The sequence below is a fragment of the Lissotriton helveticus genome, chromosome 3_2 (genome assembly GCF_964261635.1).
Source record: "Lissotriton helveticus chromosome 3_2, aLisHel1.1, whole genome shotgun sequence".
Taxonomy (NCBI): domain Eukaryota; kingdom Metazoa; phylum Chordata; class Amphibia; order Caudata; family Salamandridae; genus Lissotriton; species Lissotriton helveticus.
Genome location: NC_136062.1, coordinates 259,997,833 through 260,069,921, shown reverse-complemented (window position 1 = coordinate 260,069,921; position 72,089 = coordinate 259,997,833).

Genomic DNA, 72,089 nt, shown 5'->3' with positions numbered 1-72,089 from the left:
GGCCCCAGTTCAGTGATGCAAGCAGTTCAATACAGGCCACACCTCCCAAGAAGGCCAAATCTTGCTGTCTGGCCCAGGCAGCCAACCCCACGGTCTCTCAGACGTCTCAGGGGGCCCAAAGGGGCCAGGCCAGTCAAGGCCTAGTCCGATGGTGGCAGAGCGGTGATTCACTGCCAGGATCTCTCTCGGTGTGGCGCTGCGTGGCCCCCTCGCGCAGCAAGTCTGTGATGGGGGCCCACTCACCACCATGCTTCCGTGCCCTGCCGCAGGGCTCCAGCGCCGATCCGGCCTCCGGATGTGGACGTGCTCTCCAGGCCCGAGGCCCGCGACTCAGGTGCTCAATGGCGTTTAGCACGCCTCTGCCTCAGGGGACCGCTCATCGCAGGAAGCCCAGGAGCCACGTCCCACGGTGTTGCAGGATGCACCGGGGGGTCCCTGAAAGTCCGCCTTCCCCGTCACCCCCGGGTGTACTGACGCGCCACACTGCACTTGGCTCTGGCACGCACCCCTCCACTGCGAGCAGGCCGCAAGCCGGGACCTCGCATGGGCGCGCGATGCAGGCGCGAGAGTCCACCCGTCCCTCAGGGGGCCCGTGCCCCGCAACTCGGGAACGGTTCTCCGGTCCTCTGTCGGAGTTTTCCGCGGTGTCAGGATGTGCCAGATGCGGTTCGCTTCAGGTGATGAAGGATCGCAGTTTGGTGCAGCTTGGGGCGGAGCACATACAGATTTTTATGGGGACAGACTCGGCTCCGGCGGAGCTCCCCTCTTAGGCGGCCATCTTTGCTGGCGCCTGGCCACGCCCCCTACATATCTTTTCTAACGCCGCCATGACAGCTCTGGGTCCCTCAATACTGATCGGGTATCTAACGTCCGGCTGCGTGCCCTGCAACCGCTGCCAACCTTTCAGAGCCCTTTGGACCAAGAATGTGCCCGTGGGATCCCGGTGCCCAATTATTTTTGCAAAAAATGCCACCGCGGTCATGTGGCGCTTTGCGCAAGCCACCGACCGCCCTCCGTCCCTTAGTTCCCCTAAAAATGATAAGATGGAAGCTGGGTTATGACAAATTCTTTCCCAATCCTGTCCTAAGGATGCACAGTATGTGGTAAATGCCCCCTCATAGGCACGCCTAGTCCTGGGCGCTAAGCTAGCTGGCACGGGGTCTGGTAAGTTGGGACACCAAGCTGCTACAGATAGTCCGGAAAAGGTGTGGAACAGTCCACCGCCTCCAGATGATGAGACCTGAAAACCTGCATCTTGAAACGAGACAATGCATCAGCCACGTGGTTAAGAATGCACGGTACATGCCTAGCTCTAAACAACATATTTAGCTTCATACCTTGCAGCACAATTTCCTTAAGTAGGCAAAGCAACATTTTACATTATGCGGACTGTAGGTTGATGCATTCCACCACTGCCATGTTGTCTGACCACAAAATAACTGACTGAACACAGAACTGTTGCGGCCAGATTGTCACATCCCCCAAAATGGGAAATAGCTCCAGAAATAAAATGTAACTTGTGAGACCACTGTCAACCCACCAATGGGGCCAATGCCCTGCTGCCCAAAGGGGACCCAGGATGGCTCCAAACCCCTCACTCCCTGCTGCGTATGTCATCAGCCCAAGTTCTGGACTGGACCTGGCTGGGCTGGGCCACACTACCGTGCTATTGAAGTCATGCAGAAAAGCCCAACCAAATCTGCATATCCTGCTTAACCTCGCTAGACAACCTAGTGTGGTGATGCTTGCTCTTTAGTCCTGACATTGCTTGGGCAATGGACCGGGAAAAGGGGCGGGCCATGGGGACAGTTCTTAAAGCAAAGTTGAGCATATCCACCGTTTTTTGTAACAGGTGTAAAGTGACTTTTTCTTTCTGTAAACAGTCCGCTAATGCCAGTGAGAAAGCTTTTACCTTGCTCAAAGGTAAGCGAGAGGCACCCTCAACAGAATCTAGTTAAATACCCAAGAATTCAATTTTTGTTGCTGGCCCGGCTGTCTTACCCTGCGCCAGGGGGACCCCTAGTTCCCCCATCAGTGTGCAAAACGTTTCCAATGCCTTTCTACACTCTTGTGACTGTGGTGCACCCAACAACAAGAAATCATCTAGATAGTGCAGTACACAATGGTGCCCTGAGACTTGCATAAAAACTCATTACAAAAAGGATCTGAATTTCTCAAAATATGAGCAAGAGACTGGGCACCCCATTGGCATGCACTTGTCTATGTAGAACTTCCCCTCCAATTGAAAACCCAGTAGATGGAAGTCCTGTGGATTCACAGGCAGTAACCGAAATGCAGATTCAATGTCTGATTTTGCTAATAAGGTGCCTGGGCCAAGCGATCGCAGCATTGCAATCGCCTGGTCCAATGATGCATATCTCACGGAGCACAGGACTCCGTCAAGGGCCTCATTCAAAGATTGGCCCCTAGGAGCAGATAGGTTATGGATGAGGCGGAAATACCCTGCATCTTTTTTGGGAACTACCCCCAGAGGTAAGCAGACAAAATAATCCACAGGCATTGAGTCAAACGAACCTGCCACTGTCCCCAAACGCAGTTCTTTCAGTACCTTTTCTCTTGCCACAGATATGTTGTCTCTCACTTACTGCTGATTGCGGCAGTAAGACACCCCCGAGTAACCAGGGGCTGGGATCCGGAAACCGCCCGTAAAACTTTCCAACAAAACCTGAGCAGTGCTTGGGCATGAGTATTTATTTAACCAGGGTATCAGTGCCATAATGTCAATAGGTGTTGCAAAGTCATCCTGTGCCCTGGGCACCCCCAACTTTTTGCTGACTGGAACTGGTGGTAACTGACTTTGACTGACCCTGGGCTCTATTTGACCAGGCCCAGGGCCAGTGCCAAGCTAAAATGAACACATTAGAGTACAATTAAGACACCCAACATACACTAGGGTACACTATGTTATGGTGGGGTACCCCTGTAATTGGCATGACCTACCCCATAAGCCGCTAGTATGTAATAGGGTAGGGGATTGAAACTACCTAGAAGTCTCCAATATCCTGGGGCATGGCAGTTTAGAGGCCAGCAGATTTTCTGCACCATCATGTGTGCAGTGCTGAAGCTTGAGGTCAGTTTAAAAGCAGCACTGGTTGCCAGGACAGCTTTAAAACCTTAAATTGTGCCCAATCTCGACTTTGGGGGTAGAGGCTCTTAAAAATGAAAAGCCTACCGCGTTTTTGCATATTAGGGACCCACAGGGTCACCCCTAAGTATCCCAGGGGTGGGGGGTCAGTTATCTATAAGGTACACCCCTATAAAATGAGTTTTTATATGCCCGGGTAAAGTAAAATTTTACATTTCACTCCCCACATTGCAATAAAGAGCTGCTCAAATTCGACTTTGATGCTAGAAGAAGTGAGTATGGAGGAACTGCAATATTTCTGCAGATCCAGAACCCCTGAAGCCTCCCCTAGTTGCACAGGGGGTGGGGGACCTGTAGAAATTAGGGAAATACTTATAACATATGGTTTTATAAGCCCTGGTGCTAGAATAGTGGCCCAAGTCATTTTCCCTATTGCAAACCCCATGTCCCATAGGTTCACATGGTAAGAAGTTATTGATTAATAAATATTGATAGGAGAGGACTAGCCGGACCATTCAAAGACTTCCCAGAATGGTGGTAGTAAATCCGACAATATGATATTGTTGAATTTCTCCTAAAGTGTACATACAAGAAGTTATAAGACTTTCTTGTTTGTAAGTCCAAATTCAGCCTTTCAGTGGTCTGACCTGATTGGTCAGAGTTAAGTGGATTAGCCAGGCTGCTTTGAAGAGGTGATAAAGAACCCCTCTGCTGGGAGGGCAGTTTGCTGGTCTATAGGAATGCCAGGCCAGGAGGTGGAGTCGTAAACCATCCTCTTCATAGGCAGAGGGGAGGCCTGGGTTTCAGTTTCCTTGCTGGAAAATCAGCCATTATGGATTTACAGGAATGATGCACTCTGGGACAAACTAATGCCACACTCTACAGGATGTGGTCATAACTATGAGGTGTTGCCCTACTCTCATTGGTCAGAAGTGACCTGGTGCTTGACGCAGAGAATTTTGAATAAGTATCTGAGAGGGGCAGAGCCCTCCAGATCTGCTGCTTGAAACTGAATGAAGCAAGAAGTGCCCTGCTGAAAAGATTTTGCTGTGCAAGGAACTCTAAGGCTTGACCTCTGAAGACTGCAGCAAGTGAAACTGCAGCTCTGTTGATTACCTTGCTGCAAAAGGACTCAGTGGACTCCCTGGAAGTTACAAGTTAACAGAGCTCACCTGGACAGCCCCTCAAATAATTCAAAGCCTGGAGTACCAGTGGATTTGTAAGGGTTTTGTTCAAGTGGATTGTGGAATTGAAGTTTCACGCTTTCAAGGACCCTCTTGGAGATTCCAGAACCTTGGATTTTCTGTTGGATACTTTGGGACCCGCAAGCAGAACTCCAGGAAGGTGTTTTAACTGGACCCCGCTTGCTGAAGAAGGCGGCCCACCACATTGGTGAGAAAATTCTTCAGAACAATTTATAAAGGTGTGTCCCTAACAGAGAAGACAAAATGACTAAAACGGGCACTGTTGGTTTCTAAGCACTAGAAACTGACTAATCTTTAAAAATTCATATCTCTTGTTCTCTGCAGTGGATTCTTTTCGTTTTGGTGTCATTTAAAAGAAAAAATATTACCTATTTTTATAAATTGGTGTTGGGTTTTTATTTTGTGTTGTGTCTGAATGTTTTACTGAAATGGTGTTTTTAAATGCTTTACACACCTGTCTTTGAAGTTAAGCCACTCTGCTCGCAGCCACGTTACCAAGGGTTGAGCATAGGAATACTTTTCTAAGACCTATGCTGAGTCCTATCATGTGTTAGTGGCCTTATTGCCATTGGCAGACCTACATTTGCCCCTACCAATAACCCACTTTCCAATAATAGGTGAGTGTGCCTTTCCAAACAATTGAACCTCAATCTAGTTTCTTGGCTCCCTTGTCTTTTGATTTTTTAAAACACTTAGACTCTGGGCGTGAGGAGAGTCCACAGAATGAGCAGGCATGCTTGAACTTACAGGAACCATTGGGTCTGGTGCATGTCTTTCTATTGAAATCCCTGGTGGATTCCAGGCTGGTGGCAGCTGCTTGGCGCCACTGGGAAAGGCAGCACGTCTAAGGGCAATTACTACCGCACAATCGAATTATTTTAAATTTGTGGCACTCTAATTTTTAGGCTGCTTATCTTATTTTGTTATTATTTCCTGTTTGCTTTTAAAGTTCTGCTTCATCAATACTGCGGCGCTCTGCAGAACTAAAGGCAGGCGCCTCGCTGTTAAGATTTGTACCGTACTGTATTAACTTGCCGAACATTCTTGTGATCCTACCTGCTGCTTAGGGCCCACTCTGCCCCGGTCCATCGCGGCTCCCCTGCCGTTAGTGTGGAGGGCGGCTCCCCTACCGCAGCTCCCTGTGCCGGTCTGGTGGAGAGAGCGGGCGCCATATTGGGAGGAGCCTGAAGAGCACTGGAACCAGAGTCAGCGGTCCAGTTGCCCGAGGCTCACTCCCATAAAACGCCATGTGTCAATGGGAGCGCAGCGGGCGCGACGAAGGCGCGCTGGAGTTGCGCCTGAGTTAAGCCCATCTGCGCCCATCCGCGCGCGTCCGGGACCAGGGGCCACGGATTCTGGCCAAATACACATTTACTACTCTTCTGAGTTAATCGCATTCAAACCTAATGCTAACTCGCGCCCCCCACTATCCCCACACACACTCAAGCGCATTTCTCAGCTGGAGATAGTGAACACCAATATCTCAGCTGATGATCCAATACCTATAAATATATTGAACCCAACTATACCGGCCCTACACAAGAATTCAGATGTATTTACTTTAATACTCAGTCGATGGTTAAACACGAGATCGATATCTTTCTCCTATTAACGTCTGAGAAACCAGACATGCTCTTATTGACCGAGACATGGCTCACTCCAGACTCTTTACCAGACATACTCGTATCGTTACCATCTGATTACTACATTCTCTCAACCAACCGCCTACCTGGGAAAACCGGGGGCGGAGTTGCAGCTATTATTCTCAAATCCCACCAATTTAGAGAACTACCGTCTCTACTCCTTCCAGATATGGAGAACATCGTCATTAAGCTGGATACTGACAGTGGAGCATTAGTACTGGTTCTGTTGTACCGCCCACCCCAGTCGATGGCCACTTTTCCTTAAACTCTAACAGAACAACTTGCCTCTCATGTTACCAATTATTCTAAGATTCTTCTGATCGGGGACTTAAATTACTGGTTCGATAATGCAAAGTTGGACCCCCAGGCAGCTGAACTTACAGATGTATTAACCGATCTAAACCTGAACCAGCATATACACACCCCAACCCATCAGAAGGGCCACAGCTTAGATCAGATTTGGTCACTTAATCTGCCCTTACAGCTAAAGTCCATTTGCCCTTGCAGTTGGTCAGACCATTTCACGATCTATTTCTCATTTTCCATCAAGGGGGCCGCTTAACCTATTTTACAAGCAGGCAGAGAAATCCGGAAATGGAAAACCATGGACCTACCCTCATTTTTAAACTCACTGGACTCTTCCCTCCCCGTGCATAGTCAAGACATAGAGACAGCCGAAACCATGCTCACTCAGTGGCTGCGCCAAGCCGCAGACTGTCATGCCCCCCTGATTAGTTTTAGTAGATCTCGAGGGAACGATGCTCATAAATGGTTCACCTCAGACCTAAAGAAACTAAAACTTGAAATCAAACACAAAACTGAATACTTCTCTGCAAAAATCCTGAATTCAGTGAATAGATCTAAAGAAATATTCAGCATTGTGAACGACTTGTGCAATGACGACAGGACAGTTCCCCCCACAGTTCCCACACAGAAATTCTGTGATTCATTGAACCACTTTTTCAGTGAAAATTGCAAAAATAAAACAAAATATAACTAGCTCTCCTACCCCTACCCCTTTAGATGATATTTTTTACAATCCTTTGACACTATACACTTTTCCTATTATTGATCAAAAAATGTTTGTTGAACTCCTCACACGAGTCAAATCGGGGTCGCCCGACGACATTTGTCCGCCTTACATTTTTAAAGAAATAGGACGCACCATTCCCCAGAGCATCCTTCCCTTACTTAATGAATCTCTTACTCAGGGTAAGGTCCCTAGTAGTTTTAAACATGCACTACTGATCCCGTTGATTAAAAAAACGGGCATTGATCCACTGGACCTAACAAACTATAGGCCTATTTCCCTTCTACCCTACCTATCGAAAATTTTGGAGGCCCATGTCACCAACTGTCTCTCCAATTTTATTGAATCTACTGAATACCTAGAATTCAATCAAGCAGGGTTTCGTCCCTGCCACTCGACAGAGACAGTTATACTTGCAGTCCAGAATACTTTAAGAACCAATGCTGATAACAACTTGCATTAGGCTCTGGTGCTCCTTGATTTGTCGGCGGCGTTCGACACGGTTGACTATTCCATCTTGGTCGACCGTGTCGAACAGGCCGGCCTCAGGGGCCCTGCCTTGAGCTGGCTGCAGTCCTTCATATCTGAACGCACTCAATCTGTGAGGTTAGGTATGTTCACAGCCCCCAAAATCAGTATCTCTTGTGGAGTTCCTCAGGGCTCTTCCCTGTCCCCTTTATTATTTAATCTGTATCTGCGCCCTTTGTTGTATTCTTTGAAAAATCACAATGTCACGATATACAACTACGCAGATGATTTACAACTTATTTTTTCCCTGTGCTCTCCTGATGCAGTTGTAGAATTCCAAGCCACTATGACCCACATCCAAAGCTGGATGACTTTGAACCATCTTAAGCTCAACTCGGGCAAGACAGAACTTGTCTTGCCCGGGAAAAGCAAAATCAGCTGGGGTCCTCATTTTTGGCCCTTAGACTTGGGAAATCCCCACGGTAAATCTCACTCCGTCAAGAGTCTGGGGGTAACCATCAGCGAGGATCTCTCATTGAAAAGCCAGATAGGAACGGTAGTTTCTTCTGGATTCTTCCAGTTGAGAAAGATAAGGAAAATCGGCCATTTTTTAACCCACTCGGCTCTGATTCAGGCAGTCATCGCCTTGGTTTTATCCCGCCTTGATTTTTCTAACAGTCTTTATCTGGGTCTTCCAGTTGGTCAGCTTAAAAGACTGCAGTATCTGCAGAATCAGGCAGCCAGGCTTATCTACAAGCAACCTAAGTGGCAGTCGATCAGGCCAGGCTTAGAAGAACAACACTGGCTGCCTGTGGCGCAGAGAGCCTCATTCAAGGCCGGATGTATTATTTTTAAAGCTTTGCAAAATAAGGGCCCGAAATTTATAAGGCAGCTGATATGCAAATATATCCCTTCACGCAGCCTTCGCTCAGCCCATAAAGATTTACTTTTGGTACCCCAGTATAAGAAAAAACGTCAGGGTGGCAGCAGCTTTCACTACCTTGCAGCCTCCCTCTGGAACTCCTTGCCACAATCCCTGCGACAAACTGAAAACCTTCTTTCTTTTAGGTATGCTTTCAAGACCTGGCTTTTTAAACAGGCATACTCTAAATAGATGACTGCCGAAAATGCCTTGCTGTGTTATGTCTTCAAACCCACTGTCCAATAGCGCCATTAAGCCCACGGGCGTACATGCGCTGAATAAATAAACAATTAACATAACATAACATTAACATGCGCCCTGTTTGCTGTCCGCCCCGCCTCCCCCCCACTTTGGGGTGTAGCTGGCTGAAAGGACTGCACCTTTGGCGCGTCCTTGCCTTGGAAATTCATGTTTCTTAACCACAAAATCATATCAACCTGGTCCCATGTGATAGCTGAATCAGATGCCTTTACCCTTCTAAAAGCTTTGTCATACTCCTTCTAACACATCTCACTATACTCATCATGCACGCATGCAATTCTGTTCTGGTAGCACACCAATTCTGTGCTTTGCCCTGGAAATTTCTCTATCAATACCATATGGAAGTACCTAAATGCCTTTATCCTATTAATCAGTGTTTCTTCAACACTTTCCTAGTTGGGCGATTGGCCCATTCCTCTGCTTTCCTGGCCTCCTCCTTCTCATCTTTGTCTACCAGCAAGGAAAACATATTTATATATTCACCCTTCCAAATCTGTTCTTTTACATCCTGCTCAATGTGCCTAGCCAAATGCTCTCTGTTGGAGCGCACATCCCCCTAACCTAAAATTGTCGGCAATTGCACTGTACCTGCCGATGTGCCTGCTTGCATCTTGGCGTCTCCAGGTCTCGCAGCTGCAGCCTTCCCTGGGGGTTCCGAGGCAATTGTGGTGCTCCCTGCCTTTTGGAGAACCTCAACTGGTGGCGGCACCACCTGTGCTGCTTTCTCGTCTCACGCTACTAAGCTCCTCGCCTCCTCTAAGGCATTACCCTCTGCTGACAGGACCCCACCACCTGTAGATGGAATCACCGCTCCTGCTTTTGCCAGCCATGGTAGCAATGCTGCTAGGTTCGCCATTATGTCCTGCTGATCTGGCACTACATTGGGAGCTTTTTACAACTAAAGGCTGCGCTGGGATCTCATTAGCATTTGGTGGAGTCGCTCCCCCCTGTAGGGATCACATGTACTGGGAGCCCATGCCCCGGTATGGCTGGTACTGCTGGCACTGGTGCCTCAGGACCCGGGATGGCAGGTATGATGGGCACTTGTGTGGCTGCTGGTACTGGAGCCAGTGGCACTGGAATGGCTCTGTGGCTCGTGGCACAAGTGGTACTAATACTGGCCCCGCTGGGGTCTCTGGGACAGCGCCGCCCTTTCCTCGCTTTTGCCTTGATTTCCGCGGTACTGGTGGAAAAGCTGCCCAGGGCGCCACATTAGTGTGCCTGGGCCTGTCCTCTGTGTCTTTCTGCCCCTCTACCCTTCTGCTTAGATCTGCCACTATTTGATTCAAATCACTCATGGAGCGCATCATGTTCGCCATCCACTCTTCCATCCTGAATGTAACCTGCCCTCTCTTTGCTTTAGGCTCCTCGCTTTTACCAAAGTTATCAATTGCTCCCTGCAAACAAAAAAGCCTCAATGCTCCCCCACACTTTGACAAGTACCGGGCACGAGTGGCCGGTCGCTCTTCCTGTCAAAATGCACTCTAATGTCCATTGTGGATGCAAGGGTGCATTTTGTGCTAAGAAAATAGCGCTAGTGCCAGGAGTAAGTTGTGTGAAAATTCATCCCCAAGAGCACATTTAGCGTGTGTGAGCGGCTGCTTGTGCTTGCTATTCATGTTTTGATGCATTTAGTGGTCTTTCTTAGTGCAAAATGCATTCTTGTGTCCGTTTTGGATGCACAGGGCTTTTTAGGGCTAAGTAGTGCCGCTAAATGATGACACTGACCCACTGCACTGCTACCCCAACTGTATTGATCAACAAACCTTCAGTGCTCTCCAACCACTAGGCGATACCAAAGGGGATGATGGATGGAGCGTTTGAGCAAATCAAACACTCACCCCCAGTCAACTGATCTGGGTTTAATCCATCCTCATTCTTTAGCTCACTCCACCACCCCAGTTCAGACATGGCCATATGCAAATCAGTCTGACCCTGTGCCTCATGGGAACAGTCCTGCCCGAACTGCCAAGCCATGTCTTCCCTGGACCGGAAACAAGCATCCTGGGACCGGTTTCGGGTTCATAACCCTCCTCAGCCAGGCTATCTTGAATCCAGTGGCAGAGTGAGCAAGGGACCCACGTCTGGGCATACCCTGCCAACTTATGGTGAACAAAGCGGTACCAAAGGGGATGATGGACAGAGCATTTGAGCAAATCAAACACTCACCCCCAGTCAACTGATCTGGGTTTAATCCATCATCATTCTTTAGCTCACTCCACCACCCCAGTTCAGACATGGCCATATGCAAATCCAGCCCGAACTGCCAAGCCAGGTCTTCCCTGTACCGGAAACAAGCATCCTGGGACAGGTTTCTGAGTAACATCCTTCATCAGCCAGGCTATCTTGAATCCAGTGGCAAAGTAAGCAAGGGACCCACGTCTGGGCATATCCTGCCAACCTAGGGCGAACAAAGCAAACACAAGGAGATGATGGACGAAGCACTGAAACCTTTCAGACACTCACCCCCAGTCGCAGATCTGGGTTGAATCCATCATCATTCTTTAGCTCACTTTGCCACCTCAGTTCAGACCCAGCTATATGCAAATCCAGTCCTAGGATTCTTGTTTCCAGTCCAGGGAGGACCTGGCTTGGCTTTTTGGGCTGGACTGTTCCCATGAGGCACAGGGTCAAGACCGATTTGCATATGGCTATATCAAACTGGAATGGCATGGTGAGCAAAAAAAACATGTATTTAGGCCCAGATCTCTGTACTGGGGTGAATGTATGACATTGTTCTGAATTCTTTCCATCAACTGTTGTTTTTGTATTTATATTTAGAAAAAGCAATGGTGTTAAGTATTGCAAATGCGAGACCTATTTCATTGCAAATGTATGTTTAAAGTTGGATAGATATTTTGCGAACTGACATCCTGTTCATTTCAATAGATCAGGGCTTTCAATGCCAAGTAAAGCCAGACCTATTGTCATTTGCCAATGATTGTTAGCTTTGTAGCTGTAGTATTGTAACAGCACGAAGGGAACTATATTGACTTGGACAACAGTTGTCAAAAATTAATCACATTGCAAATGAGTGGATCCTTCATGCTACTGTGCACATTTGGGAAACCAAGACACACTGATCCTGTTTATGCAGTGACATGGGGAACCTTTCTCAAAATGATTCCTGTTTTATGCCTCTGCCTTCATTTGTACGGAATCATGCCAGTGTGCATGTTGGTGTAACCATGACACATTGATACTGTTTTATGCAAATTGATTGTTAAGGAGCATTTCAGGTAAAAACAAGGCCTGGGCATAATTTTAATTATGCCGGTATGAGGGGAGTAATTTCGGTAATTCTGTGTTACTCTTTGCCGCAAAATTACTGAAATTAAGAGTAATTTGGGGGAAAGCAATTCTACAACAAGGGCACATTTAACAACCCGCGCGGTTGCTGTTTGTGCTCTACTGCATTGAGGGCTATTTTTAATTTACAATGCACCCTAGCATCCATAGTAGACATGAGGGTGCAATTTGCACAAAGAAAATATTGCTAGATACTTGGAGTAATTTGGGGGGAAATGCTACTCCAATAGGAAATTTAGTGCTACTTCTTGGAGCAAAACGCCTTCTTGCACAAGAGAGGCATTTTGCGATAAGTAAATAGTGCTGAAAGCGGAGGGTAAGTTAGGTGAAAATCCTACGCCAGGAGCCCATTTACCGATCACAGTGAGCAATAAAAATGCTTTTTTCAGTGGCTAGACCAATACAATGCAGCCCACTTTCTTAACTCTGATTGGCTGCTGCCAACGAATCAGTGTGAAGGTGTGTTTCACAGTATTGAAAGCATGTTGGTATGACCGAGGGATGAAGAATGAGAAGTAGAGATGATGGATTAGGAGTAGGGATAAGGAGTAAGGGTAATGGTTGGAAAGTAAGGGTTATGGATGAGAAGTAGGGATGATGGATGAGAAGTAGGGGTGATGAATGAGAAGAAGGGATGAGAAGCAGGGATGATGAATTAGGAGTAGGCATGATAAATGAGAAGAAAGCATGATGGGTGAGAAGTATTGATGAGAAGCAGGAGGAGGGATGAAAAGTAGGGATGATGGATGAGAAGTTGGGGTGATGGATGAGAAGTAGGGATGAGAAGTAGGGGAGATGGATGAGAAGTAGGGATGATGAATGAGAAGTAGGGATTATGGATGAGAAGTAGGGATGATGGATGAGAAGTAGAGATGATGAATGAGACTAGAGATGAGAAGTAGGGATGATGGATGAGAAGTAAGGATGATGGGTGAGAAGAAATAGAGTTGAGAAACAGGGATGAGAAGTAGGGATGATGGATGAGACTCAGGGGAAACAACCAGGGATAATGGGTAAGCAGTAGAGTTGATGTAAGAGAAGTATGGATGATGTAAGAGAAGTATGGATGATGTTTTAGAAGTAAGGATGAGAAGTAGGGATGATAGATGAGTAGTAGGGATGATGGAAAAGAAGTAGAGATGAGAAACAGGGATGAGAGATATGAAATAGTGACGATGGAAGAGACGTAGAGATGATGAATGAGTAGTAGGAATGTAGGGATAATGGATGGGAAACGGAGGAGAAGTGGGGATAATGGAAAAGAAGTAGGGGTGAGTAGTAGGGATAATGAATGAGAAATAGGGATGAGAAGTAGGGAGGAGAAGTAGGGATGAGGATGTCCTAAAATGCATGCTATACTCCTTCCTGGTTCTACTGCCACCTCTATCCACCCCAAATGCACACATCTCTACATTAGGCCTCTCCTAAAATGTCCTTATCTGGTCCAAACTATTCCCATTTCGCTGTCATTGTTTTATTCAAATAATGAATTGCATGGGCCAGCTGGGCGTTGCAAAAATTTAAACAACATACCCGTTATGTAAAATGAAGATATCACCATGTCTGAATACACAGTTGAATGATTTCAGAGTGTGTTTATTTATAAAACCACATTTCAAAATAAATACAATCACTAAAATATTTGAAAAAGATAATCCCTACACAACAAAATGCATTTCCTATTCTTCTAGTAAGTAGACAACACAACTACATTTATGAATATTTCTGAGCTTCTGAACAGAAAAGAGTCACTGATTTCCTAAATGAGGACTAACAAAGCCAATGGTGAGGGGGCAAATTAAGGGTAGATGTGAGTGGATAACTTTACCCCCTCGCTGCCTTCTCTAGCCAAGACTGAAGGAAGAAAGGACAGATCCACGTTATTGTGAGCAGAGCTGTTTCATCCATTGCCTACTGACACATCATTAGTGTTGGTAACATGGGAACACTTTGAATATAATTGCAAGCATTTACTATGTGACCTCACTTGTTGTTTATGACCTCTTAAATAGCATCCACTTTAACTTTGAAAAAGAGACATGAGGGGCCTCCTCTGGAGTTTATGAGTGATTTGTAGAAGGGCATTTAATTTTTCAATTTAATGGCTGTATATCAAACTGAGACTGCTTTTCTAATTAAGAGATTTGCCAAAGATCACAGGATGTTGAGCCAAAGTGGGAGCTCGAGCATGGGGCTGCAGTTCCAAAGCCAGCATCACTGGCCGGTAGGTCACCTGTCCCCCTAATTGTGCTGTTTTGTGCTGTGTGTAACCTTTCGGCTCGTTTGAAGCGCAGGATAGGCATTACACAGAGATTAATCAGAGGATTGGCACTATAAGGAAAAATGGAGACCAACCAGGTTGGGTGGATACCCTTTCCTGATATTCTTCACTCAATGCACATGGAACATCCGGCAGGATGTCTGGCTGGGCAGCTGATGACAGACCACCCTGGAGGTTGCACCCAAGGGGTGATGAATACTTGTTCACCATGTGAGCCCCCTTTTAAATACTTGAATTCGGGATGTGCACTGTAGAAGAACCTTATATTCTAGTTTTAATAGACTATAATGCTGCGCAATCTATAATAAGAATGTAGGCCAGATTTAAGGTTAACAGGACCACTTCGTTAACTAATGGCATTGTTGTTGAGGGGCAAGACATGAATGTTTCTAAAAACTATCACTTTTAGTAAATGTATATCACCTTTTCCAGACGTTAAAGAACCTTTTTGAATTTTGAAGAGATTTTACCATATTTTTACATTGTATTTGTTGCACGATACATGTCAAACATTGTCATGGCTTTGCTTTTGCATGGACCGGGGCCAGCTCACCCTATTATTTGCCAGGGTGCTCTCCTCTATTTGCAACTCGGTCCTAGTACATTGGGCCATCAGCCACTTAATACATTGATTTCTAAAAGACAAGGACTAAAAGTAACTATAGAGCCCTGCTCACATGCACCGATTTGACTCGTATCAAGACTTGAAGTACAGATGAAGATGAGTGTGTGCAGTGAAAATACATTTAAATAAGTAATCTCCACTGACACCATGATCAGACTGAACTACGGCAAGGCTGTTGGGTCCCTGGAATCCCAAATCACGAAATGGCTGCGTCTGCCTTTGTCAATGGCTGGTAGAATCGCCATAATTAAAATGGTCGTTCTTCCTCGGTTCTTGTATCTATTTAATAATATCCCATTCCCCTTACTAAAACCTTTTTTGCGCAAGTACGATCATTATTATTACGCCTTGTCTGGACGGATAAGACGCCTAGGGTTCGGTGGCAAACCTTGGTTTTACCATACGAGAGGGGGGGGGCTTTGGGGTCCCTGATTTACATTTGTATTATTTAACACACAATGTTGTTATGCGCACGTCTGGTTCCACCCGGACGCTCGCGTCCCATATTCTAAACCGGAAGCCGATCTGGTACTCCCTCGTAACCTATCTACTGTCCTGCCCACGGGATTCTCTAGGGACCCCCGGGATATTCAAACAGTATCTACCACTTGCTGGGCGTGGGGCAAGTTGCGCAGATTGCTCGGGCTGGAGACGCTTTATTCGCCTTCATTACCCCTCCCCAATCCTTCCTTGCTCCCAATCACTGGTGAAGTGTTGGTCCAACGTACGCTGGAAAAGTTCGACATCCATAAGGTAGGTGATCTGTGTCCTGATGGACACATTTTCTCGGTGCCCGAGGAGGCCCGATTCGCAGATCATTCCTTTATGGACACTTTTTTTACTGAAACGTATGCACTCAATGCTTTGCGCCACTTTCCCTTCATAACCTGCGGCCCCCTGAACCTACTCCTTGTCAAACCTTGTCTCCGTAACCTTTGTTAAATAAATGAAATGCGAAGATTTGGGAATCCTACTACCCGTGAGTGCGTGTCATTTGGATCTTCAGCAGGAGATTAATTGTGAAATATAATTGCAGCAAGCCTCCACCGCCGATATATATACATATATATATATATATATATATATATATATGTATATATATATATATATATATACATATATATATATATATATATTTTCACTGAAAAAAACAGTTGTAGTTAGAAGAAACCTTATAAATTCACTGCAAAAACCACACTCACTTATACAGTCAGTCACGCACCTACTAAATCATCCATCCAGACACTTATACACCCACTCATTCTTCAATACACCTTGGCATATATATAAAACATATTTAAACTTTATAGAAACACACATTCACTGGATGTTGTCATCAGTGATGTCATTTGAGACGTCATCAGTGATGTCATCAGTTATGTCACTGACCATGCCATGAATGATGTAATATGTGAAATAATCTGCAGTGCATTGCGGGGGCGCGAGTTATAGTTAGCTGAACTAACTATAACGGCCAAATTTCTCTGGTTTTGTACAAAATGTCCAACTAACTATAATGTCCCTGAAACCTGTGGTTTTTTCAGTGACTTTATAAGGTTTTTTAAATGCTAATTTCTAACTATAATGTGCCGGAAACCTATGGTTTTTTCAGTGAATTTCAAAGGTTTTTTAAATGCTAATTTCTAACTATGCCTACAAAGGTAGGACATGTTAAGAAAGAGGAAAAAAGCGCAGAAAGGAGCTAGACAAATCCAGAAAGAGGCAACAGAAGTCCAGAAAGACAAAGAAAAGTGCAGGAAGAAGCAAGAGATGTGCAGAAAGAACCAATAGAGGAGCAGTAAGTCCTCCAGTACCCCCAACTTTTTGCTGACGGGTACTGGTGGTAACTGACTCTAACTAACCGGGCCTAGATCCAGTGCTATGCTAAAAGATACTTAGAAAGAATACAGTGAAAACACCTACATACACTGGGGAACACTATTCATTGGGGTACCCCTGTGATAAGCATGACCTCCTCTGTATTTGCCATGAGTTAGTGCCTGCATCATTGCATGAGTACATGAGTCGTGACTGGATGATTAGAGTGCTACAAGGGAAGTGCATGATGTTTTTATAAGTGCTTGGATTTTGGCAGAGTGATTGGATAAGTACACGGTGCTGGCTGGGTGATTGGAGGAGTGCGCGGGGAGTGACAGGGCGATGGCTGGACTGCATGGGTACTACCTGGGTAATTGCAGGAGTGAATCAGTACTGTGTAGGTGGTTAGAGGTCTGCATGGGTAGTGCAAATGGGATTGTAGCAGTGCATGTGTTAGTGCCTGGGTCATTGCATAGGTACATGGGTACTGATTGAATGAAGAGAGTACTGCAAGGAGAGTGCACAGTGAATTTATAAGTGATTGGGGTTTGGCGGAGTGATTGGATATGTACATGGTGCTGGCTGGGTAATTGGAAGAGTGCATGAGTAGTGACAAGGAGATGCCTGGACTGCATGAGTAGTGCTCAGGGGATTGTAGCAGTGCATGTGTTAATGCCTGGGTCATTGCATGAGTATATGGGTAGTGACTGGATGATTAGAGTGCTGCAACAACAGTGCATGGTGATTTTATAACTGCTTGGGTTTTGGTGGAGTGATTGGATAAGTACATGATGCTGGATGGGTGATTGGAGCAGTGCATGGGTAGTGACAGAAGGATTGCTGGAGTGTATGGGTACTACCTGGGTAATTGTAGGAGTGAATCAGTAGTGTGTAGGTGGTTGGAGGTCAGCATGGGTAGTGCACAGGGGATTGTAGCAGTGCCTGGGTCATTGCATGAGTACATGGGTAGTGACTGGATGGAGAGAGCATGGTGAATTTAAAAAAAAAATCTTTTTATTAAAAAAACCAAAAGAAAAGGCATCAGGTGACATAGACCGCTTCCACATTTGTCATATATACATTTCTGTACTACAAGATAACGCATACAGAATAACATTTAGGGATCTGAGGGACTCGTGTTTATTGCTTCTTCCCGAGCAACTGGAGGAACACAGATATCCCCCCGATTATTATTCCAGGCTCCCCAAACCTTCCCCCACTTCGCGGGACAACCCCTAGCAACATAGACCGACCTCTCCCTAAACATGTACCAGTCTAGGTCTTCCATCCAATTCCCGACCCAGGGCGGTTGGCTGGCACCCCACAGCTGAGCAATGTTGCGCTTAGCAATCATACATGCCAGGGTCACCCACTGTCTCCCATATGCACTCAAATCCGTAGGCTCCCAGACATTTAAGACACACCTTCGAGCCTCCAGTGTTATCTCCACCCCCAGCACCTCTCGCATCTTGTCGTGAATTTTGACCCAATATTCCTATATTTCTGCACAATGCCACAAAATATGCATAAAGGTTCCAAGCTCCCCGCACCCCCTCCGGCACTCCCCACTCTCCGCCCGACCCATGTGTACTTGCCGGGGCCCCGTGACATACGACATATGAAGAATCTTTAATTACACAAACCTAAGTCTCATTTGAATAGCCACTACCTTTGGAGAAGAGACTGCCTCCCTCCAGTCTTCATCATCTAGTTCCAAGCCATCGGTGCCCCATTGTGCCCTAATGGCTGCCAGCGGGTTTCCCATGTTGATAATAAGTTTTTTATATATTAACAAAATAGTCTTTTCCGGGAGATGACCATCTAGCACTCGGTTTTCCAGGGTGGAGGCGTCTGGGAGAGTAGTGCCTCTGGGAACATGTGTAAGTAGGGCATGCCTAACTTGAAGGTATCGATAATGCTCACTCTCCTGTAGATGGTACTTTCCTTGGAGGGCACCGAATGTAAGAACTGTGTCCTTTCCCCAGATATCCTTGATCTGCGAGATCCCGATGAGATCCCACTTGTCAAATCCCGTTGTTTTCCGAGTTCCATAATGGGGTCGCAAGGGTGAGTTTTCCGTCCCACTTAAGATGTCGAGTAGCTGCATGCCACACCTGCACTGCATGAGCCAATGGTCTGGCGAGGGGGAATCGTCTGGCCCTGGTATATAACGCCCTCGTAAAGTCTCCCCCAGGTACCTGAGGGAGACCCATAAACAGCGTGGTTCACTGCGGCCAGCTGGGAGGCCTAGTAGTATTTCCGCAGATCCGGCAAGCCGATCCCCCCATCGTACCAGGGGAGAAAAAGTTTAGAGAAGGCAATGCGAGGCTTGCCCTCCCAAAGAAGCTGCCGTTGAAGGGCCTCAATTTCTTTAAAGTAGGATGACGTCACCGGGTCCATTGCATTCTGGAGCACGTACAGGAATCGGGGAAGGGCCATCATCTTGAAGAGTAGCGCCCTACCCAAGAGGGAGAGCGGTAGCGCCTTCCGCCTCTCTATATCTTTCCTAAGCCGGGTCAGCGGGGGGCCCAAGTTATTGGCGTATCTCAACTTCAGGTCTAACGTCACATAAATGCCGAGGTATCGGAATCCTACCGGTTCAATTTGTAGCGGGCAGGAATTCCGGACTACCGGAGGATCTCCACTAAGGACAAAAAGCACTGACCAGTACATTGTGAAGCCAGAGTACCTCCCAAATATAGTAAGCACATCTAGAAAACAGATCAGAGTTCCCTGGGAGTGGTGAGGTAGAGCAGGATATTGTCCGCGTAAAGCGAGATCTTGTCCTCCCAATCCGGTGTCCAACGCAGCCCTCTAATCGACCGGTCCCATCGGACCCACGCCGCCAATGGCTCAAGAGCCAGGGCAAACAGAAGTGGGGACAGGGGACACCCCTGTCTCGTACCTCTGCCCAGAGAAAAGTCAGCGGATTTTCGATTATTCACCAGAACCCTGGCGAGTGGATCTGCATACAAGAGACGGACCCAGTTGATAAACTCAGGGCCGATGCCCATCTTCCCCATGACTGCGAATAAGGAGGGCCACTCAACCCTGTCAAAGGCCATGGTAGCATCCAATGACACCAGCATTGCCGGCTCATGAATCTTCGGGGCACCGCCTAATATCCCATGCATCCTTCATAAGTTAAGGGCCATATTTCGACACGGCATGAAGCCAGATTGGTCCGGGTGAACCAAGGTGGTGATGACTTTAGGTAGTCTTGTTGCCAGGAGCATTGCCAGCACTTTAGGCTCAGCATTTAGTAGCGAAATGGGCCTGTAGGGAGGAGCATGGTGAATTTATAAGTGCTTGGATTTTGGCAGAGTGATTGGATAAATACATGGTGATGAATTGATGATTGGAGGAGTGCATAGGCAGTGACAGGGAAATGGCTGGACTGCATGGGTAGTGCTCAGGGGATTGTAGCAGTGCATGTGTTAGTGCCTGGGTCATTCCTTGAGTACATAGGTACTGACTGGAAGATTAGATTAGTGCAAGGAGAGTGCGTGGTGAATTTATAAGTACTTGGGTTTTGTTGGATAAGTACATGGTGCTGGCTGGGTGATTGAAGGAGTGCATGGGTACTGACAGGGCGATGGCTGGACTGCATGAGTACCACCTGGGTAGTTGGACGAGTGAATCAGTAGTGTGTAGGTGGTTAGAGGACTGCATGGGTAGTGACAGGCCGATGGCTGGCTGCATGGATAGTGCTCAGGGTATTGTAGCAGTGCATGAGTTAGTGCATGGGTCATTGCATGAGTGCATGGATAGTGACTGGATGATTAGAGTACTGCAAGGAGAGTGCATGGTGAATTTATAAGTGCTTGGGTTTTGGCGGATTGATTGGATAAGTACACACATGTCACATCAGGCCCCACGCCCCCCTTCACCACTGTGCAAATGCACCACCTGGCAGGTTTTAAGTTGGGGGATTAATTCCCCTTGAATCCTGAGGGTCCCTGGGGGCCAACTAGCCTACCAGGTGTTGTAAACCATTTTAGCACACTATTGCAAATTCCCCGATTCATGCCCTTATATAGGTATTAACCACTGTGTCCTTATATAGGCATAAGAATCATAACCATATTTAGACATAGCTCATGCAGTCCAAATACGGCAGGGCTACTTCCATTGGTTCCGAAAATCTACAAAGATTTCTTGGAAAACTCGGCTTCAGCAGCTAGGGACTTTCCCTTGCTCGAGAACTGACTTGTCCAAGAACTCATGGAGTTTTCAAAGAATCGAGAGACTTTAATGACGTTATTATGTCCACCTTTATGTCAAACTCTGCAACTTCAAGGTATAAATATGCCCACACTTGCCTTAGCAAACACACGGTGGTTTGGAGCAGTTTGACGATCTACTTGCCCGACGCATCCTGTTACAGCAAGTGCCGAAGGAAGCCGACCCTCCAGGTGATGCACTGAGAGAGACTCTGTATTTTCTCCTGCCGAGAAATCCAGCACCAGTGTTTCCAGGCTACCCTTGCGGGTTGCTGGGAAATCGAGTCCTGAGTCTGACCTTCTTCATTCCAAACTAAGGTACGGAGCTGATTAGACCGTAAGAGACTTCTTGGACAGAACAGATTCTTGGCAAAAAGAATACTACATTTATGCTACACCTCACTTACTTCTTCCGTCGTACTAAGCTTAGGTTAGGTACTTCGGGGTAGGCGTATTTTAGAAGCACCAGTTGAGTACTTTTAGCCTCTGTTATTTATGTATGTATTTATCTATGGTTTAGGAACCATACAATGCTCTTACAGTATTATTTTATCCTACTCTTCATACATTCATTTCTTATGCTTGAGAAAGAAAACCTTTTTATTGAAAACGCCCGTCTCTCTATTTCTCTGCACCTCTGGTGAAGCGAAGCATGCATGATTGACTGAGTGAAATATCTATCTATTGTTTCCACGACTCTGATGATCAGTTTTATCTTGGGGAAACAAAGTTGTCATGTGTATGCGGTTATCAGAAACTAATCCCTTCTTGTGAATTCGAGAAAGTTTCTAGTGACCTCTGAGCTAGCTGGCACTCACAATTAAGTCTAATGTATTCGATAGAGACCTAGTAGACCTCAGTCCTACGTCCAAACCATAGGATATATTATTCCAATGCGCAGAGCCTATTGGGAATATAGGAACTACACTACATGGCGCCCAACGTTTGGTAAGGCACTCATTTAACGCTAGATACTAGAGTAACTCAGTCGTGCTTTTCACAGAGACCCCTTTATCCCTTATATACTCCAATAGACATCTGGAGTGGGTTAAAGGATAAAATATCCGCCATAAACTGAGTACGACGAAAAGTCCTATATATTAGTTTTGGTTTTGTTCAACATTGAAGGATACAGTGTTCCAAAATATTGTGCACTTCATCTTTATTTCCTTGACACTTTCACTGCAAAAATTGTAACAAAATGCAAGATAGCGACAAAGAGAACGGGGGACCTGCGGGCACTATTACCCGACAGGATTTAGACGAGACAGTTCTCCAAGAAAATGCCCGGGATGCTATAATCATCCCGGAAAACGAAAGAAAAGCCATAGCTATAAAACTTATAGAAAATGGCCTATCACCGAGAGGTGGTACAGTTATATTCGTCATAGAGGAACATGAATATCGGCAGACAGAGGTATTCTATTCATGGATTGTCTTTCCACAAGCAAATCTAACAACACATGTGTTCCACTTCTACAAGATGGAGGAACATCCAGTGGAATACGTTCCTTCTGAGGACGTTGAAATTCTACTAACTTACCAAGAGCATCAGCTCTGGTTTAAAGGCGCCCTACAACATCAAAATCACATAACCAGGCTCGGTCCACTAGGTAGACTAGGAGCTACATGGCTGGTACTAGCCAGCTATACCCCACATTCTAACATTGAAAGAATGTCAGATGTAGAAATGTTAGCTCAGCTAAAACAATTAATTAAAATACATCGACAATTGGTACAATATGTCATGCGGACTTTAACAGTCCAACCTGCTATAAGAATTCCACAGCACACCCCTCATCAGGGGAACACAAACAAAATCACACCACAGACTATACAGTCAGTCATCGGTAAGTTACCCGCAAAAAGGGAACAAATTCCATTCTGGTTAGCCCAAAAAATTACTCAAATAGAGGCAGTATTTCCCGATAGTACACCTCATGAGAAACACAGAATTCTAACAATCTGTTTACCAATGGGTATTGCACCACACGTGGAGGAGTGTGACACTTGGGGTACAGTCTTTGCTTCAATCTACACAAAAACACATGGTGTCCCGTCTATGGCGGTGATACCAGATGTTCTGAGACAGATTCAAAATGAATACGGTCCAGAACCAGCTTTGAATCTTGGTATGAAATTACTGAAAGATTTCAAACAGGTCTCGGCTATTTTATTAGCTAACATTAAAGGTGAAGCAGCATCCGTGGCAATCCGCCAAAAATTAAAAGAACTCAATATTACTGAGCAATCGTATGAACTTGCCAGAATTATTGAAAAATCTTATGAAGAACTAGGAAGCGATAGTTTGGGAGAGAAACCTGTAAAGCCTGAACTAACAGGAAATCCTGAAAAAGGTTTTATAAAAAATAATCTAACTACTCCTAAAAAGAAATGGGAAAATAGTAGACAGTCACTTCCTAAAGAGAAGAGTTCTCAATCCAGAGGTAGATCTCCTCAAAAGGAGCACTCTGAAAAGAGGTATAACCTTAGAAATAGGGATCATTTAAGAAAACCTGATAGATATCAAGATACTGATACACGATCCTCTCGTACCTTTCAGACTTCCTCGCAGAAATCCGAAAGAAGAGGACGATCAGAACACAAAGAAGAACGCGTGAAGTCAAAAGACGATCAACACGTTCCAAAAAATAAGAAAACTCAATTCTCCAAAAGAAGGTAGCAAGTATTAAAATCAGACATGCCGAGGATCTTGAGGACCCAACTCAAGAACGGGGAGTGGGCCCAGACAATGCTGGACAGTGCAGCAGAGGTCACCATAGCTCGCAGGATCCTGAAAGATCATCTGGAGACAGTGGATCTGAATGAATGCATTCAGGTTGAAACTGCCGACACCAGAGTTAGTGTACCACACAAGTTATATGAAGTAACACTCCGGATAGAGGGGGACATAACTAGAAAAATAAAAGCACTCTTTTGGGAAAAACTATCTGAGGGTTATGACATCCTTCTGGCTGAAAAAGACTGGCCACCTGAATTTGTCAGGGAGTGCCCACATGGTGAAGAAATAATTATTTCAAGTTAGAGAGAGACCCCCTACAACCAGGGGAATAGGGTACTTTAACAGTAAAGAAAGTTTTTCCCTTGGCAGACCAATCTTACATGGGACAAACCTGAATGTTTGTCTCAAGACTACCCAATGGGCCCACTGAATCCCCAAAGGGATCCTTCTAATCTCATACACTAATGCAACAAAACTATAATTCATTCATTTTATTAAAAAGAGAGAGCTTATACATTTACAATCTCATGTTAAAAACAAGTTATACACATATGTTAAAATTTCATGAACACATTCACGAATTACATTGACTCCCGTACCAAACTATTAAAAAAACAAATTATTTAAAAAAAACACATTTCATACACATTATATCAAGCTGAGAAATACAAAAAAGGAGAGACATACAGAGACGTAAAAATTGTCAATAACTATTGCACGTTTTTTGAGATTTTTGTCATAAACACTATCCTGGACATCTATAATTCTTTGTCTACAGGCAAGGTATTTTTGATCTCTTGATCGTGCAGAGGAGCGTCGACGCGTTTCGATGGTTTTTACCGATGTATTACTATCTTTTTCAAGACTATATTAATGAGTCTCTCCTACATGTGGCACTGGTTGGTTGCCGTCAGTGTAATTCTCCTGCGGATAAACATATTACCATCAGTGTCTTGTATGTGTTACATTCGACTTATTCATTCTACAAAACCTCTTCTCAATTAGTAATTGTATTACAATCATCCTAATAGTACATCATAATATAATAAATCAGCATTGTCATATTCCTAGTTGCCAAACGATAGTCTCAATCATTAATGGATACTTCGCAGTAAATTACCCAGGGTCATATTCCTCAGTACATTGTATCTTCCCCATTTACATCTTGTTAATTCTAACCCACTCTTTGTCCAGTGTTGGCCACTTCTTTCCTCCCTCATGTCCCTATCTAATTTCAACAATTTCCTCAGAGGATCTGGTATTTGAGAGGGTATAACTCCCTCCTCCCTGGGAAACATTACGAAGGATTAATTGGTTACCTGTTCACATATTGCACGATTTCCTAGTTAATCCCATGTACTCCATCACAATATGGTCCATGGCTGGTTATGCTGAAAAATAGATATATGATTTCACTTTACTTTATCACTGCTTTTAGTTGAGAGGACGGGAGGTGGGTAGTTTATCTATACTGATTTATTTACCATATTATCTTCATTCAGATTCTCTTATATTGATGATAAAAGAGGGTTCCTATAACTGCCCTTTTTTTAAATATTTTTCTTCCTCTCTATCAGTGAGGAGAAAGAGAAAACACAGGAAATGATGGGGTTACCTACTCATTATATTTCTGCACTGTGTCAGATCTATTTAACCGTGGTGTTCTATTTGGTCTTTTACCTTTATTTTTAGGAGAGATAATCCACTATTTTTACTTCCTTCTTCAATCAAAAAAACATCTTCAGTATTCTGTATGTATCGGTATCCTTTGACCAAAAGAACTGTAAATAAAAACGCGACCTATTTATTGCCTGTACTTTATTACTAAATTGACTCTAGAGTATATATTGTGCACATCTTACCCCTGTCGGAATGCTGATTATAAATACACGGGGACAGGTCTTGTTTATCTTTATGCTTGTTCCTGTAAAAAATGAAAACAAGCAGTGCTTAAAAACGATTTGGTTTTCGTGATGAGGCTGAAACGATCTGCTCTGTGGTGAGGACAAGTTCTTACCGGTAAGATAACAGCCAAAAAGTCTCCCGTGTCCCACGTAATCCACAGCTTTCCCTGCAGCGCCGGTCGTCTCGCAAGAAAAACGAAGAGACCGTTTGGCGTTTTTTTGTTCTTTTTAAGCTGGTCACGGGAAACTACCATTGGTTCCCATCTTATTGTAGTCAGGTGAACCTAATTCGGGCATTTTTTTCAATTGCACGCATCTACAGCGCATGTGCTGAATTGTACCACTCCATTCCTGATGCGTTTCAAGCCTCGTTCTGAAACATGCCGAACTAATTGCATGCCTTACTTTCAACAAGGCCGTCATGATTGCTAGCCTTAATATTAGTCCCTGCGCATGTGCTGTGGCATAGTGCCACATTTCTACGGGTACCAAGCCTCGTTTTGACGCGTATCCAATGAATTCCAAACCTCGTTGTAGGACACTAATATCATTATATCAAACTATGTTATTGATTCCATTACTATTCTCGATCTTGTGCGCATATACTAGCTGGTGATTTTGGATATTAATAATCAGTTAACCGGTTCCATCTGATTGCAAAGGAAAATAATGGAAATAAGCCCATCTATTACTTTGTGTAAATCTACAACAATATTGACCGTCCTCAGTTCTACAATTATTAATTAATTATCGCTGTATTGTTGTTGTTATTGCAGAATGTTCTAAATCTAGTCATATTGCAGGGGTATGTTTATAAAGACTAGTGTGTTGGCCCTAGTTATTACTGTCTTGCCACTATTTTCATCCAGTCCTCCCTGGAATTTAGTCCTTTATCAATCGTATTCAGATGCAACATAAACCACTGTTCTCGTGTTTTGCGTATTATTTCCAAATTTCCTCCTCTCCTGCTGATGCTCACTTTTTCTAAAATGAACCACATAAAATCATGACCGCCATGATTCTTGGTTTTGTAGTGGTCTGTTAGTGGGGCATTTTCTTTCAGGTTTTTTATCGCTGATCTATGTTCCAGCAGTCTAACACGGAGCTCTCTCCCTGTCTCACCCACGTAGCCCAGGCCACATGGGCATATCAGCAGGTATATCACACTCTTGCTCCTGCAATTGTTTAGGCTTTTAGGATTCAGTGTCCTACCATTAAAATTAAACGTATTGCTTTCAATACAATTTGGGCAGATTGAACACGATCCACATTTGTAATTTCCTGACGCTTTACTATTGTCAACAAGGGTAGTTTGAAAACTACTTCTAGAGTTCTTGTAGGTGTGTACCAATGAATTTCTGATTGTCTTATTTCTCCTAAAAGAGAATAGCGGTTTGGGCAATGGTACTGTCAGCTCGCTGTTTAAGATTTTCCAATTGCGGTTGACAATATTTTTTAGTTTATTGCTCATGCCTGAATACTAGCTCACAAACACTATCCTGTTCTCAATTTTATTAGTTTTTTGTTTATTAATATCCAAAAGAGCATCTCTGTTGTAAAATCTAGCACGTTTTAGTGATTGTTTTATAATTTCTTAGGGTATCCCCTTTCCTTTAGTTTGTTCTCCATGATCTCCGCATGGTGGTAGAAATCACCAAGATTCGTACAATTGCGCCTTAAGCGCAAGAATTCCCCAAAGGGAATGTTATCCTTCTGGGATTTTGGGTGATTACTCTGGTATTTTAGGAGACTATTTTTATCAGTGGGCTTTGTAAAAAGCTCTACCTCTAATTTGCCACCTGAATCTTTAAGTGTGATATATAAAAAGTCTACATTACTGTTGCTATAATAGGCTGTGAATTTCAGATTTTTGTCTCCCAGGTTTAACCATTCTAGGAAAGAAACTAGCTCCTCCCTGGCACCGCTCCAAACAAAAATAATATCATCTATGAAGCGGTGCCAGTGGGTGATGTTTTCAAAATATGGGGCTGCCTCGTTATAGATATGTTTTTGCTCAAAATTTGAGACATAAAGGCAGGCCAGACTGGGGGCACAAGTAGCCCCCATGCTGGTCCCCTTTATTTGTTTGTATAAGTCCTCTTTGAAGAGGAAGATATTATTTTTTTAAACTAGTTCAATACAACCTGAAATAAAATCCCTATGTCCATGAGAAAGATCAATTTGCTCCAGGAAAGAGGATATGACCATGATAGTATCATCCTGGGGAATATTTGTATATAAGGTCTCAATGTCTAGTGTGACTAGACATTGAGTGTCCTTATTGAAATTCATACCTTCATATATAGAAATAGTATGAGCTGTATCCTTCAAATAGGATTCTTGGGCCTGTACTAATGGGCGCAAAAAATGATCGGCGTACTTACTAAGTGGTTCTAGTAACGAACCAATACTACTTACGATCGGCCGCATCGGCGGATCGTCCACGTTCTTATGAATTTTAGGCAATCCATATATTGCTGGAATTATGGGATTACTATTGAACATGAAATTGTATTGGTCGTCACAGATCCAGTTATTTTCGTGGCCCAATTTAAGGAAGGTCGAGACTTCTTTTTTTAGTTTGTCAATTAATTTATAAGAGACAGGGATATAATGATCTCTCACATCTAATAAAGACCTCATTTTGATGTAATAGTCACAACTGTTAAAAATAACAACCCCTCCCCCCTTGTCGGCGGGTTTGATTGTTATTTGTTCGCAGCTCTGTAGGTATTTTAATGCTGTTCTTTGATTCTGAGTCAGATTATTTGTTGTTCCTCTGTGGGAGATTAAACTATTCCTTACTTCTATCTCTACTATCCTTTCGAATAGTTCTACATTCCTTTCCACTTGGTTAAGACTAGGGGTAAAAATTGATTTTGGTTTGAACCCAGTTAAATTTGGAGTCGGTTCATAATTTTTGTTAGCAAAAAATCTATTTAGTCTTACCTTCCTGAAAAAACATTTCAGATCTTTCTCTAATTCGAATTTATTTGGAGGGGCACTTGGAGCAAAGCTAAATCCATTTTTTAGAACCTCAACTTCCTCATTAGAAAGTATCCTGTCTGAAAGATTAACAATAGGAAAATCATTCATCTCCAATACCTCGCGTTCCTGGTTTTGAGGTAATTTGGTGTTCCCGAGTTTGGAGGTGGATGGTTCCTCCCTGGCTCTTCCCTGGAGTCCTTCCGGTATCCTCTGTGCCCCCTGAAGGGGCGACTTCCTAAAAAAGGTTGGGATTCCTTTTGATAATTTGAATTTGGTCTTCCTGTATGGTCATTGTTCTGTTCCTCCTCATCGCTGGATCCTGAGGTTTCAGAGAATGTTATTCTTTTGTTACCACCCCTAGAATATATTTGTCCAGTTTGTTGGGGCTTTTCCCATCTCTGATCCCTCCTGGTAGTATAGTAGTCTTTCTGGAGAAAGGGATAAACTAGCTCAGCACTAAAGTTTTCAATATCTTTTTTAAGTTTAGTAGACTTCCTATTAGTTAGATAATCTTGGTATCCTTCTATGTCCTGTGCTAGCTCTTCTAATTTCTTTTTGGCATCGTCTACTGCCGTGTTCTGTCTCAGTGCTGCCTCTAGTTCCTCAATTTGTTGACGTTCCAGAATGACAACTTCTTGGGCTGTTTCGATGATCAGGATTAACCAGTCCCTACTGCACCTATTTGCTATAAGTGACCATACTTCAAGAAACTTTTTATTTTCAGTGAACAACCCCGGTTCATTTCTAATACGGAGCCCCAACGGAATAACTCCTGCTCTCAGGTACCCCATAAGAAATTCGGCGTGAAGTTCCGTTCTTATTAACTTCTTTCTGAGATTTAGGATTTTTAATAGTTCTTCATGTCCCTGTTTGTTATTAGTTATGGAGGTACCCCCTGATTTTGGGTGTTGATTGAGTAATTTATTAAACTGATCCTCTGTAAGTCTTGAAAAAGATGGTAAAACATCGGTAAAAACCATCGAAACGCGTCGACGCTCCTCTGCACGATCAAGAGATCAAAAATACCTTGCCTGTAGACAAAGAATTATAGATGTCCAGGATAGTGTTTATGACAAAAATCTCAAAAAACGTGCAATAGTTATTGACAATTTTTACGTCTCTGTATGTCTCTCCTTTTTTGTATTTCTCAGCTTGATATAATGTGTATGAAATGTGTTTTTTTAAATAATTTGTTTTTTAATAGTTTGGTACGGGAGTCAATGTAATTCGTGAATGTGTTCATGAAATTTTTACATATGTGTATAACTTGTTTTTAACATGAGATTGTAAATGTATAAGCTCTCTCTTTTTAATAAAATGAATGAATTATAGTTTTGTTGCATTAGTGTATGAGATTAGAAGGATCCTTTTGGGGATTCAGTGGGCCCATTGGGTAGTCTTGAGACAAACATTCAGGTTTGTCCCATGTAAGATTGGTCTGCCAAGGGAAAAACTTTCTTTACTGTTAAAGTACCCTATTCCCCTGGTTGTAGGGGGTCTCTCTCTAACTTGAAATATTTGAGCACAGCCCTTTTGGACTGGAGAGTTGTAACAAAGAACGACCAGAGATTTCATCTTTATTTTGTGGTCGTATCTAAAAAATCAAGCTGATCCGCTATGGACAGCTTCAAAACCTTTGGTTTTACAGAGGATCAGTTTAATAAATTACTCAATCAACACCCAAAATCAGGGGGTACCTCCATAACTAATAACAAACAGGGACATGAAGAACTATTAAAAATCCTAAATCTCAGAAAGAAGTTAATAAGAACGGAACTTCACGCCAAATTTCTTATGGGGTACCTGAGAGCAGGAGTTATTCCGTTGGGGCTCCGTATTAGAAATGAACCGGGGTTGTTCACTGAAAATAAAAAGTTTCTTGAAGTATGGTCACTTATAGCAAATAGGTGCAGTAGAGACTGGTTAATCCTGATCATCGAAACAGCCCAAGAAGTTGTCATTCTGGAACGTCAACAAATTGAGGAACTAGAGGCAGCACTGAGACAGAACACGGCAGTAGACGATGCCAAAAAGAAATTAGAAGAGCTAGCACAGGACATAGAAGGATACCAAGATTATCTAACTAATAGGAAGTCTACTAAACTTAAAAAAGATATTGAAAACTTTAGTGCTGAGCTAGTTTATCCCTTTCTCCAGAAAGACTACTATACTACCAGGAGGGATCAGAGATGGGAAAAGCCCCAACAAACTGGACAAATATATTCTAGGGGTGGTAACAAAAGAATAACATTCTCTGAAACCTCAGGATCCAGCGATGAGGAGGAACAGAACAATGACCATACAGGAAGACCAAATTCAAATTATCAAAAGGACTCCCAACCTTTTTTAGGAAGTCGCCCCTTCAGGGGGCACAGAGGATACCGGAATTACTCCAGGGAAGAGCCAGGGAGGAACCCTCCACCTCCAAACTCGGGAACACCAAATTACCTCAAAACCAGGAACGCGAGGTATTGGAGATGAATGATTTCCCTATTGTTAATCTTTCAGATAGGATACTTTCTAATGAGGAAGTTGAGGTTCTAAAAAATGGATTTAGCTTTGCTCCAAGTGCCCCTCCAAATAAATTCGAATTAGAGAAAGATCAGAAATGTTTTTTCAGGAAGGTAAGACTAAATAGATTTTTTGCTGACAAAAATTATGTACCGACTCCAAATTTAACTGGGTTCAAACCAAAATCAATTTTTAATCCTAGTCTTAACCAAGTGGAAACGAATGTAGAACTATTCGAAAGGATAGTAGAGATAGAAGTAAGGAATAGTTTAATCTCCCACAGAGGAACAACAAATAATCTGACTCAGAATCAAAGAACAGCATTAAAAGACCTACAGAGCTGCGAACAAATAACAATCAAACCCGCCGACAAGGGGGGAGGTGTTGTTATTTTTAACAGTTCTGACTATGACATCAAAATGAGGTTTTTATTAGATGTGAGAGATCATTATATCCCTGTCTCTTATAAATTAATTGACAAACTAAAAAAAGAAGTCTCGACCTTCCTTAAATTGGGCCACGAAAATAACTGGATCTGTGACGACGAATACAATTTCATGTTCAAAAGTAATCCCATAATTCCAGCAATATATGGATTACCTAAAATTCATAAGCACTTGGACGATCTGCCGATGCGGCCGATCGTAAGTAGTATTGGTTCGTTACTAGAACCACTTAGTAAGTACGCCGATCATTTTTTGCGCCCATTAGTACAGGCCCAAGAATCCTATTTGAAGGATACAGCTCATACTATTTCTATATATGAAGGTATGAATTTCAATAAGGACACTCAATGTCTAGTCACACTAGACATTGAGGCCTTATATACAAATATTCCCCAGGATGATACTATCATGGTCATATCCTCTTTCCTGGAGGAAATTGATCTTTCTCATGGACATAGGGAATTTATTTTAGGTTGTATTGAACTAGTTTTAAAAAATAATATCTTCCTCTTCAAAGAGGACTTATACAAACAAATAAAGGGGACCAGCATTGGGGGCTACTTGTGCCCCCAGTCTGGCCTGCCTTTATGTCTCAAATTTTGAGCAAAAACATATCTATAACGAGGCAGCCCCATATTTTGAAAACATCACCCACTGGCACCGCTTCATAGATGATATTATTTTTTTGGGAGCGGTGCCAGGGAGGAGCTAGTTTCTTTCCTAGAATGGTTAAACCTGGGAGACAAAAATCTGAAATTCAACGCCTATTATAGCAACAGTAATGTAGACTTTTTAGATATCACACTTGAAGATTCAGGTGGCAAATTAGAGGTAGAGCTTTTTACAAAGCCCACTGATAAAAATAGTCTCCTAAAATACCAGAGTAATCACCCAAAATCCCAGAAGGATAACATTCCCTTTGGGGAATTCTTGCGCTTAAGGCGCAATTGTACGAATCTTGGTGATTTCTACCACCATGCGGAGATCATGGAGAACAAACTAAAGGAAAGGGGATACCCTAAGAAATTATAAAACAATCACTAAAACGTGCTAGATTTTACAACAGAGATGCTCTTTTGGATATTAATAAACAAAAAACTATTAAATTGAGAACAGGATAGTGTTTGTGAGCCAGTATCCAGGCATGAGCAATAAACTAAAAAATATTGTCAACCGCAATTGGAAAATCTTAAACAGCGAGCTGACAGTACCATTGCCCAAACCGCTATTCTCTTTTAGGAGAAATAAGACAATCAGAAATTCATTGGTACACACCTACAAGAACTCTAGAAGTAGTTTTCAAACTACCCTTGTTGACAATAGTAAAGCGTCAGGAAATTACAAATGTGGATCGTGTTCAATCTGCCCAAATTGTATTGAAAGCAAGACGTTTAATTTTAATGGTAGGACACTGAATCCTAAAAGCCTAAACAATTGCAGGAGCAAGAGTGTGATATACCTGCTGATATGCCCATGTGGCCTGGGCTACGTGGGTGAGACAGGGAGAGAGCTCTGTGTTAGACTGCTGGAACATAGATCAGCGATAAAAAACCTGAAAGAACCACCTCAAATTGAACCCCGACAAAACCGAACTGGTTTTGACCGTGAGTGGTTGCAATCTTTGGTCCCCTTCCTTCTGGCCCCACTCACTTGGTCCCCCTCCCCTCCCGGTTCCCAAGGTCAAAACCCTGGGTATCTTTATTAACTCCCAGCTTTCCCTTCACACCCAGGTTCACTCAGTGGTGTCTTCCTGTTTCTTTTCCCTTCGCACTATCCGGAAGGTTTCCCGTTTTTTTTCTGCCCCTGCCCTTAAGCTCATTCTCATGGCCATGGTGCTATCGCGCCTTGACTACGGGAATGTGGTCTATAATGGCGCCCCAGACTATCTGATCCGCCGACTTCAATTGATACAAAATCAGGCTGCCCGCCTGATTTATGGCCTCCCTAAATTTCACCATACTACCCCTCTGTTGCAATCTCTGCATTGGTTACCGGTGAAGGAGAGGGCTCTCTTCAAGTTGGGCTGCATCACTTATCAGGCTAGGTCAGGGACTGCCCCCGCTTTCCTTTGCGAAGCTATATCATCTTATCTCCCGGCCAGAGAGCTCCGCTATTCTCACCAGGCCCTCCTGTCAGTCCCCCGCTTCAGGAAGCAGAAGTCCGGAGGGACGAGATTCGCGGTTCTGGCTCCATCCTTTTGGAACTTGCTCCCTTTTGCCCTTAGAGCTTCATCCTCCTATATGGAATTTCGCAGACACCTCAAGACCTTCCTGTTCTCCAGATCCCTAGCAGTCTAGCCTCCTTCTCTGCCTCTACTGGTTCACTGCCGTCTAGCGCCATGAAACCATCCCGGTATAAGTGCGCTAAATAAATATGTTAAAATTCAAATCAATTCAAAATGCCCCACTAACAGACCACTACAAAACCAAGAATCATGGCTGTCATGATTTCATGTGGTTCATTTTAGAAAAAGTGAGCATCAGCAGGAGAGGAGGAAATTTGGAAATAATACGCAAAACACAAGAACAGTGGTTTATGTTGCATCTGAATACGATTGATAAAGGACTAAATTCCAGGGAGGACTGGATGAAAATAGTGGCAAGACAGTAATAACTAGGGCCAACACACTAGTCTTTATAAACATACCCCTGCAATATGACTAGATTTAGAACATTCTGCAATAACAACAACAATACAGCGATAATTAATTAATAATTGTAGAACTGAGGACGGTCAATATTGTTGTAGATTTACACAAAGTAATAGATGCGCTTATTTCCATTATTTTCCTTTGCAATCAGATGGAACCAGTTAACTGATTATTAATATCCAAAATCACCAGCTAGTATATGCGCACAAGATCGAGAATAGTAATGGAATCAATAACATAGTTTGATATAATGATATTAGTGTCCTACAACGCGGTTTGGAATTCATTGGATACGCGTCAAAACGAGGCTTGGAACCCGTAGAAATGTGGCATTATGCCACAGCACATGCGCAGGGACTAATATTAAGGCTAGCAATCATGACGGCCTTGTTGAAAGTGAGGCATGCAATTCGTTCGGCATGTTTCAGAACTAGGCTTGAAACGCATCAGGAATGGAGTGGTACAATTCAGCACATGCGCTGTAGATGCGTGCAATTGAAAAAAATGCCCGAATTAGGTTCACCTGACTACAATAAGATGGGAACCAATGGTAGTTTCCCATGACCAGCTGAAAAAGAACAAAAAAAGCCAAACGGTCTCTTCGTTTTTCTTGCGAGACGACCGGCGCTGCAGGGAAAGCTGTGGATTACGTGGGACACGCGAGACTTTTTGGCTGTTATCTTAACGGTAAGAACTTGTCCTCACCACAGAGCAGATCGTTTCAGCCTCATCACGAAAACCAAATCGTTTTTAAGCACTGCTTGTTTTCATTTTTGACAGGAACAAGCATAAAGATAAACAAGACCTGTCCCCGTGTATTTATAATCAGCATTCCGACAGGGGTAAGATGTGCACAATATATACTCTAGAGTCAATTTAGTAATAAAGTACAGGCAATAAATAGGTCGCGTTTCTATTTACAGATCTTTTGGTCAAAGGATACCGATACATACAGAATACTGAAGATGTTTTTTTGATTGAAGAAGGAAATAAAAAGAGTGGATTATCTCGCCTAAAAATAAAGGTAAAAGACCAAATAGAACACCACGGTTAAATAGATCTGACACAGTGCAGTAATATAATGAGTAGGTAACCCCATCATTTCCTGTGTTTCCTCTTTCTCCTCACTGATAGGGAGGAAGAAAAATATAAAAAAAAGGGCAGTTATAGGAACCCTCTTTTATCATCAATATAAGAGAATCTGAATGAAGATAATATGGTAAATAAATCAGTATAGATAAACTACCCACCTCCCGTCCTCTCAACTAAAAGCAGTGATAAAGTAAAGTGAAATCATATATCTATTTTTCAGCATAACCAGCCATGGACCATATTGTGATGGAGTACATGGGATTAACTAGGAAATCGTGCAATATGTGAACAGGTAACCAATTAACCCTTCATAATGTTTCCCAGGGAAGAGGGAGTTATACCCTTTCAAATACCAGATCCTCTGAGGAAATTGTTGAAATTAGATAGGGACATGAGGGAGAAAAGAAGTGGCCAACACGGGACAAAGAGTGGGTTAGAATTAACAAGATGTAAATGGGGAAGATACAATGTACTGAGGAATATGACCCTGGGTAATTTACTGCGAAGTATCCATTAATGATTGAGACTATCGTTTGGCAACTAGGAATATGACAATGCTGATTTATTATATTATGATGTACTATTAGGATGATTGTAATACAATTACTAATTGAGAAGAGGTTTTGTAGAATGAATAAGTCGAATGTAACACATACAAGACACTGATGGTAATATGTTTATCCGCAGGAGAATTACACTGACGGCAACCAACCAGTGCCACATGTAGGAGAGACTCATTAATATAGTCTTGAAAAAGATGGTAATACATCAGTAAAAACCATCGAAACGCGTCGACGCTCCTCTGCACGATCAAGAGATCAAAAATACCTTGCCTGTAGACAAAGAATTATAGATGTCCAGGATAGTGTTTATGACAAAAATCTCAAAAAACGTGCAATAGTTATTGACAATTTTTACGTCTCTGTATGTCTCTCCTTTTTTGTATTTCTCAGCTTGATATAATGTGTATGAAATTTGTTTTTTTTTTAAATAATTTGTTTTTTTAATAGTTTGGTACGGGAGTCAATGTAATTCGTGAATGTGTTCATGAAATTTTAACATATGTGTATAACTTGTTTTTAACATGAGATTGTAAATGTATAAGCTCTCTCTTTTTAATAAAATGAATGAATTATAGTTTTGTTGCATTAGTATATGAGATTAGAAGGATCCTTTTGGGGATTCAGTGGGCCCATTGGGTAGTCTTGAGACAAACATTCAGGTTTGTCCCATGTAAGATTGGTCTGCCAAGGGAAAAACTTTCTTTACTGAAGAAATAATTATGCCAGCCTTCTCAAATCATATTCCTATTCATAAAAAATACACCTATGCCAGAAAATGGGCTGTGGCCCAGGATCCAGCATTATATAAAAATCATGTGGGATGGGATGAGGACTCTCCTCACCATAAAATTCAGTTAAAAAATCAACCATTTTAGGACACTATTGTAAATTTCCCAATTCATGCCCTTATATAGGTATACATCACTGTGTCCTTATATAGGCATAAGAATCATAACCATATTTAGACATAGCTCATGCAGTCCAAATACGGCAGGGCTACTTCCACTATCTCCGAAAATCTACAACGATTTCTTGAAAAACTCGGCTTCAGCAGCTAGGGACTTTCCCTTGCTCAAAAACTGACTTGTCCAAGAACTCATGGAGTTTTCAAAGAACCGAGAGTCTTTAATGATGTTATTATGTCCACCTTTAGGTCAAACTCGGCAACTTCAAGGTATAAATATGCCCACATTTGCCTTAGCAAACACACAGTGGTTTGGAGCAGTTCGACTATCTACTTGCCCAACGCATCCTGCTACAGCAAGTGCCGAAGGAAGCCGACCCTCCAGCAGATTCACTGAGAGAGACGCTGTCTTTTCTCCTGCCCAGAAATCCAGCTCCATTGTTTCCAGGCTACCCTTTCAGGTTGCTGGGAAATCGAGTCCTGAGCCTGACCTTCTTCATTCCAAACTAAGGTACGGAGCTGATTAGACTCTAAGAGAAATCTTGGACAGATTCTTGACAAAAAGAATACTACATTTATGCTACACCTCACTTACTTCTTCCTTCGTACTAAGCTTAGGTTAGGTACATCGGGGTAGGTGTATTTTAGAAGCACCAGTTGAGTACTTTTAGCCTCTGTTATTTATGTATGTATTTAGCTATGGTTTAGGAACCATATAATCCTCTTACAGTATTATTTTATCCTACTCTTTATACTGTATGCATTATATTTTAAAACCAGTTTTACGATTGCAGCAGTTCATTTCTTATGCTTGAGAAAGAAGATTGTTCAATAAAACCTTTTTATTGAAAGCGCCAGTCTCTCTATTTCTCTGCACCTCTGATGAAACGAAGCATGCACGATTGACTGAGTGAAATATCTATCTATTGTTTCCACGACTCTGATGATCAGTTTTATGTTGGAGAAACAAAGTTGTCATGTGTATGCGGTTGTCTGAAATGAATCCCTTCTTGTGAATTCGAGAAAGTTTCTAGTACCTCTGAGCTAGCTGGCACTTACAATTAAGTCTAATGTATTCGATAGAGACCTAGTACACATCAGTCCTACGTCTAAACTATAGGATATATTATTCTAATGCGCAGAGCCTATTGGGAATATAGGAACTACACTACACAGGTACCTCCAGTAAGTGCCTCTTTTTATACCTCTGCAACATAGCTCTGTGGTGCTTCCTGGAGGTACCTGGTGGGCTAGTTGGACCCAAGGGACCCTCAGGATTCAAGGGGACTTAACCCCTTCCTTGCTCATGACAAGCCCAGCTCGTCATGAAGCACATTGGAGCTGTGCTCATGACGAGCTGGGCTTGTCATAACTGCTGCGGCACGCCCACGTGCGATTGATTCCCCGCCTGTGCGGGAGATTTAATCAGTGGGCGAGGTTGTGACGAGCCCAGCTCGTCATGAGCACAGCTCTACTGTGATTAATGACAAGCTGGGCTCGTCACGAGCACCGCCCCTCCCCCCCACACCGTGGGGGAATTACCCCCGCAGCGAATGTGTTAATCCCCCAACTTACAATGCGCCAGAGTGCCCGTTTGGACAGTGATGAAGGGAGGGGGTGGGGTCTGATGTGACAAGTGTGCAAACACACCCATGGCATGTTTTAAGTTGGGGGAATAAGTCCACTTGAATCCTGAGGGTCCCTGGGGCCCACCAGGTACCTCCAGTCAGGGTAGAGCAGATGTAAACTTCCTGGTGCTAACGCACCTTATCGCTGTTTTGTACTCTCTTCGCCGATCTTGCTGGTGGTTGAGAAAGTTGCGAAATGGTGTGTTTGCTACTTTTTGCACCGGAACGCCTCTTCTGCATCTCATTAGCAATATTTGCTGGGGTCACCCGTGACAATGCTTTTTGAGGCTGCTATCGCTAGTAAACTGGTGATATGGGCAGTTTGCACCAGCTTGTGAATGGTGCGTTAAATTGACCACCATTTTGGCTGCTATAAAGTGCAGTTAACTCGGTGATGTGTCCTTGAGAATATGCCCCTCAGTGTTTTAAAGACCTGAGAAGTACTCGAGTGCTGCAGAGAGAGCCACGCACCCAGCGCGTTCACACTAGGGGGCCACGCTGAGAGCTGTGAAACCTTTGTATTCACACTAGGGGGCCGCTCTAGGGACGCAACTCCAAACTTTTTTGAAAAATAAAAAGCGGTCACTTTAATTTACATTGGCCTCGGGGACCCCATCCCCAAGACATGCCCACATCTGCATATTGTTTTGATTTTTTTAAAGGGGAGTGGGGGGCGCGTGGCCCACCTCCCAGGCCACGACTGGCCCCGGGGACCCCATCCCCTGTAGCCTGGCCTCTCTGTTGGTGACCATGGGGGGAACCCCAATGCCCCCGCGGTCCCGCCGGCTGCCCGCCTCCTGCGGGAGCCAGCATTCCTTTAGGGCAACGGGACCTGCTAACATGCAGCTTCCCTTGTCCAGAAGAAATTCTGCTTTGCTTTGTTGAACCGAGAGCAGGTTTTTCTCCTCTTGCTTCAACGAAGCAACCACGGTTTGCTATGACAGTGTGCGAGACATGCTTCCACCCTCTCATAGCAAACAACAATGTCCCGGGGGTGAGCTTCCCGGGACATTGCAAGAGCCGGCCCTGGGAAGTGGCGGTCTCCAGGGCCAATAAGGGCTCCAGCAGGGGAGCCACGCTGGCCCCCTCCCTCTAATTTCAAAACCCCGGAGAGGTAGTGTTCTCCGGGGCTTTGGAGAGCCCCCCCGTGTATATTTAATTAAAGCCCCGCGGCTGGCGATCCCAGGGCTTGGGGGTGGCCTCAGACGCCCCCCAAAAATTAAAATAAAAAACAAACCCAGGGGAGGTGGCAGTCCCCTGCGGGAGGGTAGTGTGCCCTCCGCACCTAATTTACATAGCCCCAGGGAGGTGGTGGTCCCCGGGGCTGCGGAGGCCCCGCAGGCCCCCGAAATATAATTAGAGGATTGCTCCCGGAACCTGGCCCACCCGGGGGCTCAATTAAATTAAGTGGGGCAGCCCCCGCTTCATTTCTTAAAATTTCTTTTGTCCGTATTCGCACACATAGCTCGCATTCAGACATTTTTATTTTTAAATAAAAAATGTATCTTTGGGCCTGCGGGTCCTTGTAGGACCCCAGTGAGCAGAACTAGGGGGTCAGGGTGTTTCTACCCAGCCCCCTTTTCTTCTCTTTTAATCTTTTTTTGACTGTTTTCTTGTGACTCGGTTCTACTGAGTCACAAGATGGCTGTCAACACTTTCTGGTTTGGAGTGTTAGCAGTCAATCACAGTGAAGCTTGTAGTTGTGGCAGCCAATCACAGTGAAGCGCGTGGTTGAGAGGGTGTGCTAACCCACCGCTGCCCCAGAAAACAAATTTCCCAGCAACTACTGAACGGATTTACACCATTTAAAAAAAAGTCGCTTTCTGAATCAAGCACTGTCTTTTTGCCAAATTTGGTGTAATTCGGTTCAGCAGTTCGGGCTGTAGTTTCCTATGGGAAATTGATTTTTTTACTTTTATTTTTTTAATTTCTCAACAACTTCTGAAAGGATTTATACCATTTAAAAAAATGTCGCTTTCTGAACCAAGCTCTACCTTTTTGCCAAATTTGGTGTAATTCCGTTCAGCAGTTTGGGTTGTAGCCTGTAATTAAAGTTCCTAAGGAAATTAACATGGAGAAAACACTTTTTGGGACCCCCCTTTTTTCTCAGCCCCCACTTGACGAATCACCCCCAAACTCATGATAGAAGCTGACCGGGATTGACCTTTTTTTTGGAGAATTTCGCAAACGTTCAGAAAACGACGCCAAAGTTATTAGCAAATCAAAAAATGCTTTTCCTATGGAAACTAGGTTTAACTATAAGTACCTACTGGCAACCGCCAGTAGGTAATATATATCTTTTAGGTATGTAGATGTGGAATTAAGAATAGTAAATCTATATTTACCTATTTGCACTTAACCTTTTCATTATTTTTGGCACAATATTCTATCCCCACAATATTTTTGTTTCTGATATGTTGCCAGTGATCCAGTCAGAGAGGTACCAAAAGAAATGCTTCCTCATTTCATATGCAGGTCACATGACTGTCTAACAATTCAAAAGTGATCCCTGTGTTGAGATATGCTTCTTTTGATGGGGCGTAGGGGAGTCCCAAAGATGCAGTCCATTGTGGTGAGTTAGCATTTCAAGGGTGCGGTGCAAAATGCTTTATCTGTTTTAGGCCTGGCCTTAGCCAACACATTTCGTTTTTACGAAAATTATAGAAATGATATACTTGCCCACAGAACCATTAGCCATCCCTCTTCATCCATTGCTCTGTAGTTGTATCATTCACAGTTTTCTTCCACCCACCCACGACATCATTCAGCATGGTCAAAGGGTCAGCCCACATCAGACATTGGCTAAATTCATTGAAGTTCCATTCAGTGCCAGGGAGCACAATTGCAGTGCATGATGATTATTTTAGACTAAAAACGATCGTGCTTTTATTTTTAATAATGGCAAGGATCCAATAGCTGACCCAACAATAAAGTGCTTCAAAAAAATAATAAAACAACACGCGACCTATCGGCTAGATACTGCTTGTTTCTAGGATGGTAACTCTGCTGAACTATCACATTAAAAACTCCTTATGTGCACCCCTCAGCATCAATTTAATGCACAAAACTAATGGTCTAACTGTACAAAAATTAACCTCTGTTAACGCACCAAAATCTGAATGTCGCTGCCACCCTCTTTGCAGCCACGTCACTCTGTATTTTAACATGGACGCCATTTTGTTCAACATTCGTAATGTTGCCAGAGGAAACTAAGGCTCTTTTCAGCTGACCTAAAAATGACGCAGCTGTGGAAAAAGAGCAGAGGTAACAGAAGGAGCATAGGCTGCATCCTGGCAGAGAAGTGTGACGTCCTTCCTACTCGAGTCCTACAATGGCACCTCAAAGGAGCTCTGTTTATGCACCTGTGCTGCCTATCTTATTCCTCTGCCTGGTTTAATCTCAGCTCCGTAAACAATCCGTCTTCATATTGAAAGGCTGCTTCCTGGATGTAAACTTCACCAGCAAAACAAACTCTTCTTCAGTGATCCATCCTAAATGTTTATAACTTGATGAGAATGCCTTGTCATAAGGCCAGCTCGTTCTAAAACACAACCTCTTCACCTTATTTCAAACATTTGATAAGAAAAGGGCCTGATTAAAGAGCATCACATTAGTTTAAGCCTGAAAGGGTTGAAGAGCACACTTCCTTAAAGCCCAGTATTTTCTGATAAAACTTTCAAGAATGACAAAAAGCTAGACATCGAAAGTGGGCCCACATACAACATCACCAGATAAAGGTCGAATGTTTAGAGTGGTCAAATAGAATACTTTTACGGAGTGTAAACGTGCACACACCAACTCATCCACCCCCACGGATGTAAACAGAGGCCAGACGCCCTGAAGTGCTCGTGTGGCGCTAGAGTGCAAAATTACCTATTTAGCTCGATTATTGTAAGGTGTTCTATTTTTCTCCTCTATATTTTGAGGTAGTCAGTGCTGTTTTACGGCTCTAAAAAAACAATGTTTGCGTTTTGCATTTGAAGAAAAAATATGAACATTACTTTTTGCTTTATACACTTAGGCATTGAGATATTCAGAACAGCCCTTTATGTTCCAAATTCTGCCATATTTTCACAGCTGATCTTAGTTTGCTTCTCAGAGCCAAGTTTTCTTTGCTGACTAGAGGTCTGTATACAATTAAATTGATATTCCTATTTCGGGCGCTAATACACTCTAGTTTGCATACCAAACGGGATTACAAATCGGGTGTAAACTGTGCCACACAGGTGCCCGCCATCCCAATTTTCATCCCGGTATAAGCAAGTGAAAATGGAGGAAGAAGTAGATCAAACAGGAGGATGGCATATATGTGTAGAGGGAAAATGTATATTTTTGTGTATAAATCCTATTCTGAGGTTGACAATAGAGGTGGGTGAGCCACTGGAAGCTCGAGCCAGGCTCTGGCTCAACTCGAGGTCATGTTGGAGCCCATAATAAGCCAAGCTTTCTTGTGGCTTCTGCCCGCCTCAGTCCCTGTATCCTGGACGTGGCATTTTGGCCAGAGCTGCCTACTTTAGGGAGGGAGAACCAGGGGCGTATTAGCAAGAACCCCGTTAAAATATCGCCGTCTTAGTGGCAGGAAACTGCTGCTAAAACGGCGATAATGGGCTTGCTAAGATGCGTTATAGAATTCCAATAGAAGCCCCGGTTAGATGTTCTGCACATCTAACCTGGGCTTCTATTGGAAATCTATAACGCATATTAGCAAGCCCATTATCGCCGTTTTGGCGGCAGTTTCCTGCTGCTAGAACGGTGATAATTTTAACGAGGTTCTTCTTGCTAATATGCCCCCTGGTTCCAGGTTCATTTTCAGCTTAACATCCTGTGATTCTAGGCAAATCACTTATCTCCCCATCCCTACAAACAATGAATGGTGTGACCTTGTGTAATGTAACCGGGTGCTCATGCACAGTAGACCTTCGGGCGAGTTCACACGACGTAAAAACTGCCAAAAAGTGCAAAAAGAGCTCAGAACAAAGCCTTAAAATAAAAAGGAGACACATATATAATATTTTACTGGCTGATTTGTAGAGTGAAACCAGAAAACCTGGCTAAATTGCAGCTTTCTCCTTTGAATTTTGAGATCTTAGGCAAATATTTTATTTTACCAAAACTCTTTTTTCTTCATTATTGCGCATTAAAGCACTTTCAAATATGCGAGTTCAGAATACCAGCTGTACAAATAGCTAGTGTATTTGATTTAATAGATTATAACGTTGCTCTATGATAATTTGGCCGCATAGAGGGTTTACATGACAATTGTCTTGACTCTTAGTTCACTAACGAGTGCTGCATCCCACACTATCGATACATAGTGGGGGGCAGTACTCAATTTGTAAAAAAAATAATACCAGGGCCCTTGTCAGGTAGCCATAGCAGCTTGCCCCCACTCCCGCTGCAGATGCCAGTACCATCACAACTAACCATCACATTCATACAAGTGTGACAATTCAGACTTTAAATAAACATTAAAAATGACTAATACATTCAACCCAAGCTATTAACTTTGGGTGTCAGGTATTACTAATTTTCATGTATCTTTATTTATTTATAAAGCAACTGTTGTTGTGCCTTTCACAAAATGTAACAAACAGCGCCACCATGTGGCAGCTGCTATAAGATCCGGTGTTGAGAATAAGGTGCCATTGCTGAGCACCGCAAACCACCGGCTCAAATTAAGTACTGACAATTGTACAAACCCGGTATTGAGGATCCAAAAAGTCTGATCCAAAAACTGTGCTCTGATGGGCATTTACTTGTCCACCATCAGTTGCTGGGTATATTTTCGCAACAGTCACTAATCTCACATGCTCATTTCCAAACCTTTAATTTTCTGCGTGACAAATCTTGCACAATAAGTTCTGCTAAAAATCCGAAGAGCGGGAACTTCCTATCAATTAAAATTAAAGCTTAAGTAAAAAGCAAGTCTCCTGACCCTGTCCATGAACCAAGCCCCTGTCTTTGCCAGATCTCAACTTCAGTACACAGGCCAAGCTATACAGGTAGCGTCATAGGGAGTGTAGAAAGGGTTGTAATAAGGAAAGGTTGGACTTCGCATGGTGAACATTACCAGCTATTATTACAAAACATATGTATTTGTAGAGCGCACGTTCACCCGTAGGTCTCTTGGCACTGAATAACAGATGTTTATTGTTACCCAACTCAATGGTACTCATTTTATCATTCTCAGATGGATGAAAGGCTAAGTGGACCGGCTGGGATTTGAACCTGTGACCAAGAGGTCGAACAGAGGCTCCTGCAGTGGATGCATTAGTCCACTGAGCCAACACAAGGAGATGATGGACAGAGCGCTGAAAGTTTTCAGATTAAGCCCCTCACCCCCAATCGCAGATCTGGGTTGAATCCATCATCGTTCTTTAGCTCGCTACGCCACCTCAGTTCAGACCCAGCCATATGCAAATCAGTCTTGACCCTGGGCCTCCTTCCATCATCTCCTTGTGTTGGCTTTGTCCACTGAGCCACCAGACCTGGCTATTATCACCCGGTACCTCTTGCTTGCAAGACATTGCTTGTAAAAATGATAATATAAAAGGCAATACCAGCATGGTTCCATGGGGTCACAACAAATAACCAAAACGACTGGCCTAATAAATACTCTTACCCCGCTAATTTTTTTTAACAATCTGAAGAAGAGGAAGTAGACTTAGAGCCTTATAACGACCACCTAATCCACTCTGGTGGTCCAACTGCTGTACTTTGAGTTTGGTGGTCAGACCACCATAGGACTGCCGTAATTGCTGCGGGATCCATTCCACGGCAGTGCACAGAGGTTACAGACCGCAATATGCTGACCCTGCCTTTTGTATCGCCCCGACACTGCCGATGTGGCACCGCCGAGCATATTACGAGTTGGCCACAAACCCCTTTACATGGGGGTGAGCACCACCATGAAAAGGGTGGAGGTGAGGCGAGTCATAGGGCCGCCTGTAGCCTCTGTGCATGATACATGTTGTGCCTCCCTGCCTGTTTGTACCTCAATTCCTGCACAGGAAGAAATGCACATGGTGCATTTCTTCCTGTGCAGGAATGTGTTGTGGTGCTCCCATGGCTCTCCCTTTCTGTGGCTCTCCTCGGAGCCTTAGAAAGGCACCACAGTGGGACTGCCATCGCAAGAACAACCACCAGGATTACAACTTGTAATCCAGCAGGCAGACTGACTACGGGTATGGCGGTCTTGGAGCTGGGTGCGGGTGTGGCAGCCTTCTCAAAAAACCGCCAAACTCGTAATCAGGCCCTTAGGCTGTAAAAATTTTGCTTAAAAAACAGCACCGAGACTATCTAAGGGTTCATGATGAGGCAACATCTCAGCTTGACTAATACTTATCAAGGGGCATATTTGCAAGGGCTTTATCTCCACTTTTTTGGCTTACAAAGCCAAAAAAGCGGAGATAAAACCAGCGCCCTATTTACAAGAGGGTGCTAACATGCATAATCGCATGTTAGCATACTTTTTCCCAACGCCTCCCTTTGCATCTCCAATGAGATGCAATGTGGACGTTACTGGGCATACCCCAGATGGACTACCTTTCAAATATCGCTGATGTTTACATCGCAATATTTACAAGGCAGCCCACATGATTTTAGCACACATTAGATTTTGGCAGAAACGTCAATTTTCATCAAAATCTAACGCCTGCTAAAATCCTGACTTAGCCATCCCTAATATAGGGGGTGGATTATGCTGATACGACCCTGTGGGTCGTATCAGCAAGGTTATTGCCGGTTTGAAGGGAATATCGCTGGAAAACCAGCGAAGTTCCCTGCAAAACGGCGATAACCTCGCTATCTCTGGAATTTTTATCGCTCTGGAGTAATGCGTTTTTAATTACGCGCTACCAGGGCGATAAATACCAGAGATAGTATGCGATAATATAATTATCACTAAGCACGGCCAGCGATGATTATCGCTGTCTGTTGTTAATATGCCCCCAAGTGAATTAATATGACCTTTGCTGGGAAGCAGATCTCCACTATTGAATTTCATTGGGAATAATTATGGACGGTCCACCTTTACCTCAGTGAACATCAACAAAGTGGCAGATTAAGCCAATAAGCCACAGTGAAAAGTGTGTTTCCATTTGAAACCAAAAGTTGCAAATTGAAATTTGCGGCTCCAGTTTAATCAAATGGAGACACTCATCACTGGTGACCTGGGGCTCAGGACTTTTGGTCCCCACCCTGGAAAATCAACTACTCCTATACAGCTCTTGACTCTCTCAGGGTATAGTGACAGAGCAGTTCAAGGCTTACTCAAGGAGGTGTAGTAGGTTAGACAGTCAGGATACAGTTTACACCCTAAGACCAGCTAATAAGATCAATGTCAAGTCAGTGCGTTATTTTGTAAGATAAAAGTACTTTAATACATACAAGGAAAACAAACATACAACACATACAACTAAGATGCACAGTGAATACCAGATGTCTCTATGGCCTTTTTGATCAGAGTTCAGACCCAAAACAGTATTATAGCACATTGAGCAAAGAACTATAAAAACATTTAACATTGCATCATACAGACCACTTTGCACAAGGTTTCACTTCAAACCTAGAGCAACTGTACCATTACTTGTATTGCAGTGATGTGGCTTCAGCAATTGATTATGAAGTCAAAACTTCCTGGTCTGCCTATGCTCCCACCACCCAAAGCAACAGAAGTGCCCACTCTTCCTTGGTGAGACACCGTTATGGTGCTGTCAGGTGTCTGGTTAGGGATGCTGATGTCTTGACACACCTACTGGAATCCCACTAGTCCAGTTGCCACTGGGCTAGCTGTAGAGGATAGCAGCAGGTGTCAGTCCACCCTGAAACCCTCAGCCGACACAGAGTCCACTGGTGGCAGTCTAACGTTTCTAATAGCAGGGCACCCAAGAAGGCAATGCTGCTTACGATGGTGCATAACAAGCAAGGGTAAAGCTGCAGACTGCAAGTCATGGGAAAAGGACCAAGGGTTCAAATGGTAATCTTTTCAACAGGGCACTCTTTGTTCCCCGCCACAGATTGTAACAGTAAGCACACACAGTCTTCAACAGCATAGGGGAGGGGTCAATGGCAAAGATGTCTCACCTTCAAGAACAGTATGGAGCTTCCTCAGTCTTCCTCCATGTTGATGTACAGTTATCTTATCTTGAGCCGCTATCTTCAGTCTCCTTTTGCTTCTAAGCACCATCCTCCTCTACAAGCCTCACATATACCTTGTCATACGTTGAATGCCACATGATGAGTTGAAAACCAAGCCCGTCCTGTCAGACTGGCAACTTCCTTTCATTGGTAATCCATTACAGAGACACCTTATCAAGTCCAAACCCTGTTCCCATGTCTGGGAGAGGGATTTGCATCCTCTCTTCTGAATTCCACTCTTGGATCTCTCCTTCCATCACAACCCGAACCAACTGGCCAATTAGATCAGACTTTTATCATTCCCTGATGAGATGGGACTTTTATCATTCCCTGATGGACAGGCCAATCCAATTAGAGCGACTTTTGAATTCAGGGTGTCTCTCCAGTCCTGGGACATATTTCCTGCATAGTTCACTGCATGATCCATGCATGAGGAGGACCTGCTGCCCTCCTTCCCAGTCTTTGGTAGCTGTCCAGTATATCCTGAAGAGAAGATTTTTAATTAACTCTAGACCAGAATGCCCTGACCATCACTCAACAAGAAGGGACAGAGTCATCTCTGCCCTTGTCTTCCTCCATGGTTTCTTCCTGGGCAGAGTTGACTTGGAGATATCACTGATGTGTGCCAATATACCCAGGAGAGTGGTGGTCGATTGTTTGCCATTGGTTGACCTGCTTGCCCCAGAGAATAAAGGCTCCAGGCGTGAAGCAGAAGAATAAGGGAGCATCAACATCAGTCAACCACTGGGCTTATGGTGTGGATATGTCCTTTGGGGTTGCAGTGAGGCAGTTTGCACCAGAAAGACCTGTGGCCGTTGGGCACAATGCCACATGGTTGATGATGCCCACCAACCAATGGAGTTCATGGATCTGCTGCCTAGAGGTTCTGAGCCACTGTAGTCGTAGTTAGCAGTTCAAAGCAGGTAGAAAATACTCAGTGCTGAATGCTGCCTGCACCAGGTCCGATTAGGTACACCAATCTTTGCATCGGCCTCCAGTGCATGCTATCCAAATGGCAGCACAATGCCCCAGCAGGGGCTGAGAGCACATTGCTCAGGCAGAGGGACAGGGGAGCTAGGGCCCTTCCCTTTCATGCCCCTCACCTTAGGGCACTGAGGCCTGCTACTTAGGGTCTGTGCTGTCTACCACGCTGAGCTGTGCCGGGATCTACCACTGGGGTGTCAGTGCCGATCACAGCTCCCCATCCAGGGGAGTACTGGGGGACAGCTGACCGATCCCTCTCCATAGGCACAATCTCCACTCCCCTCAGGGCTGCACGTCAGCACAGAAGCATCCAAGGAAGGCCACACAGCTGGACCACAAGGGGCCAGGGTTGCCGGCTCCTCCTTTCTGCTGTTGCTAGTTCGGCCTGAGTTATACTCTTCGTGGCAGGCTGTTGCACCACACTGCTTCTGAGCCAAACTACTCAACTCCCTTAGACTCTCAGGCCGGACACAGCAGATAACTCCTCGAATCCGAGATTGGAATGTGGGTGTAGCACAGGAGGTCTTCGTCACCAACCTGTGGCCCAGTCTAATACAGTCTGCCGAGTCCCCAAGTGTGTAGCTACGTCTCTGATCACTTCTCCCACATCCTCTGCCTTCAGAAGCCTCAGAGGCCTGTCACTAGGTTTCGGCATAGGAGGAGAAGTTGTGGAATCAAGCAGAATGGGATCCTGCCTTGTTTGCATGGCAGGATAGCCTAGGATGATGTGGAGGTCCGGGGAGCTGAGCTAAAGAACACCCCCCCCCATCTTGGCCAGAGTCTGCCATGCCCCTCTCCTTTAAGCCAATTTTTAGGGAGAGAGTCCCGCTAACTGGGGAAGTGGTAAAGTGCACAGAGTCCTAAGGCAAAAAAAACAAATTCTGCAAAACAGGTGGGGGCGGAGGCAAAAAGACCACCTTAAGGGTGACCGGTCTAACACAAGTATTATGTACAAAGTAGGCAAAGAACAGGTAAGGAAGAAAGTCAAATATGGAAGTGGGTAACCTGGAAATCCTATTACTCTTAAAACTCTACTGAGTCATTTGGCAAATGGAAAGATCTTTTGCAACGACTACATACAAAAGTCGTTTTAAGTCGATTTCTCGAAGGCAACTTCCTACACCTTCACTTAAATAAAAAATGAACATTAAAAGCAGGTCAAAAATTGGGTAACAAAATGAATCAACAGGAACCATGAATGCTGATGAGGCGTGCCCCTGGTCGATGAGGTTAAGACCCATTGCAGGATATTCAGTAGGAAACACTGTAGGCGGTCATGAGAAGCAGAATTGTCTACTTTGTTAAATGCATTAGGGCATCCACAAACCAAACAAGGGAAATTATCCACATCTACCACGAGTTGGCTAATCCAGGTACCTTGAGAAATGCTCCATGTGTGATTCCACAACATGCAAAGTCTCTTTGATGATCTTTTAAGGCTAAGATCACCATGACCTATGGCTCAGTCTCCATCAACTATAAATCATCTTCATAGTCTCTTGCCAGTCCACTTTTGCTACAGTCTGCTTCAATCTCAGACAACCTGATGGCAAAGAGTAGATGTAGAGTCTGGCTTTAAAAATAAAAAAATATCTAATCTGCCAGCAGTATGCTCAAAGCAATTCCTTATGTAAGTGATGCTAACCTTCCATTCCTGGGTAACTGTGGAGTCATTCCTAGTTCTCTGAAACATGTGATTGTTACACCTCCTATAAAGAAACGGACGTCTGACCTGAGGATCACACTTTCCCATTTAGAGCAAGATCTTGGAAATCATTATCTTTCCTTGTTTAAATACTCATTCAACTCTTGTCAATATCATGGTTCTGGTATGTAAAACCATGTGCCCGCTCCTTTCCATCCTCTCCTCTTTCTGACAGAGTTTGCTTGTTCTCTGGTCTGCTTTTTTTTCCACTTCAGCGTAATTTGCTTGCCCAAAGTCCGCTCCCCATACTTATGTTCTCAAGGTCTGGCATTGCCTAAAGATTGGTACAGCCTCTAAGTAGCAAAAACACCTTTTTTTTTTAGAAAAGGGAAGTAAATGGAGTAGCACTCTTTAGATTCTATCCTTACACATCACTGATATGCCCCTCTGTACCTACTATGACACTATCTTTACTGTATGCCATAACTTTATTAACGTGTGTGAACATATAAATGCATTAATTAAATGTATTTACTGTAGAAACTAGAATTTTATAAATGTGTTCGCTAATGTTAAGTTTAACATGAAGACATGTATTCATGTTTGCATTTATACTTTAAGTCACATTTGCATATATTCTAAAGGTCCTTTTTGAAAGTGTAATCATGTATGTTTAAGTTAAGCTTTAGCGGCAGTGCGCATGTGTTGCTCGCTCTGCGAGGCATGCAGTAGTAGTTTTTGGGTAGACAAGCTGCCCTCACTCTTCACCCATATTTTTCATTGACTTCTGTCTTTGATCTACGTAAATTCTGTCTTCTGCTTGATTATGAGGCTTGTTAGTCCAGCCTTATTATGGCCATGTCATCATTTGTACCCTCCCATGGCTATTGGCCCCTTTACTTCGAGAGTTAGACTGTACGGTATGTGTTATTAACAGCACTATTTTTTCAGTGCTTTCTCACCCCCACTCCCACTTGCACTCCCGTTGTCCTTGCCTTCTACCCCCTCCCCTGCCCCCACTCTCGTTGTCAGTGCCTTCTTGCCCGACTCCCGCCCGCACTCCCATTGCCCGTGCCTTCTTCCTCCTCCCACGCACACCGGTTGTCCGTGCCTTCTCACCCCCGCTCACCCGCTGTCCGTGCCTTCTCGGAATCCCCCCGCCCGCCTGCACTACTGTTTGCAATGCAATAGGTCTTGCATAAATGCGAGTCCTATTGCATTGCAAATGCATGTTTATTTTTACAGCGAATATACCCCCAACTGCCGCTGCAGTGGAAGGTAACAAGGGTGGGAATGTCCTGGAAGCGGAGGAGTGTCCTAGTTCCAATCCCCAATGCCTGTATTGTTGAGTTCAACTGATACGGGAGGGGGTTGAGGGGTGAGGCGATGATTACCATGGTGGGCTGGTGGCGAACAGAGTCTATATGGATGAGCTGGGCTGGGCTAAGCAGGCAGGGTGGGTGAACTGTGGGTGGCCACACCGGCTCACAAGCTGCACTGGATTAACTGTGGCCGATTTGGCGAGAACGGGTGGCCCCCCGGCTCTGAGCACTGAAACCGCCACCCGCACCTCGATCTCAGCGTCCCCGGGTTATTTATTTATTTATTTGAAAAGTTTTATATAGAGCTGGCTAGACCCAGAGGTATCAGAGCGCTTTACATGAGGAAGAACATTGTTTCCGAACATAGTTAAACAGTTACATCAGTTGCTGGAGCGTAGTTACATGAGTTACATGAGTTACAAAAGATAGGAGGTATGGTCTGTCTCTCTTCAAAGAGAGAGCAACTTTTGTAACTACACGAGCGTAGTGGGGGAGGCAAGGTGAGGCAGCTTGGTAAAGCGGGTTGAAGCGGTGCGGGGAGGCGAAGTCCTGAGCCCTCCCACAGTGGTCAGGTGTTCCAAGTGCTGGGTGTTCCCAATGCTCCCCGGAGGGAACAGGGTCCACGGGTGGCAAGCACCCCCGGCTCATTGCTCACTGCTCGCCGCATGCTGCACACCATCCACCTCATGCTCCATCGGCTCCCGCAGCAGCTTCACCAGCTGCAACATCGACTTGCACAGTCCCAAAGAAAAGATATGTAGAGTTATAGGCTGAGGGGGGGGTACCATTTTGCTTTACCCTATTGCTCTGTGGTACTAAAGCAAGACTCTTGTCTCTGGCATGTTGATCGCTTTCAACTGACAATATTGTGACCACAAAAAAAAAATACCATTATGATGTCTCTCCACAGTGGTTTTCTCAACTGGTTAATGAGAGTGAGATTTTAAGGTAGAATACGTTTTTCTATAAGCTTGTCTGACTATCTCCCACCAGGTCATTGCAGACACTGTTCTAGTCCTGGAGCTTAGTGTGGGAGCCTCAGGCACTCTGTGTGTTGTAATTGCATTGAACTATTTAAAATAACACTCCTAAAATCAATGAATTGAGGATGAAAAGTTTAAGATTGGAGAAAGTTTCTGTATTGACTTGGAGTAAGTTGGCATTCTCCTATCACAGTCTCCTTACATTGATACGCGCCCCTGTTGCCTCTCCTGACATGCACAGGGATCACTGATGTGTACTTCTGAGGTTCCAGAGTTAATAGCTTTGTCATTTGGAGAGCTTTTGGTCAACATGTGGTGATTTGTCTATGGAATGCAGATCGGAAACGCTTCCTATTTATCCTGTTTGATGTGTCAATCATAAGAGAATATTGTGGCGAGGATAAGGAGAAATGAATACTCCCTGTGCTGCAGTTTGACTAACACTTGAACATTCCAGCATAATTATTTATACTGGAGGTGAGGGTGGACTCCTGTCCCTATGTATATTATTACATATTTGAAATCAGCTTGAATACACAGCTTCAGATGTACACCTTAGATACCCACTTTAGGCACCCTCTATATGAGGACCACATCTGTCCTCACCTCATTGTACTGATCTGTTAATTTGCAGGCTTCACACAGATACAAAATTTAGATTAGACACCTGAACTGCACCAGTACAAAGGTGGCCCTGTATAGTTCAGTATATTCCAAAAGTGCAATTTCCTATTTTAATTCCCATAGTATTATTTGCTGTTTGATACAGCTGAACCGATTTACACCAAATTTGGCATGAAGACAGAACTTTACTCTAGAAAGTATCTTTGATTGGTTTGTTGTAAATCAATTCAGTACTTTTTGTGAAATTAGTGTTTAAAAAAAGCCTCGGATTGGGCGTCAAGAGGTTAAATGTTAGAAATATCTGGATGCTTACAGCCGCGGCCGGTAGTGGGAGTACCTGCCGGGCGGTGACGTGGGGAGGGGCAGGGGCAGGGTGGGGGGTAGTAATGTATGGATTACGGACTTTAACAGGTAAGTAAACATATAAATAAATAAAACTAATTTTGTTGTGTGTACTGCATCACCAAATGCGATGCAGTGCGTGCCACGAAATTCGTTTTATTTATTTATATGTTTACTTACCTGTTAAAGTCCGTAACCCATATATTACTACCCCCCACCCTGTCCCTCTCCCTCCCCACGTCACCGCCCGGCAGGTACTCCCACTACCAGCCACAGCTGGATGCTTAATTCGAGGATTCTCCATGGATTCACAAATCCTACTCAAACAAGCCTTTACTATGCAATAGGTCTCGTATTTGCGAGAGTTTTAGCTATCGGCATTTTAATTGACAATGCCTTTTAGCAGTGTTTAAACATTCACTTTGGATTTATAGTTGTTGCTTACAAGAAGCAAGGCTGGCAGTCTCTGTGTCTTTTCAAAACACATAAATAAAGGGCATTGTCAAATACAATGCCAATAGCTCAAACTCTCACAAATGCGAGACCTATTGCATTGCAAATGCTTGTTTTATGTAGGTTTAGATTTGTTCTCGAGTTACATGTGTACAAGTATAACCAATGATTTGAAGTGCACGCTTGAATGTTTAGTGAAAGTATCCTGACTAAAGGCCTTAGGTATAGATGCATCAACAATGCCATTTGCGATTCTTTATTAGCGGAAAATAAGAATTCGCTAATAAGGAATAGCAAAAGGCTATGAATGTAGAAATCGCAAAAAAAATAGCGATTTCTAAACATTCCTTAATTGCGACTCGCAAATTGCGAGTCGTAATTAAGGAATACCTCCCCATTCATTCCTATGGGCATAGAGGCCCATAGGAATGAATGGGAAGACATTCTCAATTTGCGATTCTCAATTAGAGAATCGCAAATTGAGAATGCAATTCCAAGGGTGCCATGGTGTCAAAAGGACACCCTGTTGCACCCCTCAAATCTGCATATGAGAACATTTTGCACACATACATGCCCCAAGGGCATGTGTGTGTGTAAAATGGAACTTTGAAAAATGCACTTTAGTGCATTTTTCAAAGGTTTTGCAAATTCCCATGAAGTTCAACTTCATGGTAATTTGCTCCCCCTATTAGCGAAATCGCAATTTTTTTTACTTTGATGCATTGCATTTAAGGAATCTCAATTTGAGATTCCTTAAATGCAATGACAATTTAAGTAATCGCAATTTTGCAATTTCTTAAATTGCGATTTTTGCATTTGGGATGATGCATCCCAAATGCAAAAATTCTGGTCGCAAAGGGGCAGATTCTGAGAATCTACCCCTTTGCGACCGGTTTTTCCATAGATGCATCTATACCATTATCTTGAAATGCATTTTCCTTTGTTAGTGTGTTATTTCACTCACAGGAGAGTTCTCATGATTTCATTAGCTAGTGAAAGGGTGTATTGGTGTTAGGTTTAGTTTATTGATAGTAAGGCCTCAGAAGAGGAATTTTGGCAAAAATTTGAAGATCTAATGAGCAGATGAAGCCTCCTATGCATCGCGTATCCGGTAGGGGGAACGCTCAAGGTTGCAGTAACTGTCCAAGTTCTGTGCTTTGGGAATTTCAATTGATGCTGCGAATGCATACCTCTGGAAGGGAAATGTTTGGTTCCTGGTGAAGTGACAAACAATATGAGTGTTGTTGATGTTTTATTGGTTTTAATTAGTGTTCACTCTGTTTGAACAGAGCAGATTCTCTTAGACTTTGAGGGGCACAGACCTTTCTGCTTCCTTTTTTCTTGCAAGCTTTATCCTAAACACTTATTCCAATATCTGGAATACTTCTACCGGAGTTTTTACTATGCTGACACCTTCTTGCACTTCTGAATTTCCTTGTGACCCCATTCTACAAACCATCATTATTCTAGCCTTAGAACCTTGATTAGATGACTTTGGAACTCATTCATGTTTAGAAGCACGAATCGAGGTTTCCTTAAGAAAAACTTATTTTTAATCCTTAGTTTTTGTATTGATATGATTATGATTAATTCATATCTTTTTCTACTGAAACTGAACCTATTGCAATATTTCAGTTTGCCAGCTGTAATTGTGTATCTTTTTAATATTCTCTTGATATGCATATTACTGGTATGTTTATTAATTGGCAATACAACTACTTAACTTCATTTACTGATTCCTGCTCCTTATTGTGGGGCTAAATGGGCTTCACGAAGGTTGAATAGTTTTATTACTGCAAACTCTCTTGGCTTCTCAGTCTACTTAAAAAGATTCATCAGATGAGAGATTGTAAATCATGCTCCTGCGAGCTCTCACAAACGACAGGCAAAATGGTAAACCTGTTATTGATCCATTTCTGAGGCCCCATCTTTGCAGTAGACCCAGTAGACCCATGAAATGCATGGAGGTGTGCGGAGCTGGTTGATCATGCCTAGTATAGAATGGATGTGTGCTGAATATGGAGATGAGTGCTGTGAAATGAGCCAACATAACCAAAAATATAAATGATATTGTAAAATACAATATGTCACTCATAAAATAATGCAAACCCCAGGGTAAATCTATAGCCTCTTTGAATACGGTGGAATCACTGAGTATATCTCCCCATTGAATTGTTCAACTTTCACCTAATCTTCAATCTTCAGAGATACAGAAACAAACATGCGATGATGTAAGTTAAGCCCACAAAGCTGGGTCCTGCAGTAGTTGTTCAATGCAACCGCCACTGACTTGCATTACTGTACAGAACTGGTTTCCAATCACTTTGTGCACAGTCTTATGAGGAAAAGCAGCCAGCCAAGCCCATGTCCTGGGGCTTCGGTGCCATTAAGGTCCAGCAAATCAGGTTTTAGCATCAAACTTGATACACACTTTGGAAAAACTTGGAAAACACATGGTGAAGAGATCTAGAACAATCTGGTGCATTTTCAAGACCACATTAATACTGCATCAAAAAGGACATTATCCCCTCCAGCAACTCTACCTCACTTTTTACAGCATGCCTTGCAGGAGTACCTCCAACCATATGTGCTACACATACGTTCAGACATGCAGGTACTACCCAAACTACTGCAGCGTGCTGGGTTCTCACTCAGAAATAAGTACAGTGTATTAATGAGAATCTAGACAGCTGCCTTTTAGTTTCATCAAAGTGTGTGTTAAACTGTAAAAAAGTGCTTACAAATTGTGTCCTTGTTGAAGGTGGAGGAGCACTAAAACAGTGAGATGTAATTTTGCCAGTGCTTCTAAAAGTGCATGTAACAGATATGCTCAGAGAGCCCAGATATGCATTGTGACACACGTGCCACATAGTCCTGGACCTGAGGCTACACATCAACACACAAGCGTTAAGAATGCACACCTGTAGAAAACACAGGCAATGTATAAATACTGTTAATGTGAGGTAACACTAGCATCCTAGCAAACGTTATGCCCTTTGATGCGTATTGCCTTTTTTTAAAAACTATTTTTTTAAAGAAAAAACAGACCTCCACCAGACAAGTGCACATACAGAGCGTTCGGTTAAAAGTAAATTTTAGTCCATAAGATAGACTGGAAATTGTTTCCAGGCAGACATTGTCACTGATAACATTTATTTGTTACAAAACAAACAAAAATTCACAGAAGATTAGGGAGGAATGAGGATTCGAAAAGAGTAGGACAGATGGCCAATGTGTATGCAGAGAGGTAAACTAATTGTACCGTAGTGTGATGGCAGTCCTTTCATCTGCCCATATTGTATCTTTGTTGCTAACAATATATGAATTTGTTTATAATATTTACATAGAAGCATTCTTAAACTATAAGTGGCATTAACGGGAAAACAGAGAACACCAGGTAAAAAAAGCGATATTCGTTTCAGAGAATAGCCATAGTAAATATGAAAATATTATTTAAACATTCAAAGGAATATACCCTCAAATACATCTCTGTATTCCTTGTGGAACTCTAATCCGGATTCTAGTTTATCCAAGTAAGAGGCTCTCATTTTCCAGCTCAATCCAGCCCTGAGCTCCATCTATGCACATCCCTTTATCTGCACACTCAGGCGGCCAGGCAGGGCCAGGCACAGCAGCTGCAGTGATAGCCTCAGACCTCCTCATACGCAGCGCGCGCCCATCAGGTTAGCTTTACTGTCAGCCCCCTCCCAATATATACTGTCAGTTTCAGTGCACCATAGACAGCCTGTGCCTGAAAGGAGGGACATCAAAGGCATCCATCAACCTCTCCACGTGTCCTTGGGATTGCCCACTTGTCTTGGCAGCAACAACATTGCCATATGCAGAAGGGAAGCATTAGCCGGATAATTCAATAAAGCTGATTGAGTCTTAAACATAATTATGAACAGATAACAATGCTACTGAAAGGATATTTCACTCCAGTATTCCTTTGTGAAATCGACGGCTCTCTTTGAAAAAGCTTGCAACGTGATAGCGGTTTTATATACAATCAAATATCTGCAAAACAAGGTCGTTTGGTTTCATCTGTAGGACAAACTGTTTGAGTCCACGTGTCAAACTTAGTTTCTCGGTAGAATGGCACATTGGGCTCGCCGGGAATATCTGCCCAAATAAAACTAACTCAGAAAACCTGAATTTGGTTATGTCTGTGTCACGTGTAACGCCGCATTAAAATGCCAGCACAGGGTAAGTGTGGCCTGAGCGATAGAGGATGAACATGCACACTTCCTTATTTTCATCACATTTCCATATTTTAATTTCTTTAAGGACGTGATTGGCTTCTTCTTTAAAATTATGTAGAGTATCTCAAATATAAGCCTTTTTGCCAAACACTTTTTGTGATATGATTGTGGTCACACAAATCTCTGTTTAAAGATTCACATCAGACAGTTCTTTCAAAACAGGAAAATATGATGTTTATCACTGTTTATAGACTTTCATGATGTGATGCTGTGTATGCTATCTGGGATGAATAGTTCATAAATTCAGGGAGACAAATTGAAAACACCAGGCACGTAAAATAAAGCTGCCAGTAAATGAATGCACAGCTATCAGACTGATTCACAAAGATATACCTTCATTTACAACGGTATACTCACGTTTGTCATACATAAAGGGCCTTCTTATGAGTATCCGGTAATGAGGCTGGTAATTCTACCCCTCAGAGCTACCAATACCAGTGGTATCTGAAACTCATGGGTGGGAAGTTAAAGGTTGATTAAAAGTGAGACTAAAAAGCCACAAGAAAGAAATAACTCGGGAATCAGTAATTCTGTATCAATACATTCCTAATTTCTCTCCATGTTTCTCCCAGAAAACGTCTGTAGTAATAAAACACCTCTGTCTTGGGTAAATCCATGGACCTTGTCATTTCAATGGGGCCAATAACACAAGTCAACTGCCACATCACAATTGAAGAACAATTTGGAATGAGGCCTAAATTGTAAATTTACATTTGTAAACAGATTTACGCACACAGAAAATAACAGGGGATATTACTTTCTCCTTGGGGAAAGAATGTTACCAAGTGCAAATGTAGTTTTAACTATTTGTAAATGCACACCTGCTCAATTTATACAAACATGTATTTCTTAAGTCGGACCTTGAATTTCCTAAACTCTGATGATGAATCATATATCACCTACAGGCAGTTCATATTGGTTTTTGCAAACTTATGGCAATCATTGGCACCTTGAATACGTTAACTCAGGAATATATAGGTTAGAGCTAATAGAGATTTTCTCATGGTAATAAATACCACAAACAGCATGCAAAGGAGAAAGGATAAGAACAGAAAGGGACAATCCAAATCCCTTACCTGCTTGACCCCGACAACTACAGACTGATTCCAAATGGACCTTTCCTGGGCAAACTGATAGAAAGAGATGTCACAGTTCATTGAAGATAACTCCATACTTTCTAACTTCCAAACAGGATTCGGTCCAGGAAAAGGCACAGATTCTGCTCTCATTGCCGTCAGGGACAGTAGACCACAACAGGGTTGCGGCACTACTTCTCTTGGACCTCTCAGCTGTCTTCGACGCAGTTGACCATGACTCTCTAATCAAAAGACTTTAGAAATCCTACATAGAGGTGACTGCCCTTGACTGGATCACATCCTAGCATCAAAGAGAAGAAAGGTAATCCATTCTCCACCTTTCTCTTCCAAACCATACCTCACGCAGCAGGGGTCCCCTAAGGCTCTATCATCTCACCCATGCTTTTCAACATCTACATGAAGTCATTATCGGCAATCATCAATGAATTTCAGCTCACATGCTATAACTATGCAGATGACACACAAATACTCCTTAAACTGGAAAGCCCCAAACACATTGAAAACTCCCCAATCTTCAGTTGCCTCCGAGCCGCTGATCAGTGGATGACATGGGCCCATCTCAAATTGAATGCTTCCAAAACAGAAATACTCACATGTGGTGACTTGAAAAACTTACGACCCACTTTGCGCCTGGCCTGACGATCTGGGACCACCTCCTAAAATACCTAAAGACCTTGGAGTTACCATGGACTTTAAGTTATCAATGAATGCCCGAGTTGACAAATTAGCAAGATCAAGCCTCATTACTATGAAAACTCTGCGGTGCATCTTCCCCCTCATCTGGGAATTCCACTCAAAGTCCAGGCTACAATCTCTCTTGTACTGTCTTAACTTGATGAAGCCAAAGACCTCTACCGCAGATCATCTTCTCAACTATGAAAAGACTACAACGGATTCAGAACTCTGCTGCCAGAATACTCCTACATGTAAAGCCGCAAGCCAACATCTCTCCTGCCTTGAGGATCCTACATTGGTTACCAGCCGCCAGAAGATTCACATTCAAGCTGCTTTGTATCACACACAAGTAATACATGAAACAGGACCGCTTTTCATCAGGAGTAAATCACCAAATACATTCAACAAAGGAACTGCCGCTCCAGATTGGCATCTCACCTCAAAATCCCACCATACAAGAAAACAAGCATTGGTATAGCCAATAGGTCTTGCCTTTGGGACCTTATCATTGTTTAGCCATGCAATAGTTGATGTTGTTGCACCAAGGATATTGTGCTGCATAACTAAATACTTAGATGGTCCCAAAAGCGTGACCAATTGGCTATGCCAATGCTTGTTACTTTTTGTTCTTGATGGAAACCGGGCTAGTGCCAGGAGGGACAAGGGTGAGTGCCAGGGAGGTGAGGAGTGAATGCCAGGAGGGACAAGTGTGACTGTCAGGCCAGGGGGATGAACGGTGAGTGCAAGGGAGGTGAGGAGTGGGTGCCAGGGAGGTGAGGAGTGAGTGCCAGGGAGATGAGACGTAAGAGTCAGGATGGTCAAGGGTGAGTGCTAGGGAGGGGAAGGGTGAGTGCCAGGAAGGGGAAGAATGAGTGCTAGGGGTTAGGGGTTGGCTGCCAGGTCAGGGGGGTGAAGGGCCAGTGCCATGGAAGTGAATGGTGAGTGCCAGGTCAGGGGGATGAAGGGTGAGTGCCAGCGAGATGAAGGCTGAGTGCTATGGAGGTGAGATGCAAAAGTCAGGAGGGTCAAGGGTGAGTGCCAGGGAGGGGAAGGGTGAGTGCCAGGGAGGCGAGGTAGGAGTGCAAGGGGCGAGAGGTGGCTACCAGGCCAAGTGGGGGGAAGGGCTAGTGCTGTAGAGGTGAAGGGTGAGTGCCAAGTAGGCGAGTAGTGAGTGCCAGGAGGGACATAGGTGAGTGTCAGGGAGGTGAAGGATATGTCTTCAAAACACTGTGCCTGCCCTTACAACAAGGTGAACTATCCCTTCACTTGGGTTTTTCAAACAATCTCAGTAGTGGGTATATCTTGCTCCTACTGCCAACTTCAGTGTCTCATGTCACTCTTTCTTTCCATATCCATGTCTAAAACCACGTATGTGTGTGCAAGCTAATTCCTTGTGCTATACTTCTCTCTTACTCTACCCTTCTCTGGTGAAAAAAGGGGAGGGGAGGTTGGCAACGCCTCACGGGAGCAACCACCAAGGGGGATTTGTCAAACTGGTTCTCGCTTGACTCCCCGCTTTATCATTATCAGCAGTTGCCAACCTTGAAAATAAAGGGGATAAAACTGTGCACAAAAAGAAACTCAGTGTAGTTATGTGAATGACCCACCTAAGTGATAGGGCCTAACCTCCAGGTTATGAGTTATAGGACCTATTCGGTTAAAAAGAACTGGGCTCCACTAGCACTTTCCACTTTATTCTTTGCCGTGTGCCTGTTCTAATAAAAACCAACATGTTTCATCGCCGCGTTATACATTACCGGCGATTTCATCAGGGTTGTGTCTGGGTCAGCGTACTTCTTGCACTTATCGTATTAATTTTCTCCCTTTATTGTACCTACATGCACATATGGAAATAAAAGTATAACACACACACATATATTACAGTTCGGCCTTCGTGACTCAACAGGGTATGTTCTGCCACCATTACAGAAAACATTCTTATACATTACCAGGTAGCCTTATGTTGAGGTGCATACCAGGCTCCCGTAGAAGAAATTGCTGTTAAAAGAACCCCTTTTATCCATAAGTGGGTCCGCGTGTTCGCCCTAGGGTCGATATCTAAAAATCGAGTATGTTATAATTGAGTATGGTACTGTATAGTTTCTCAATATTCTTCTCTAGAAAGCACATTTTTTGCCGTTTTTCTGTGCTCCTCCTGTTTCTCGGTATAGCTGCCCTTGCCTCTGCATGTACCGGCTGTGCTATCCCATAAAAACATATTCTTTCGACTGACACTATTGCTCGTTGGCTGACACGAGCCTTGTGTTACAACCGCGGTCGGCAGTCGGTGCACTCAAATACTCCCGTGTTGTTACCCAGTGGAGCTAACTCATATTCATTTCCCTCTCTCGCCCACAGCGTCTATGTCCTCCTTACCGCTTGTGCAACCTGCTGTGGCCTCCGCTCACCCTTCTCGCTCACGTTCACCGTACGCGCGGCTGTTATTTAGACACCCCCCAAGCGGCGCTTCCTGGTCACGTGACTGTTACGCTACGTGAAGGTGGCGTGATTAACTATGCTGGCGGGTCGGCCATATTGGAATGGGGCCCTGAGTGCAGTGTGTATCTCTACAATGCATATCACTCTGTCATATTTAACTTTAATCAGGCCCGTTATTAATTGGGGACATATGGATTGTTTATACTTTTAATGGATCAGATTCTGTCTTTCGTGTCAACGAATTTGAATTAATTACGCGTTCCGCGTTCCACTTATATATTCTGTGTAGGGGTTGCTTATTGCTCTATATTTGTTACTGTGGACCTCGTAGTCTGTGGTCAAGTAGATCTTGTCTCTCACTTTTGATGTAATGGAGATAATGTATGCTTGCCTCCTGCACATTTTTCTTAAGGTCTACTGTCTTTGTGTCATTACTATGTGCACTGGCATCAGTAATGTGATCAAATTCAATGAAATTTGTGCCATTCGATAGTATCGTTCAATCCCCGATCGTCTGTACATTCTTCAAATATCCAGCGGGCTTCTTTTTTATGAAGGATGTTGTCCATGTTGTATTGGTCCCCTCGTACTGTTTCAATTACTATCCAACGCAGATCCCTGGGTTGGTGTTGATGGTTCACGAAATGCTGTAATACTAACTAAGGGGGGGTCGGAGGGAAAGTTTAACGACCACAATGCTACGTCCCTCAAGACTATTGAAAACCAACTGATGGGTAGCATTAAGTCATAACCTCAGATTGAGGGATAAAAGAATATGTGTGTGCTGAAGGCGAAATCGTTCATGGGGCACCTTAAAATTATTTATAGTGTTCCCATCAGAGTTCCATCCTGTACCGCCCTACATCATTTGGGAATGTCACCAGTAGTACCCAAGGGGTGACCCAGTGTACGATTTGGCACAGCGTTGCCTTGTAGGGGTTCAATTACCCAATGTGGTTTGTATATCAGGTAGGTATCAGGGTGTAACTGGTAAGCAGTGCTGACTAGTGTAGAAAAACAAAGATTTTTTCAATGATTTTTTCAAAAAGTGGTGTAATTTAAAAAGGGGTAGAGGAAGGAAAATGAATTTAATAGAAACCTTCCGCTCCCACTATTTAAAAACAGTGCATAAGGTAGTGTCAACAAATAACTACCTTGACAGTTTTAATGGTCGACATGTTTCTGCAGTTTTACCTTGTGCCCCAGGGTCACCTACTGCTTCGTCAGGACCTGCATTGCTACTGCTTAATTATGTGCATAAACAAAAAAAGGGGAAGTGAAAAACAAATATCACCTTAAATTCTCCCACTGTGAAGGAGAATGTTGCCCCACCTCACCTGGCGTTAGCTCAGGTACAACGGAGCCCCGCTCTCTCCGTCGGTACTCCAGACGTCCATCTGGGCTGTCTGTGGGAGGTATCGTGGAGGTATCCTACTTGCCAACCCGTGTCTATATTGAAGACCTATTTTTTCTATATATGAAGTCCTGTGGCCCTCACGGCTAAGCTGCCGTACATACTACTCCAAACAACAAGGGGCCCAAAGGGGATTTGGACTGGGTACAGGCTGCCCCCTACTCACTAGACTCCTCAAAACACTGTGCCTGCCCTTACAACAAGGTGAACCTACCAAAATAGTGAAACAAGCACGCAAACGGGCATTGAACACCCCTAGAGAAGCCTTACTCACGAAGCAAATCAGAGAAAAGAAAGAATGTATACCAGTTGTTACCACCTTTGGCCCCCAATCTACTAAGATTCGCCAAATAATCAAGAAACATTGGCACATACTAGACACCAGCCTGAAGCAGATGCCACAACCCAGGTTCGCCTTCAAAAGATCCTCAAGCCTGAGAGACCGATTGGTCCACTCGCGCGCAGCTCCGGTGGTGAAAGAAGCCAATATTCCACCAGGGCACTATCCGTGCGGCAGTTGTACAGTTTGCGGGCTCACAAGCAAAGTGAAATCATTCACCAGAACCAGCGGGAAGGAATGGTACTTGAACACCTTTAGCAACTGCAACACCTCCAATGTGATTTATAGACTTACCTGCCCATGTAAGCTACATTACATTGGATTAACCTCTAGAAAAATAAAGATCAGGATCCAGGAGCATCCTAGTACCCTGAAAACGGCGAAATTGACAACTAAGCTGGTACAGCATTTCGTGAACCATCAACACCAACCCAGGGATCTGCGTTGGATAGTAATTGAAACAGTACGAGGGGACCAATACAACATGGACAACATCCTTCATAAAAAAGAAGCCCGCTGGATATTTGAAGAATGTACAGACGATCGGGGATTGAACGATACTATCGAATGGCACAAATTTCATTGAATTTGATCACATTACTGATGCCAGTGCACATAGTAATGACACAAAGACAGTAGACCTTAAGAAAAATGTGCAGGAGGCAAGCACACATTATCTCCATTACATCAAAAGTGAGAGACAAGATCTACTTGACCACAGACTACGAGGTCCACAGTAACAAATATAGAGCAATAAGCAACCCCTACACAGAATATATAAGTGGAACGCGGAACGCGTAATTAATTCAAATTCGTTGACACGAAAGACAGAATCTGATCCATTAAAAGTATAAACAATCCATATGTCCCCAATTAATAACGGGCCTGATTAAAGTTAAATATGACAGAGTGATATGCATTGTAGAGATACACACTGCACTCAGGGCCCCATTCCAATATGGCCGACCCGCCAGCATAGTTAATCACGCCACCTTCACGTAGCGTAACAGTCACGTGACCAGGAAGCGCCGCTTGGGGGGTGTCTAAATAACAGCCGCGCGTACGGTGAACGCGAGCGAGAAGGGTGAGCGGAGGCCACAGCAGGTTGCACAAGCGGTAAGGAGGACATAGACGCTGTGGGCGAGAGAGGGAAATGAATATGAGTTAGCTCCACTGGGTAACAACACAGGAGTATTTGAGTGCACCGACTGCCGACCGCGGTTGTAACACAAGGCTCGTGTCAGCCAACGAGCAATAGTGTCAGTCGAAAGAATATGTTTTTATGGGATAGCACAGCCGGTACATGCAGAGGCAAGGGCAGCTATACCGAGAAACAGGAGGAGCACAGAAAAACGGCAAAAAATGTGCTTTCTAGAGAAGAATATTGAGAAACTATACAGTACCATACTCAATTATAACATACTCGATTTTTAGATATCGGCCCAAGGGCGAACACGCGGACCCACTTATGGATAAAGGGGGTTCTTTTAACAGCAATTTCTTCTACGGGAGCCTGGTATGCACCTCAACATAAGGCTACCTGGTAATGTATAAGAATGTTTTCTGTAATGGTGGCAGAACATACCCTGTTGAGTCAAGAAGGCCGAACTGTAATATATGTGTGTGTGTTATACTTTTATTTCCATATGTGCATGTAGGTACAATAAAGGGAGAAAATTAATACGATAAGTGCAAGAAGTACGCTGACCCAGACACAACCCTGATGAAATCGCCGGTAATGTATAACGCGGCGATGAAACATGTTGGTTTTTATTAGAACAGGCACACGGCAAAGAATAAAGTCGAAAGTGCTAGTGGAGCCCAGTTCTTTTTAACCGAATAGGTCCTATAACTCATAACCTGGAGGTTAGGCCCTATCACTTAGGTGGGTCATTCACATAACTACACTGAGTTTCTTTTTGTGCACAGTTTTATCCCCTTTATTTTCAAGGTTGGCAACTGCTGATGATGATAAAGCGGGGAGTCAAGCGAGAACCAGTTTGACAAATCCCCCTTGGTGGTTGCTCCCGTGAGGCGTTGCCAACCTCCCCTCCCCTTTTTTCACCAGAGAAGGGTAGAGTAAGAGAGAAGTATAGCACAAGGAATTAGCTTGCACACACATACGTGGTTTTAGACATGGATATGCAAAGAAAGAGTGACATGAGACACTGACGTTATTAGTAGGAGCAAGATATACCCACTACTGAGATTGTTTGAAAAACCCAAGTGAAGGGATAGTTCACCTTGTTGTAAGGGCAGGCACAGTGTTTTGAGGAGTCTAGTGAGTAGGGGGCAGCCTGTACCCAGTCCAAATCCCCTTTGGGCCCCTTGTTGTTTGGAGGTGAAGGATATGTGCCAGGGAGGGGAAGTATGAGTACCAGGAGGGTCGAGGGTGAATGTCAGAGAGGTGACAGTTGAGTGCCACGGAGAGTCAATGCTGAGTGCCAGAGAGAGAGAAGGGTGAGTTCCAGTTGCGAGGAATGACTGCCAGACCAGAGGGGTGAATGGTGAGTGCCAGGGAGGTGAGGGGTGAGTGACAGACTGCAAAGAGTAGTGAGCTGGTCTAGAAGGAGGTGTTTTGCTGCATTTAATTCAGTACTACAAGCATTAGGCTTTTCTCATTAAGTTTACAGACTTCAACTACCATTCTTAAAATGCGATACCAAACTAGCCCAAAGGGTCTATTCACATTCTTGCTGCTATGCTCGTGCTCTAATTTATCCTGAAATCTGTATGGCCTTTTATTATTCAGCAGATGCTACTGTTAACATCTGCAGAGTGCAACTCGAGCGTCCGGCAGGCTGCATTTCATGGTTATAATTTAATCTTGTGGAAATACCGTACCTGTATGATGACTTGCGTTGTTTAATAATTGTACAAAATGCATGCTACAATGCACGCTAGACGCACATTCTGAATCTTTTTTCCAGCAGAACTGCACGTCTTATCGCAAAGTGAAATTTTGTTTTGAAAAGATATATATGTAAAAAAATAATAATAAACAATGGATCTGCCTGTATGGAGTATTGCGAAAGCCGAATACGAGAATATGAGCAGCTCTGGTGAGATTTAGACGAGAGATAGCGTTTGACAGAGAGTGTCTACGAGCGACAGTGTGAGTGTGTGTATGTGAGTGAAAGTGTGTGAGCGAAAGTGTGGGTGTGTGAGTGTGTGCGAGAGAGTGAGAGCTTGAGCAAGCGGCAGAGATTTGTGCTTGTACTAATGCCCTAAATATCAGCCGCAGGCAGGTACAAATGAATGTACAAAATGTAAAATGTCAGGATGGAACCAAGCTCTATAATAACCCTCATCTTTAGAACAGCGTGTGAGCTCTACAATAAACCCCATCTTTAGAACAGCACGTGACTGAAGATAACAAGTGATGCCACATGCAAGCGACATTGCGATTGGCGATCTTTACTTTTGAAGCACTGCACACGTGCTTGTGGCGGCATCCACCTTGCGGGAGTGAGCAGTAACCCTATGTTTGTAATTAACGTGGATGCTGCCACTGAAGAACTGTAGTCTTCATTCTGAGGGAATACTTACTAATAGAAAAAAAAGAACTTGGCACAGAAGCTGAAATATGAAAAGACATCTTTATTAAATTTAATAAGTGAGGCCACGTCACACAGAAGCCGTAGCAACTGAATGAGGTAGTGTAAAGAGTACAGAGCACAGAGGCCTTTTATATGCTTAGGGTTACAAAAGTCAGCATAAAAGAAAATGGGCAGTCCTTGCTTTTGCAAGCATGCAAAATGCCTAATATTCCTTCTTTCACAAGCCGGACAAACCCATAATAAAAGGACCACAACCCATATCATAAACAGACCATAAAAGAAGGAACAGAAAACAGATAAGAAGCAGGATAAGGGTGTGTGTGTGTGTGCATACCAAACTCTACAATGTCCTGTTCTTTGATCCTCAATCTTGTTCAGCTAAAGGGCAGGAACTGGTTTAACAAGGTCAGCTTCAGGCAACAGGGTCAGTTCACTCAGGTCAAACAGGCGTCACCACGAATTCGAGCTAAGGTGTACATGTCCTTAAAAGACTAGTTCAGCCACAGTCATCGGCCTATGTGAGGGCAACCACAAAATGGCTGCCATACACAAAATGGAACCCACGGGTTCAGAATTCACAGAATCTCAGACCCTCCTTTTGCCCTTACATAGGCAATCACTCAGTCTGTGTCTGAATCGATATCAATATTATCCGTTATTCCATTCACTAAGGCATTATTACTCGAGTTATCTTTCATGGAACGCAAGGGATAGACTTCGATGGCATAAATAAACATCGTCTGATATGCCCATACAGACCCATTGTAACTAAATGGCAGAACCAAATAGGGAATACCTCTATCCGTAGTATGTGTGTCACGAACTGTGTAATGTGGCGCTGACTCTGCTTCTGTTGTAGTTTCCCCATATGAGTGCGGGACCAGAAACTACAATTCCCGACATGCCCGAGACATAAGGGGCGTGGCGCGCGTCACCGCACTCAACCAGGAAATAAATATGCAGCGAGGGAGACAGACGCTGCCGATTATTCTCGCCGTGGACCCGGTGTTTGTGGTGAGCCTACAGCTACGGATGAAGTAAGTGCTCAGACTGCTTTCAGCACACATCCTTTTGTACCCCGTGTTGGGCTGGGTACAAACTACAGATTTAGCGGACTAACGCGAGGTGAGAGTCCTTCTCCTCGTTTTGGTATTTCCGTTGTTGCTCCGGTATGGAATCTCCAGGATCGAGAGATTCCACTTTTGGGGTACTTCAATCCTGAACTGTGAGGGTTGTGAGCTACTATCATTTCGTTTTCCTTTTGTTATAAACATTCGAACTGCCTAAGGAGACGGTGTGAGGGAACCAAACTTTGTTGCTATCTGTTTGGAGACATTAACGATAGCTGGTTCCACTGTTTCCAGAATAAGTTCGTCCAGCAACGTAAACATTGCATATGTACAAGGAACGTGTACAACAATAGGGTACAGATCGTATTAAGAGGTATTAATTGATCCTGTTGCCAACATCTTCGTTTTGTCTCCACAACCTTTTGATTTTGTCTCAACCTCAGAAGAGAGATCACAGGGGATTCAGGGAAGCCACGGACCTAAGAACTGTACCTGAGACATGTTGGTATGATGCGAAGAAACTTGTTGCATGTTATATTGTCAACACTTCAGTGTTCTCAATCTGTTCTTTGTTTCCTTATGGTAGGTCTGGTCCCTGGTATTTCATTTATCTCTTATGGTATTTGAGGCTACCACCTTTTTCCTTTCCAGGTAGGACCTTAGACATACTGTAGCTTATAGGTAAAGGAAGGAAACTCTTTTGACATGTGTACAATCCATTGTGTGTATACTTAGTGCACTTGTATTGTTGTTACAGCTCTCCCTCCCCGCTGTCCCCTTCCTTTCCCTCCCTCGCTCGACTGCCTTGGTGATCTGTATGCTTTCAGCTAGACACCGGGGACGTCGGGAGGTGGAAACCATTTATCTTCAGCACAATTCCGAAGACAGGAACGACTGAGCCTGACAGAATAATCGGCCCAAGTATACATCATCTTCTTGATTGTGCTGAACTATAATCATGGCTTCCCTTGATGATGTTATGGCAGCCCTGGCATTGGTGCAGACGGAGTTGGCTGCGTCTAGACAAGAAGTAGCTGACTCAAGGGCTGGAACTGCCCAATTACAGGCCAGAGTGGACAGGTTACAGGGAAACCCCTTTAGTGCTAGTGGGAATCAGGCCCCTCCGACATCAGTGGTTGTAGAAATGCCTACCCAAATCCCTTTGGCTCCCCCAGAGCGCTTCTTAGGTGATAACAAGAAGGTACAGGTCTTCATGACTCAAGTCCTGCTGCACTTCATGCGCAAACCCAAAATGTTTGCCACCAACCAAGCCCGGGTGGCATTCGTTATCTCGTATTTAGGGGGAGATGCAGCACAGTGGGCAGTTCCCATAGTGAAACGTGAAGATCCGCTGTTGTATGACTGGGATGAATTCCGTCGTGAATTCGAAAAAACCTACGATAGAAGAGCAGAAACGTTTTCTGCCGACAGAGACCTCTTGCAATTAAAACAAGGCACGTCCGACTTGCTGACCTACCTTAACCACTACCGTCGGTTAGTAGCTGAAACAGAGTGGCCCGAGTCTAAACAATCGGCTGTGTTTTATCAAGGACTCAAGGATGAGTTGAAAGACGCTTTGGCCCACATCGATCCTCAGCCACACACGTGTAAGGCGCTCATAGAGCTAACTCTCCGGCTAGACCATAGATTGAGGGACAGAAAAGGAGATCATAAAATGAAAGATCGTCCTCCACAACCTTATGACCGTGTGGGACAGAGCGACAAAACGACCACGTCTGCCGAACCCATGGAGATAGGTGCGGTGAGGGCCTCCTTGACGCTGAGTGAGCGAGACCATAGAAGAAAACAGGGGCTATGCCTTTACTGCGGAAAAAAGGGACACTATCTCCGTGACTGCCCGGTTAAACCAAAAACTGGGAGATTCAGACCTGGACAAATTGTAGCTGGAACTACAGAAACAGGGTCGGAAAATTCCAAAGCTTGAGGGTGGAAGAAGGGGAACCATCGAGCGTGAACATTATACCTTCGTTAACTCTGAATAATGCACAAGAGAAGAACCATGTGTTTATCGCCATGTCTCTGGTGATAAATGCAGTAGAAAAGGAGATAAGAGCTATGGTGGATTCAGGAGCCACGGGGTGTTTTATGGACTATGATGTGGCCATACGGTTGGGAGCATGCCTAGTGACAAAAGATATACCAGAGACTGTATATGCGGTGGATGGAAAGGAGTTGGAAGCCGGCCCCATTAAACAACATACCCTTAACTATGTACTTACCTTTGATGGATACCATCAAGAAACCATGTTGTTCAATATCATCAGAGCCCCTCAATATGGGGTGATATTGGGCCTTCCATGGCTGCAAAAACACGAACCGTCGATACACTGGTCCCCTGGTACGGTGGTGTTCGATTCTGAATACTGTATCACTCGCTGTATCCTGCCTCAGAACAAGCCCTCCAGAGAACTTGCCTCCTTACAACATATAGCCACAGCAGCTGAGAAAGAAGTGGTTCTACCCACTGTTTACCAAGACTACATAGACGTTTTCAGCGATTCGCAGGCAGAGGTCCTCCCGCCTCACAGGGAATACGATTGTCGAATCGACCTTCTCCCAGGTGCCGTGATTCCTAGCGGCAGAATATACGCCCTCACTCTTCCTGAAAACGAGCATCTTCGAAGCTACCTGGACAAGTACCTAGCTGCAGGATTTATCCGGCCATCTAGATCCCCTGCCGCTTTCCCTCTATTTTTTATTCCGAAGGCGAATGGGGAGAAAAGATGCTGCATTGATTATAGAGCGCTTAATGCCATAACAGTGAGGAATCAGTACCCGTTGCCCTTGATCCCTGTTCTACTAGAACAAGTAAGACAGGCGAAGATATATACCAAACTTGACTTGAGGGGAGCCTACCACCTCGTTCGTATTAAACGGGGGGACGAATGGAAAACGGCTTTCAAGACGCGGTATGGGCTCTATGAATATCTAGTGATGCCCTTTGGGCTTTGTAATGCCCCCGCCGCATTTCAATTCTTCTTGAATGAAGTTTTAAGGGAACATCTTGACCAATACGTAGTTGTCTACATTGACGATATTCTTATCTACTCGGATTCTACTGAAGAACATGTGGAACACGTGAAAAACACCTTACGGGCATTGCAAGACAACCAGTTATATTGCAAAATCACAAAGTGCGAAATCCATGTCACAACAGTTGAGTTCTTGGGAGTTATGCTTACACCATCTGGTCAAGTGATGGCCGACAGGAAGGTCCAAGCGGTGAAAGAATGGCCTCAGCCGGAAACAGTTAAAGACGTTCAGAGCCTCTTGGGCTTCGCTAATTTTTACCGCAGGTTCATACGAGGATTCTCCGAGATGGTGACTCCATTGACCCGCCTTACCAGGAAGAATGTTCCGTTTACGTGGAACGAAGACACACAAAACGCTTTCACCCAGT